Raw genomic sequence first — 72,089 nt, 5'->3', positions numbered from 1 at the left:
CAAGGAGGGCTGGAAACTCAGGCTTGAAAGCTATATAACCTGGAATAGTACCCAAATTATACCACCAAACTGCTCCAGTGGAGACCAGGGGCCACTGCTGCCTATAACATTGATGCGATGCGCAGAATGTTCCCACGCAGTTGTCTCTGAAAAACACCCTGCCTTTCTGCAATGCTCCTTCACCTTCACTAGAAAAAGGATCCTGCCTGGCACCTAATTCCTTACTTTGTTCTGTTCTGAATTTAAGACTTATGTAGGTGTGTCTCATTAGTGGAGTTCAGGTAGCATACATGTAACCCAAACATACCTGCCTACTGGTGAGTTTTGCTTCTATCTTTGGTAGGCAGGACTCTTAATGGGGGAAATTTCTCAAATGCAGGGAGCCATAAATATGACAAATGCCCATAAAACTTTACCCAACTTTGTCTAGGTGGACAAAAAACTTTTTTTAACTAAGCCAGTTGTGGAAATTCCATTCTCCTTGATGCAAAAGAGGCATATGACCCAATTCTGACCAATAAGGCATGGAGAGACATCTGTTGAGGGACTTCTGAAAAAGGTTTCTTAGCTTTTTAAAAGAGACACAAGGACATAATAATCCCCTTGTTCTGCCTCTGGATAGTGGTGTGTGAGGATTTGAAGCCTGGAGCTACTGTAGCCATCTAGTGACTGACATAATTAAAATGGCAGAACCGAAAGATGGAATTAATCTAAATCCTTAATAATGTTACTTAGCTACTGACTCAACCAACCCATCTTATCTCCAGATTACTTGTTATGTGAAATAATACTTTTCCGTATTATGGAATTGAGGCTTTCCTTGAAGCTCCAAGGACCCTGATCTACCCACTCTGTCCAGTGTTGCAAGGATGGCTGAGAGAAACAGGAACATAGTCATGACTATCTTTGGGGGCTGGCGGAGCCTGAGGATGTTACCAGTGAAAATGAAATGATAGGTAACCTGTGGCCATATTAAAAGCGTTCCTTCTAAACAGCTTTCCCTCTCAGAAGTAGACTCAGTATCCACACCCCTTCTGCAACAGCACCGTATTTCCTTTTGTGAAATTTCATTTCCTCCATTATGTTCAGTAACTGGAGACAGCCTATCCTATCACGAAGAAGGCTGAAGGAGTTCCTGGAGGTTCTTTCTGGCAGAAACCTCCTGTTACTCCCCAGAGCAGCCAGGGGCGGACTCAAGACCTAAGTTCAGTCAATTACACTCTTTCCCTCAGGACTTTACATCTCCAGCCAAGTGACTCAAGGACAGAATATAGCAGTAGGTGTTTATTCATTTCAGAAAACTCCCACTCCAGTGCTACTATCCGGCCAGGTCTGCTGAGTTGTTCCTGATCCGTGGTTACCCAAAGCTGCCCTGGAGGAATATCTGTTCTGTTTCTAAAACCACCATGTTCCCAGGAAACAGAGATTTCAAAACCCCCAGCAGCCCAGCCAGAGACATTCCAGTGTGAAAGCTTACACACTTGAAGAAAATCTAAATTAGAGCCTTGTGAAAAGTCAGTTCAACAATTCTACCTCTTTCTCTAAGGATTGCTTCAGTGAATTTATATGGAAATATTCTTTATACATGGAATCCATCCTGTTTCTTCTTCTTGCTCCCACCCCAAAATTGGGACTTGTAAATTATGAAATAAAAAGACTGGTATAAAACAAACTGCTAAACTTAAAATCATCAAGAAGCGTAAACAGACGAATCAACTATTCATGAAACATTTATGTTTATAAATTTCAGGGAATGTTGGTATCCCAGATCTTTGTTGGAAAGTTGACAATTATTTGAAATATTTTTTTAAGTATTTTATTTCCAGGAACTGTGACAGTGAGTCCCGTGTGACATCTAAGGGCAAGAGAAATAAATATTTAGTATATGGGGGAAAAAGGAAAACATTTCATTTCTTCATTTGGAACTTTTACTTGCATAAATATTTTTAAATTGTGGCAAACATAACATAACATAACATAAAATTTAACATCCTAACCACTTTTAAGTGTTGTAGTTCAGTGGAATTTTTTAAAAATCAGAAAATGTAATGTTTTGGGTTTATTAAATACATTCTCATGCAGTTTGCTAACATGAAGACTTGTGAATTTTCTGATAAAATCAGATTCTTGAGTCTGCTCTCTGAGGAAATGTTAGTTATAAAGCTCAATACACTTTCTTGTAGAGTTCCAGCCTTCCTGTGATCCCTTCTATTTCTGAACATGGAAACAAATGAAGATGATCCAAGAAATAAAGAGAAATGCATTCCTGATGCAAGCCACTTAATTTCTTATTTTTAACCTCCAGCTAGTTAAAAATAATAGAGGGGCACCTGGGTGACTCAGTCAGTTAAGCAACTGACTCTTGATCTCAGCTCAGGTCTTGATCTCAGGGGCGTGAGTTCAAGACCCGTGTTGGCCTCCATTCTGGGTGTAAAGCCTATTTAAAAAATAAGATAAAATAAAAAATAAAAATAAAATAAAAATACTAGAGAATGTTCAGTGGGTCTTGCTATAGCCAAAAGGAATTACACATTGACTATTATATTTTTAAAACTTTATTATGGAAAATTTCCAATGTATACAAAGCAAACAGAACAGTATCATGAACCCCCAAGTTCTCAACCCACAGCTTCAACAATTATTAATATTCTGCCAAAATTGCTTCATGTATATCTTTATCCCCCACTCCACCAATTATTATAATTTTTGCTGTTCATTTTTTAAAGTAACTTCAGCACATTAAAATATACAAATGTTAACTGTACAATTTTGACAAATGAATACTCCCACATAACCTGCATCTCTATCACAATGGAGAACATTTCATTTCCCCCGGAGAGCTCCCTCATGTCTCCTCCTTGGAGACAGCCACTGGTTTGACTTTTCCACTTTGGGTTATTTTTGTCTGTTCTAGATCTTCACATAAATGGAACCATACTCTTTTGAATTTTCCTTCTTTCATTTACCATAATGTTTGAGAGATTCATCTATATTTTTTTACTCTTTTTTTAAGTTTATTTTTTACTTATTTTGAGGGAGGGGGAGGGCAGAGAAAGAAGGAAAGAGAGAATCCCAAGTAGGCTTTGTGCTATCAGCTGGACTGGAACTAAGAACAGTGAGAGCATGACCTGAGTTGAAACCAAGAGTTGGACGCTTAACCAACTGAGCCTTCTAGGTGCCCTAGTTCATCCACATTTTTTAGTAAATCCTTCGTTATTATTGCTGAGCAGTATTTCAGGGTGAGAATATTGGTTCTTTTTTTTTTTTTTTAACGTTTATTTATTTTTGAGACAGAGAGAGACAGAGCATGAACAGGGGAGGGGCAGAGAGAGAGGGAGACACAGAATCTGAAACAGGCTCCAGGCTCTGAGCTGTCAGCACAGAGCCCGACGCGGGGCTTGAACTCACAGGCCGTGAGATCATGACCTGAGCCAAAGTCAGACGCTTAACCGACCAAGCCACCCAGGTGCCCCGAGAATATTGGTTCTTACAGTGGAAGAACCATAGTAAGATGGGTCTTACTATCTGATTGAGGGCACGGATTTGCTTCTAGCTTGACTGTTGAGGAAAAGGCTGCTGTGAACATTCTTGTACAAATGGTGTTTGTGTGTGTGTGTGTGTGTGTGTGTGTGTGTGTGTGTGTAAGTTTTCATTTCTCTTGGGTAAATAAATATGTAGGAATGGAATTGCTGAGTAAAAGCATAGCTCACTGTCAAGCCATTTTCCAAGTGATGGTACTATTTTATAGTCCAACATATATATCCAACATTATACATCAACATATGAAGGTTCCAGTTACTCCACATCCTGGCTAACATTTAGCTTTATTGATCCTCTAAATTTTAGCCGTTCTGATGGATATAGTGTGGTATCTCATTGTGGTTTTAGTTTCCATTTCCCTGGTGACGAACGAGGTTAAGTACTTTTTCACATGCTATTTGTTGTGTGTCTTCATTTTTGTGAAATGTCTGTTCAAGTATTTTTCCTTCCCTTTAGTAAATTATGTTGTTCATTTTTTAAATTATGGAGTTGTAAGGATTCTTTTATATATTCTAATGTAAGACCTTTGTCAGAACATATTTTATGAATATTTTCTAGTCTGTGCTTTGTCTATTCACTTTATTAATGATGTCTTTTGACAAGCAGAATATTTTAATTTTGATAAAGACTAATTTGTTAATTATTTTCTCTTATGGTTATTACTTTTAATTCCTATCTGAGCAATTTTTGCCAAATCCAAGGATGTAAAGGTATTACCTTACATTTTCTTATATGTATTTTTTATTTTAGCTTTTATTTTTTACCTATAGTCCATCTCAAAATAATTACTGTGTATTATGTGAAGTGAAGGTTCATTTTTCAAGTGTGCATATCCAGTTGTTCAGCACCATTTTGAAAATACTACTCTTTTCCCATTAAATTACCTTGGCACCTTTCTGAAAAATCAATAGACTGTATATGTGGGGCTCTATTTCTGGATTCCATTTTGTTTCATTAATTGTGATGACTATTTCTATGCTAATATCACACTGTCTTTATTACGTAGCTTTCTAATGTGTATCTTTTAGAGTAGCTGTATTAGTTTCTAATTAGTCTCTTAACGTTGTGGAGGTTAGAAGTCTGAGGTGAGTGCTAAGGGCTAAAATCAAGATGTTGTCCAGGCTGGTTCCTTCTGGAGCCTCCAGGGGAGAATTCATTGCTCGCCTCTTTCAGGTTCCAAAGGTTGCCAGCATTCTTTGGCTCATGACTATGGCATTCCCATCTCTGCTTCTGAAGTGATATCACCTTCTCTGACTCTAATCCTATTGCCCCTCTTACACAAACCTTCAGATTCATCCTGCCAGAACCACCTACAATATTGTCCTATCTCACAATTCATCTGCAATTAATAAACGTTCATCTGCAAAGGCTCTGCAAATTCATCTGCAAAGACTCTGGTCAAATAAGGTAACATATTCACGGGTTCTGGAGATTAGGACATGAACATCTTTAGGGGGCTATTATTTAGCCCACCACAGTAGGTAAGTCCTTTGATCTTATTCAAGAACGTTTTGGTTATTTTAGGTCTTTTCAATTTTTAAAAAAATTTTTTGAATGCTTTTTATTTTTTGAGAGAGAGAGAGAGACAGAGAGCAAGTGGGGGAGGGGCAGAGAGAGAAGCAGACACAGAATCAGAAGCAGGCTCCAGGCTCTGAGCTGTCAGCTCTCTGACTGCAAGATCATGACCTGAGCTGAAGTCAGACACTTAACTGACTGAGCCACCCAGGTGCCCCAGGTCTTTTGCATTTTTATATGCATTTTAGAACCATTTGTCAATTACTATCACAAAAATCATAATCCTGCTGGGATTACAGTTGGGATTCATTGGACCTATTCATTGATTTGGAGGAAATACTCACCTTAAAAACATCAAATCACCCAACATGTGGACATAGTATACCTTTCTATTCATTTAGGTGTCCCTTAATTTCCCTCAGCAGTGTTTCAGAGTTTGCAGTGCAGAGGCTTTGTACCCACATAAAGGGTCTTTTGCTAAATTTAATGTGAAACATTTTATAATTTGTTACCATTATAAATTACATCATTTGAGGTTTTCATTGTCTCTTCCAATTATTTTCCGCTACTATATAGAAATACAAATTATCTTTGTTTATAGATTTTTATGAACATCTGCAAATAGGGACAGTTTTGCTTTTTCTTTTCTAACGTTTATTAATTTGAATTTCACATCTTGCTTTATAACGATGGCTAGCAGCTCCAGTATAATGTCGAATAGAAATGATAAGAGCAGATATTCCCCAATATCCTAAAGAAAAGTATTCATCTTACAACAATAGGTATGGTATTAGTTGTAGGGTTTTCATAGGTGCCCTTCATCAGATTGAGGATGTTCTGTTTCATTTCAAGTTTTCATGAATGAGTGTTGAATTCTGTCAACCGACTTTTCTATTGATCATCTGTTTGTTACTCTGTTATTACAACAGAATATATTTATTGGAATTTTAAATGGTAACCAATCTTGCATTCTTTGGATAAAATTTTCTTTGTGATAATGCATTATTTTATTAGGAATTTTTGTGTCTTGGGGCACCTGGGTGGCTCGGTCAGTTAAGCATCCGACATTCCATCTCAGGTCAGGTCTTGATCTCAGGGTCATGAGTTCGAACCCCACATTGAGCTCCACACTGGGTGTGAAGCCTACTTAAAAGAATTTTTGTGTCTTATATTCGCAAGATATGTTGATCTTTAATTTTCTTTTCTGTTAATGCCTTTGTCGGATTTTGGTACTAGGATTATGGTGGCCTCTAAAGAGTATTTTTCTCCTTGTTTTCTAAAGGATTTTGTATGGAGTTGGTATTATTACTTCACTAAATGTCTGACAGAATTCAATAGTGAATGGGTTTATTTCTTTTTTCAGTTCTTTAAAAATTTTATTCCATTGTCTTCTAGCCTCTATTGTTTCTTAGAACAGGAAAAATGTAATTTGTATTGTTGATCCCCTGTATGAAATGTATTGTTTTACTCTGAAAACTTTCAAAACTTTCTTATATTGCATGAGATTTTGTATACTATGCCTAGATCTGTTTTCTATCCCACTAGATGTATATTTATTTTACTTAAAGTTTGTTCAACTACCTCAACCTGTAAGTTTGTATCTTTAACTACATTGGAAAGTTCTGACTTACTTCTTCAGATACTTTTTCTTATCGATTCTCTCTCCTTTCCTACTTGGACTCCAATGATATGTTAGATGATTTGATATTATCCTACAAGTCTATGACTATTTATTTTTCTTCAATTTTTTTTCTCTCTGTTCTTCAGATTGGATTGCTATTCAATTACCTTCCAGTTATTAACTCGTTTTTCTGCCAACTCCAATATAATGTTAAATCTATTGAGTGAATTTATTGTTTTAATTGTTACACTTTTCTCCTTTAGAATTTCTATGTGTTTTATTTGTATAGCTAATTTCTCTGCTGAGTTTCACCTTCGCCTGTCTGTTTATTATGTATTGTTCTCTTTCACTCCTTGAACATATTTATAATAGCTGCTTTACTTAAAGTCCTTTTCTACTATTGCAACTTCTCGGCATTAGAATTTATTAATTTTATTTTTCTTGAGTATGGGTTACATTTTCCTGTTTCTCTCACTTTTTAAAATGTGACTTTTTAAAAATGCACACTGGACATTATAAATGATTCAAAACAGGGTCTCTGGATTCTGTTGTGTTACTTTAAAGAGTGATTTTTGTTTTAGCAAATAGTTAACATTATTGGATCAAACTTCAAGCTTTGCTTTCCCTGTAATGGGAAGCAGCTGAGATTTAGGCTGTTAATTTTGTTTTATTTCCAGCTGCTGTTTTTCCATCAGGGCCCTAAGATTTCTTCACAAGTACATCATCTAATGGTCAGTCTAAGATTTTCTTTTTTTTTTTTTTACAGATTTGGTATTCATTGCATCTAGGTCTCCTTCCCTTCCTAAATCTTTCCTCTCCCCCAAACCCAGCCATTTGACTCCTCAACTTAGTGAGACTGTGGTTGTCTGCTGCCCCTGGAAGAAAGCTGTGCACATATTGAACAGTTATCAAATGACATGATACTCTGTGTGGAAAACCTGAAAGACCATCAAAAAATTGCTATTCATACATGATTTCAGCAAAGTTTCAGGGTATAAAATTAATGTACAGAAACCAGTTGCATTTCTATACACCAATAATGAAGCAGCAGAAAGAGAAGTCAAGGAATTGATCTCATTTACAACTGCAACAAAAACCATAAGATACCTATGAATAAACCTAACCAAAGAGGTAAAAGATCTGAATGCTGAAAACTATATAACACTTACGAAAGAAATTGAAGAAGACACAAAGAAATGGAAAAAACGTTTCATGCTCATGGATTGGAAAAACAAATATTGTTAAAATGTCCATACTACTCAAAGCAATATACATATTTAATGCAATTCCTATCAAATAACACCAGCATTCTTCAGAGAGCTAGAACAATTTTAAAATTCAACCCTAAAATTGAACAAAAGACCCTGGATAGCCAAAGTAATGTTAAAAAAGAAAACCAAAGCTGGAGGTATCACAATTCCGGACTTCAAGCTGTGTTACAAAGTTGTAATCAAGATAGTATGGTACTAGCACAAATACAGACACATAGATCAAGGGAACAGAATAGAGAACCCAGAAATGGACCCACAAACCCATGGCCCACTAATCTTTGACAAAGCAGGAAAGAATATCCAATGGAATAAAGACAGTCTCTTCAGCAAATGGTGCTGGGAAAACTGGACAGCAACATGCAGATGAATGAACCTGGACCACTTTCTTACACCATACACAAAATAAACTCAAAACGGATGAAAGACCTAAATGTGAGAGAAGAAACCATTAAAATCCTATAGGAGAAAACAGACAGTGACTTCTTTGACCTTAGTAGCAGCAACTTCTTACTAGACATATCTCCAGAGGCAAGGGAAACAAAAGCAAAAATGAACTCTTGGGACCTTATCAAGATAAAAAAGATTCTGCACAGTGAAGCAAACAACAAAACTAAAAGGCAACCGATGGAATGGGAGAAGATATTTGCAAATGACATACCAGATAAAGGATTAGTATCCAAAATCTATAAAGAACTTACCAAACTCAACACCCAAAAGCCAAATAATCCAGTGTAGAAATGGGCAGAAGACATGAATAGATGCTTTCCCAAAGAAGACATCCAGATGGCTAACAGACACATGAAAAGATGCTCTCAACATCACTCATTATCAGGGAAATACAAATCAAAACCATAATGAGATACCACCTCACACCTGTCAGAATGGCTGAACTGAACAAGTCAGGAAATAACAGATGTTGGTGAGGATGTGGAGAAAGGGGAAGACTTTTGCATTGTTGGTGGAAATGCAAACTGGTGCAGTCGCTCTGGAAAACAGTGCGGAGGTTCCTCAAAAAATTAAAAATAGAGCCACCCTACAACCCAGAAAATTGTACTACTAGGAATTTATCCCAAGGATACAAAAAATGTTGATTTGAAGGTATGCATGTACCCCAATGTTTATAGCAGTGCTATCACAATAGTCAAGTTGTGGAAAGAGCCTAGATGTCCATTGACTAATGAATGCTGATGAATGGATAAAGATGTGGTGTGTATCTGTGTGTGTGTGTGTGTGTGTGTGTGTGCGCGCGCGCGCGTGCATGTGTATACATATATACATACAATAGACTACTACTTGGCGATCAAAAAGAATGAAATCTTGCCATTTGCAACAATGTGAATGGAACTAGAGTGTATTGTACTAAGCACAGTAAGTCAGTCAGAGAAAGACAAATACCATATGATTTCACTCATATGTGGAATTTAAGAAACACAACAGATGAACATAGGGGAAGGAAGGAAAAATAAGATAAAAACAGAAAAGGAGGCAAACCATAAGAGACTCTTTTTTTAATATAATTTATTGTCAAACTGGATAATATAACAGTGTGTACAGGGTGCTCTTGGCTTTGGGAGTAGATTCCCATGATTCATTGCTTACATACAACACCCAGTGCTCATCCCCACAAGTGCCCTCCTCAATGCCCATCACCCATTTTCCCCTCTCTCCCAACCCCCCAGCAACCCTCAGTTTGTCCTCTGTATTTGTTCTCTTGTTCTCTGTATTTAAGAGTCTTCTCTCTTAAATACAGAGAACAAACTGAGGGTTGCTGGGGGGGAGGTGGGTGGGGGTTGGGCTAAATGGGCACTTGTGGGGATGAGCACTGGGTGTTATATGTAGGGAATGAATCACTGGGTTCTGCTCCTGAAACCAATACGACACTATATGTTAACTAGCTTTAATTTAAATAAATAATTAAAAAAAAAAAAAAAGAAAAGTTATCGAAAGCAAAAATCTGCTGCAAATAGAGAATCTCACCAGGGTAGATTCTTGTCCAGTTTCTCTCAGCTTTGGTTATTCTTCAGTGCTTTCTAATAGTCATTTTTATAAAAAAATTTTTTCTCCCAGATATCACTAGTATTTGAGAAGGCTTTTTAAACCAATGAACTCTGTCACTACTGGCTATTACTTTTAAATATGTCCAAAATAAAAAGAAGAACAAAACTGGAGTTATCACAATTCCAGATTTTGAGATATAGTACAAACTTGTAGTAATCAAGACAGTATGGTACTGGCACAAAAGTAGACCCATAGTTCAATGAAACAGAATAGAAGGCCCAGAAATAAATCCACATTTATATGGTCAATTAATCATCAACAAAGAAAGCAAGACTATGCACTGAGAAAAAGAGTCTCTTCAACAAATTGCATTGGGAAAATAGACAACTAAGTGCAAAAGAATGAAACCACTTTCTTACACATACATGAAAATAAACTCAAAATGATGAAAGACCTAAATGTGAGACCTGAAACCATAAAAATTCTAGAAGAGAGCACAGGAAGTAATTTCTCTGACATTGGCCCTAGCAACATTTTTCTAGCTATGTCTCCTAAGGCAAGGGAAACGAAAGCAAAAATAAGCTGTTGAGACTACATCAAAATAAAAACCTTCTGCAGAGCAAAGAAATCAACAAAACTAAAAGACAGCCTACTGAATGGGAGAAGATATTTGCAAATGATAAAACCAAAAAGGGGTTAGTATCCAAAATATATAAATAACACATAATTCAATACCAAAAAACCCCAAATAACCCAATTAAAAAATGAACAGAAGACATGAATGGACATTTCTCCAAAGAAGACATCCAGATGGCCAACAGACACATGAAAAGATGCTCCACATCACTAACCACCAGGGAAATGTAAATCAAAACCACAGTGAAATATCACCTCATACCTGTCAGAATGGCTAAAATAAAAAACACAGGAAACAACCAGTATTGGCAAGGATAGGGAGAAAAAGGAAACTTGTGCACTCTTGGTGGGAATGTAAATTGGTACAGCCACTGTATAAGACAATATGGAGGTTCCTCCAAAAATCAAAGATAGGATTAATCATATGATTCAGTAACTCCACCACCGGGTATTTACCCAAAGAATATGAAAATACTAATTTGAAAAGATATATGCACCCATATGTTTATAGCAGCGTTATTTACAATAGCCAAATTATGGAAGGAGCCCACGTTTCCATCGATAGATGAATCTAAAAAGAAGAGGTTATATGTATATATACAATGGAATATTATTCGGCCATAAAAAACAATGAAATCTTGTCATTTGCAACAACATGGGTGGACCTGGAGGGTATAATGCTAAGTGAAATAAGTCAGTCAGAGAAAGACAAATACCATATGATTTCACTTATATGTGGAATTTAAGAAACAAAACAAATGAACAAAGAAAAAGAGACAAAAAAAAAAACAAAAAAAAAAACAAAAAACAACCAAACCAGACTCTAAATACAGACAATAAACTGTTGGTAACTAGAGGGGAGGTAGGTAGAGGGATAGGAGAAATAGGTAAGGAGATTAAGATTATACTTATTGTGATGAGCACTGAGTAATGTATAGAATTGTTGCATCAACTATATTGTATACCTAAAACAAATATAACACTGTACATGAATTATACTGGAATTTAAAAATAATAAATAGAGTGTGTTCAAAATATTGGAAATTGTTTATTGAGAAGTTCAAAATGACCCCAAATGCACATCTCTGGAACCTAGCTATATATAGGACAAACTATAGCAAAATTTGGGCCTCAGTACAAAAAATTGCACAGAATATACGTATCTCCACAAGGTACTGTCCCTTGATAATTGCTGCCGACAATTCCATTGGCAAGTGGTGCAGGACAGAGCAGTCTGGGGCAGGTGGCACGGGCCACCTTGAGTGGTAAGCAGTAGTACCCCACATCTAACCCCTTGACACAAGTACCCTACCATCAGGATTATAGCCTTAATTGCAAGACAACACCAAATTGGAATGATTTGTGTGGAAGTTGGACAGTGGAGTGATACATGAGCAGAAATGGTATACTCTCCAGAAGCAGAGCAACTTTAGGAATGGTATAAAGGAAAGTGCTTTGGGGTGCCTGGGTGGTCCAGTCAGTTAAGCTTTAGACTCTTGATTTTGGCTCAGGTCATGATCTCACCGTCATGAGATCGAGCCTCACAATGGGCTCCTTGCCCAGCTCGAAGCCTTCTTAAGATTCTTTCTCTCTCCCTCTCTCTCTACCCCTGCCCTGCTCTCATGCAAACTCTCTCTCTCTCAAAAAAAAAAATTAGAAAAGAGAAAAGTGCTTTTAAGGCCGTTCATTTCAAGCATGAAACCAGTTATTAATCAGGTTTACATTTAAAAATTTTTAAACGTTTATTCATTTTTGAGAGATGGAGAGAGACAGAACATGAGTGGGGGATGGGCAGAGAGAGAGGGAGACAAAGAATCCGAAGCAGGCTCCAGGCTCTGAGCTGTCAGCACAGAGCCTGATGCAGGGTTGGAAACCACAGACAACGAGATCATGACCTGAGGTGAAGTTAGACCCCCAACCAACTGAGCCACCTAGGCGCCCCAATTAGGTTTACATTTGACAACGGGATGAGGGAGGTAGGGTAAGTGATAGGAAAAGAGGGAAGAGAAAGTATTCCTATTACTCTCATGTCCAAATTTCCTGAGATGATTCTATTGTTACTACCCTTTATAAATAAGATCAAAGCTTAGTGAGGTAACTGGCTTAGGTGACCCCAGTATGTTTCATGTACCACTAGGGCAATAGCTATAAATTTTTAGACATTGGAGTTCAAGTTGCTGAATGCTTTGCCTTTGACGGATGACAAAATGGTCACTAAAATGTGTGAGAGATACAGAGAAGATGCCATTGTTCTACGGTCTCTAACTCTGCTCTATACGCTCACAATCTATTACTCAATCAACCTTCTAGTCTGTCAATTAGAGTTGTAAGTGGGTTAAAAAGCCACTCTTAAAAAATAAAATCTATTCCCGGGAGGCTTATGTATCAGTCATGCACATCATTGTATTAATTGTTTTGCTTACATGGCTTTCCTCCTCCCAGCCATCTGACAGAGAATGTGTCATCTTTCCCCCCTTTGGAAAAGGAAGAGAGGCAGTCGTGGGGCCAGGGGCACCTGGCAGAGGACTCTGAGAGAAGCCCACTGGGACTTTCAGCACCAGAGAATCTCCTAGTTTTTGAAAGGCAGAGAGAGGAAAGATGTCAAGTGCAAAGGATATGTTAAAGACTCTTGCCTCTTTCAACTTTTCTGGGGTCTTTTTGGGAGTAACTCTCATGTCTGTGACCACTGCTGACAACCCTGTATGTGCTACTGTCATGGAGAATGAGTTCTTCTCTCTCCGACCTTTCTCACAAAGCTAACCTCATTGGGGTGACTCATGAAAAGAATGGGCATGGTGCTTATACACAGGACAGCTGCTCCACAGACTGGCCTGAGGGCTCCCCTCCACACTACAGTTTCAAACACTTGTGATCCACCATGGCAGGTATCAGATTAACTAACCCTAAGTGGAGAAAAACGCTGAGAAGTGGTATGCAGTATTTGGCAAGCAAACACAGAAGAAGTAGGTTTGATTTTAAACACACTGTGAAATTCATTACCCACTGTGTTCCCTTCTTTGCTTTGGTCCCCAGGAAACTCAGATCCAAACTGAGAAGTTCAAGAATTTTTAGCATACATGTCTGCATACTAACTTTATCCTTGTCTTTATCTTACAATTCTGTATTCATTTTCCTTTTCCCTATCTCTGTTCATTTTTAGTTCGCTACATTGTATATATTTATAGAAAGTCAACTGAGATCCTTAGGCGAGTGAGATGGCAGAAATAAATAAGTCTTCTTTAGATTGTCTGACAATATCCTTAGTATGCATCATTATTTGGCACAAAAGAACTAGAGCTTTTTGGTATGCTTTTGTCAAATGAGTTATGGAGTAAGCCTTGCTTTTAAGTAGGAAAATAATTTTTTTTTATTATTAAAAATGTTTTTTAACATTTACTTATTTTTTTTTTGAGAGACAGACAGAGAGCGAGTGGGGGAGGGGCAGAGAGAGAGGAGACACAGAATCAGAAGCAGGCTCCAGGCTCTGAGCTGCCAGCACAGAGCCCAATGCGGGGCTCAAACTCACAAACCATGAGATCATGACCTGAGCCAAAGTTGGTTAACCGCTTAACTAACTGAGCCACCCAGGTGCCCCAAAGTAGGAAAATAATTTTTAAATGTGCCCAATGCACCTTTTGGGATGAGCACTGGGTGTTGTATGGAAACCAATTTGACAGTAAATTTCATATATTAAAAAATAAATTAAAAAAATAAAATAAAATAAATGTGCCCAATGGTCTCCTGCCCATCTCAAAGCCCAGTGTCCTTTAGGGTTTTTGATTCCTTCTTATTCAGACTAAATTGCTTTCCTAGCTTCTTAAAATTCTGATTTAATATCTTGCTCCAAGTTTATAAAGGGTCAACTAGCATCTAACTTTATGAAAGTGGAAAGGAGAGAAAATAAGAAAAATTGCAAAAACATCTTACTCCAGTTTGCCAAAACAATAAAAGCCTGTTGTGAAAAGTGGTTAATGTAAAAAGTAGGCTTATCTAGTAGGCTGTGGAATTCTATCCCATGTGCCTTCCACAATTAGCACAGACAATTGCCATCAACAGTCGAGGTGCCACTTTCTTGACAATGTCCTTATAAAAAGTTGGACCCACCATCAATCAACATATATTTATCAAGAGTTAACTACGTTCAAGGTATTATTCTCAGCATCCAAAGGGATTGTGAAGATAAGTAACTTCAGTTCTTGCCCTCTGAGGGCCTACAATGTAGGGTTGGGAGGTGTTATAGGTGGAGAGGTAGACATAAAGAGAAGTAAATACATGTGTTGCAAGACAAAATCAGAAAGATGCTATGAAGAAAGACAAGCCTTTGTGAATGTAGAAGAGGAGAAGGTCTGGTTTGGGAGCTGGGATGCACACTGGCTTCATGGAAGAAGGAGGTTGCTATTTCCAGTTGGGGAACAGGGAGAAAGGATCAATGAGGCTGCTGAGACCTGCCATAGAGATCCTCGAATTTACAATAAAAGCATTTATTCTCAATTTTGCAGTAAGTAGTGGGGAGGAGACACTAAAGACTTTGCAACTGGAGAATTGTGTGTTTGACAGCAAAGAAATTATTTAATTTTATTTAGACACTATATACTTCCAGATTAGGTTTTGTGGTCGCTTATGACAAAACCATAAAACTATTAAAAAAAAAAAAAAAAAAGAAAAAGAAGAAATGGAATGAAAAGCCTAAGTCCCAGCTTACACTTCTGCCAACTGATAATGAACCAGTTTATTCCTGAGCTATCATGGTCTTGTTTTGATTCAACGCAGTATGTAAATAACTTGAATCATGGAGAAAAGTAACCAGAAGTCAAATAGCATGTTTGGGAGGGCAGTTCCCCTTAGCCAAGCAGCGTGACATTTTAACCTGCCTGCCTTCATTTGGATTGCTTCAGTCTACTTCCAAGAAGAGTGCTGACATTTTAATAGTATTGTTACACAACAAGCCTCCTTTGATTTTACCAAATTCTTCCTCTGATTTGCAGCTTTCCTGACACAACTGAATTCCCTGTCAGGAATTGCCCTTAAATTAAATTGCTTCCTTCACTTCTCTGCCCCCTAAAGTTAAGGACACAATATGTTTCTAATTTCTCTTTTGGGTTCTCATTCTCCAGCCAGACTTTCTGCTCTAGTATATATTTTATATTTATATATGTATATACATATATACATATTTTTTTTCATGTTTATTTACTTATTTTTGAGAGGGAGAGAGAGCACAAGTAGGGGAGGGACAGAGAGAGAGGGAGAGAAATTCCCAAGCAGGCTCTGTGCTGTCAGCACAGAACCCCACACAGGGCTCGATCTCACAGACCATAAGGTCATGACCTGACCTGAAGTTGGACGCTTAAGTGATTGAGCCACCCAGACTCCCTGTTCTAGTTATATTATTGATGTGGCATTTTATGTACCCATAATGGTTCCATGATTTTCCTATAAAATAATACCGCTATTAAGAAAAATGATGATTTCAATGACATTCCCATCACAGACATTTTATTAGCAGAAGAAAAATGAACATCGAAGGAGAGGAGAGGTAAGGTACAGGAAAAAAGGCCAGGAAGTTTGGTACAAAGAAGTTATTATATATGATCTAAAAAGCTGTCCCTTGTATGATAATGCATGTATCTAGGAGTCTCAGGGTCAAAGACAGCAAGGCAGGGACTGATGTGAAGAGACAGGAAGGAGGTGGGTCCGCCTTTAGGTCAAGAAGTAAATGTGAGAATTCTCTCATTGGCTCTTTTGGGGCCAGGCCCCATCCTTCCTGGGCCACCTGGTTGGAGGAAGCAGAGGACCCTTAGGCTCTGGCTCCCTATGGTAAGGTTCCCTACAGGCCAACCAATCACCACACAAGCAAGGGAAAATTCCAGGAGCACACGTGGACCCAGGGCCATTGCCCTTAATATGGAACATCTCCCCTGCCTACTGAGACCTAAAACCCCATTAAGGAAAAAAAAGGCTTTCATTTCATTTAATGATAGAAGCCTTAACATGCAAAGCCTGCAGGGACAACACTTCTTATGAATAAGCAGGTTACCGTATCCTTCCCTGTAGCCAAAGGTGGCAGCAGGGAACTGGAGACTCACCGAGGGGTGGACTACCCACAGAGAGGAGGAACATTTGCAAAGTGAAGAATCTGCCTCTGAAGGGGGACCTGGAAGGTATCATGACTCTGGGGAGTCCCCTGTTACCTTCAGTGGACCCAAGACAGAACACGCTGTGCCTGGGATTGGTCCAAAGAAGGCAGTGCTGGGTCACATGACCCCCCTTTCTTTGGTTACATAAATTCACCCATTTATTCTAGCCAGCCATGTTTCAGATGGGCGCGCTTCTACTGGTCTTTCCATTCCTTCAGTCACCTGATGGCAGACTTCACTGGGTTGGCAGAATTGGGAGTGTGGGTCCAGGCCCCACTGGCTGCTGTTTCATGCAGGATTCTCATCTCTTTATTTTGATTTTGTTACAGAAGGAGCAAGTGTCCTTGGGTGTGCAGGTTGATTTCAATATTCTTCACCATTTTCCTGAGAGATATGCCCTAACCAGTCCTGTGTCTGCTGACGATTCAGACCTTGGTGCATTCAGCCATGTCTCTGCAAGCTGTTCTGAGAAGAGTTCTGAGAAGAAATGACCCCTTTATTGTAGCATCGACCAATCACTGTATAAATTGACTTTGTCCCCAGAAGATTTAGTAATTGAGGTAGCATAAAATCTACTCTTTGAAGAAATGGTTTATTGGCCAATCACAGTAGGGTATTTCAGTCATTGAAACATTAACAAACAGATACAGAAAGAGCAGAAAATTAGGCACATGGCCCGTTCAGGGTGCTGCATGGGGATGGGGCAGGCTGGGGTGAGAACTCTTAGCGAGCAATGTGGCCACACCTGCTTCACTAGCAAAGGGTAGTTCTTTCTTCTCCACCCCGGCTTTCCTGCCTCATGAAAGAGAGGAGATGCTTGGTTTAACAAAAGCCTTATGGACCATCACTGCATCCCTGTGAAGCGTGAATTGTTCTGGTTAGTCAGTGGTCAAGGTCCTGGCTTGAAGCCACACCACTGCTAAGTACAAAGATGGGGATGAAGCCAGGCCTGTGAGACTGTGGAACCCATGGTCCTGACCACAGCACACACCCCCCCCACCCCGGGCCAGGACATCCACTGTTCTTCCAGGGCCTGAGGAAGCAGCACGGCCTCTCTGGGAGGACATTTGCGCCCTGTACCCCACCCCCAAGATGTTTAGCTCACAGGCAGAGAAAGAGTCTAGCTTGTATCTTGAACATCTTTTTTCCTCCCCTGAGCCAGGAGTTTTGCCAGGGCCCCAATATGGCTGGAGCAATATTCTGGAGCCAACGCTGTGGTGGGCAGCCTGGCCAGGGCCCAGAGGGAGAGGGTGACAGAGACTCAGAGGTGTTTGTGGTGACAAAAAGAGGCAAGAGGAGCCCAGATCCACGGCAAGGGGCAGCAGGACCTCAAACTGGCTGAGAAAGAATGCACCGGGAGTTCATGCGCAGCTGAGATCAAGAGAACACCAAAGCAGCCCAGCCACACACAGCCTGGGGGTCATGGAGAGTGTTTACACACACCAGGGGACCCTCCCCATCCCCAAGGCCATGACAGCCTATAAAGCCTCTCCTGCCACCCCCTCCACTAGACACCTTCCAGGAGAGGAGAAGAGGGAGAAGAGAAGTCTAGAAGACTGACCAACTGAACCATGGAGGTGAAGTAACCCCAAAGACAGTATTTAAATCATTGCATCTAAGTCTTCAACTGGTCAAACTCAATCAGCTTCTCTTTATCACCATCCAGTGAGTGGAGGCCTCAGGAGGACGAGGATAGACATTTTCTTTGCACATGTGAGTGTAGTAAGTAGATCAGAAGTCACTGCTATTGCTCCCTGGGCACTACCTAGGCTGTACTTGGCAACCTCATCCTGTTTATTTTCCATAAACTGTGTCACACGCCTCTCCTACAGGAAGCCCAGATGCCATCTGGAATTTGGTGTGGGATGTCAGGTCTTCTTTGGTGCCGTCTTCAGGATCAGGGTAGATGCCAGGCTCTCTCAGTGTCCTTATGCTCCCCCCTTACTAAGTTATATCTTCAACACGTGGTCTCAACTTTAAAAAAATTTTTTTTGAATATTTATTTATTTTTGAAAGAGAGACAGAGCATGAGTCGGGGAAGGGCAGAGAGAGAGGGAGACACAGAATCTGAAGCAGGCTCCGGGCTCTGAGCTGCCAGCACAGGGCCCAATGTGGGGCTCGAACTCACAAGCTGCAAGATCGTGACCTGAGCCAAAGTCGGATGCTTAACCGACTGAGCCATCCAGGTGCCCCAACACGTGGTCTCATCTTGAGGCACCAAGGCCTCTGGTTTGCTCAGCACTGGACATTCCAGAGGGCTAGGGTAGAGGGTATAGAGCAATGCCAGATTGCGAGGCAGTTAGTTGTAGGACACAAAAACACTAGAAATCCCTAGAGGTCTGAAGCTCAGAGCTCATCTCCAACCCTCTCACTTGAAAAAAACCAGGAAACTGAGGCTAACCAAATTGTAAAATCAAGACTTGAGCCCATGTTTGGGGGTTCCCAGTCCTTTGCAGCCCTCCCCTAGGATATGGGACACAGCATGAGTGGTGGCCTCCCAGGAGGGTCACATGGAGGAGACCATTCTGCTCACCTTTTACTTCCTTTCAAGCCAGGGACCTGCTTCCAGTTCCAGCTTGTTCTTCTTCTTCTTCTTTTTTTAATGTTTATTTATTTTTTAGAGAGAGAGAGAGAGAGAGAGAGCAAGTGTGGGAGGAGGGGACAGAGAGAGGGAGACACAGAATCTGAAGCAGGCTCCAGGCGCTGAGCTGTCAGCACAGAGCCTGATGCAGGGGTCGAACTCACAAACTGTGAGATCATGACCTGAGCCAAAGTCGGACACTTAACCGACTGAGCCACCCAGGCGCCCCAGCTTTTCTTTTTTTTTTTTTAATCAAAATTTAAAATGATCTTTCCAGGGGCACCTGGGTGGCTCAGCCGGTTAAGTGTCCAACTTCGGCTCAGGTCATGATAGAACCCCATATCGGGCTCTATGCTGAGAGCTCAGAGCCCGGAGCCTGCTTAGGATTCTGTGTCTCCCTCTCTCTCTCTCTGCCTCTTCCCTGCTTGCTCTCTGTCTCTCTTTCAAAAATAAATAAACATTAAAAATTTTTTCAATGAACTTTACAATGTTAATTAACTTTTCCACTGTTTGGCATCCTCCTAGTCCTGTGCTCTCTATTCCCCAACAACAAATCATACTGTTTGCCTATTGATCAGCTGTAAATCAAAACTTTTACAGCCTATTAAATCACACCAGATCGACTAGGTCGTTTTCACAAATCAGCGTTTTGGACAAACATGGCTCCTTTCTGACTACCAGCTCTAAAGAGGGGGAAGAGTTCTCCGTGTTGAGGCTACGGACATTCTAGAGCTGACCATATTTAAGGCTCCAAGCTAAATTTAGCCCTCCCAGCTGGTTGTTATTCCAGCAGCTAAGTGTGGGCTTGCCCAGCTGTATTTTAGGCTGAGCCCCAAATTTCCCTCTGTTTGGCTTTATTGTGTTCTGCAGGATTTGGGTTTAGCTACCAAAAATATGATGGGTTTCCTTGTGGGCTTTTAAGTGAATAAGTTCCATCAGAGAGAGTAAAAGTGGACTGTCTAGTGCTGACATGGGAATTTGTGATTTTAGGGGCCTGTCCAGCCAGTGGAGTACCTTCTCTGACCACCCAAGTTAAGACCGAGGAGGAAGGAAAGCTGTGACTACAAATGTTCACAACCAAAAAACTTACTTTTTGTATGTCAGTCAATTATACCTCAATAAACTGGATTTAAAAAAAAAAAAAAAAAGGCTTACGGTTGGGGCAACCTGGGTGGCTCAGTGTGTTAAGCATCTGACTTCGGCCCAAGTCATGATCCCACAGTTCGTGGGTTCGAGCCCCACATCAGGCTCTGTGCTGACAGCTCAGCGCCTGGTACCTACTTCAGATTCTGTGTTTCCCTCTCTCTGCCCCTCCCCTGCCTTTGCTCTCTCTCCCCAAAATAAATCAAGAAGCTTTAAAAAAAAAAAAGTTCACCATTAAGAAGCCCTTGCCAAAATTTTAAAACCCCTATGCTTATGCACAAAACACTACATAGCACGGTACCAGCTGTGTAGGGAGATAGGAAATATATGTTTGTATCTGCAAATAATATCTCTGGGAACATTCACAAGGGCCTGGCAATGCTGGTTGCCTCTGGAGAGAAAAACTGAAAAGACCAAAGGCCAGAAGGGTCGTGTTAAACTTTTTTCCTGTGTGTATGGATTATTTACAGTTTTCATGCTTTAAAAACGTATCATTTGGATAGTACATTCCTTACATTGACGTGTGAAGTCCTGGCTTCATTACTCCATTGTTGCCACAGCAGTTTGTAACATAGCACATTCCAATTCAGAAACTCTGGGGAATTACAAGCAAAAGCCACAAATGTGTGAGCATGGATTTGTGAGTTCACACTGTGCACACATGTGTGCACACACACTGACATACTTTGTATTTTTCTGGCATCACAGCACTCCTGTAGCTTGTAAAAACAGAGTACTGAACGAAAAGGCAGGAAGCAAATACGTCCAGATGTTAATAGTACTTAATTCTGCATTAAGAATATGGGTCATTATTATTTTCATCTCTATATCTGCGTGCCTTTAAAACATTTCAGGGGTGCCTGGGTGACGCAGTCCAAGAAGTGTCCGACTCTTGATTTCGGCTTAGGTCATGATCTCACAGTTCTTGAGTTTGAGCCCCTCTCCTCAGGCTTTGTGCTGACAGTGCAGAACCTGCTTGAGATTCTCACTCCCTCTCTCTCTGCCCCTCCCTGCTCGCTCTCTCTCTCTCTCTCAAAATAAATAAATAATTAAACTTAAAAAATAACTCAACCCAGGGGCACCTGGGTGGCTCAGTCAGTTGAGCATCCAACTCTTGATTTTGGCTCAGGTCATGATCCCATTGTCCTGGGATTGAGCCCCGCAAAAGGTGCCGCACTGAGTGTGGAACCTGCTCAAGATCCTCTCTCTCTCTTCCTCTGCCCCTCCCCTGCTCATTCATGTGCACGCACCCTGTCTAAAAAAATTTTTTTTCAACCCAAAGTTTTCTCTTAAAAATAAAGCCTAACCCTGCGTCTTTAAAAAGCGGTATCTTTTTAAAGCAGGAAGACAGTAAAGGAATCCACAGAGCAGCAAATCACCACATATTAATATTCAGTATGAGAAGCACCAGGATTTTCACTTATTTGACATCATTCACGGATAACTCATATTTGCCAGTGTCTACCCTTAGATCATCTCATCAGTTCAGCAAATGCTCATTGAAGGAGTAATTAGGGCTTAGGGTGGGCTGGGTGCTAAGGGTACCAAGATGAATGAGACCCAGAGTAGCTCTCTTCCTGTAGGAGATAATTATCCATTCCCTAAGAATTTTCTGAAGAAAACTTCTGCATTGACTCTAAGTTTTAAATGAAACACTTCTCAATCATCAGAATTACATGTAGCCAGGGCTTACGTACTCCTCCTGAGGTCATCCCACACAGGATTATTATCTCTACTACCATCCTTGCTCAAAATTAATCCAGGAAACTGAGAAAATTATTTGCCAGACTAATCACAGTATCTTCTACTTAACTTCCGCATTTTAATGTCCTTGACCAGTTGTGAACTCAAGGTCAGTGAACTGTCAATAACTCACTTTAAACTGTGTCTGGAAATGGGGCCAACCACCCAAAGGAGCTTGACATACTGGCTGAGGTAAAGGCTGAGGAAGAGGTCAAGGTGAGAGAGGTCTTGGTACTTGAGGAAGGGTTGGTGAGAGCCACTGGAAGCACCAGGAGGTTCTTAGAGGTAGGGAGGGGACTTCAGGGCCTCTAAGGGAGATCCTGGCTCTGCTTCTGTGTGGCAGTGTCCCCAGAGAGGCTGCCTGGAAGCCCCACAGCAACCTGATCCTGCATCATGGCGGACTGCTGGCCTTCCCAGAGCCAGGCCATCCCAGGAATGCCCAGACTTACTTTGGAATAGTTGGTGAAGTAGAAATGTCAAAGTAGGAAGCAAAAAAATGACTCTGAGTCACTTGAGTTTCTTTCTTAGCAGCACCATAGAGACTCTTGACTCTGACCTTTTGACACACCCAGCCCTGGGCCAATCCTTCCATCCATTAGTTTTCTGAAAATAGGGCACCATCTATTGCTAAAGCAAATAACCGCCAATTGGCCCCTAAGCAAATCCGCACTTTATTCTTCTTTTTTTAATGTTTATTTTTATATTGAGAGAGAGAGAGAGAGAGAGAGAGAGAGAGAGACAGAGAGAGAAGGGGGAGAGAGAGAATCCCAAGCAGGCTCCATGCTGCCAGCACAGAACTCGAGGTGGGGTTCGATTCCACAAACCCATGATATCATGACCTGAGCTGAAATCAAGAGTCAGATGCTTAACTGACTGAACCACCCAGGTGCTCCAGCAAATCCACACTTCCTCACCTGGCTGGCCCTGTGGTGCCTTTCAGGAGACACCTACTCACCTCGCCCTTTCCTTGTCACATACATTTTCCCCCATTCTTTTCCATTTTGACACTTTCCCTCTCAAGGGGTGACCTCATCTTTCTTCACTGGGAGAGAGGCCCTCTACTTTGTTTCAGCTTCCTCACTTTCCCTTCTTTGTATTCAAAAATACATTTCTTCATTTTTGCTTGTCACAGACAGACCCTATAATGGGTCCCAATAATCCCTTCCTCCTGGTATTCAGACCCTTGTGAAATCGCCTTCCCTTTGGGTGTGGGTGGGACCTCTGACTTGTTTCCATCAGTAGAATATGGCAAAGGTGATGTTACTTCTATGATCACGTTACTTAACACTGTAACTTCCTTCTTGCTTGCTGACTCTATTGACTCTCCTTTACAGGAAATAATCCACTATATGGAGAGACCCACATGGCGAGGAAGTAAGGGAAGTCTCCAGCTGACAGCTAGCAGGGAAGAGAGGCCCTCAGTCTCATAGCCCACAAGGAACCGGATCTTGCCAACAGCCAGGGAGCTGGGAGGTGTACCCTTCCCCATTCAAGCCTCAGTGAGACCCCAGGCCTGCCTGACACCTCACTGCAGTCTTGTGAGAGACCCTGAAATAGAGGACCATGCCCAGATTCCTGACCCAAGGAAACAATGGGATAATAAATGTGCATTGTTTTAAGTTGCTACCTGTGTGGTAATTTGTTACATTGCAGAAAATAACTAATACACCCTTCCTTCCTTTCTCAAAATCATAAATGTCCCCCTCCAATTCCTCCCCAGGTCCCAAACCATCCACATCTGTCCTTGATCCTACTCCCTTCTCTCTCTCTCTCTCAGGTTATTTGTCCAGCTTCTGAGTTCTTTAAATCCACATCCCCACCCAGGCTGTACCTGCACACCCACTGTGGAGACTAATTTACAATCCTGATGATCATTTAAATTCACGGCCACTGGACTCAGGGTACGTGAGGGCTGGCCTGACACTTTGTCTCTTTCCCTAGTCCCCATGTATTCCTCCCCTCTCAAACCCCCAACACCCCTTCCTCCATTCTACCTTTCAGCTGGTGATCTTGCTTCTGACTTCCCAGAGGAAAAAAGAAACAATTGGTAGAGAATGCCACTGCTTCTGCCAACTTACTTGCACCTATGTCCACATGTGCTGCTCCTCATTTTGTTTCTCCCAGCTCTGGATGGGGACCTCATGTAAAAGCAGCCTCGTTCTCTGCAATAGACCCCACTTCTTTCCATCCATCCATGTCCATAACACTAATATCCCCATTAGCTCTCCTGCATCACCACTTTGTCTCTCTTCAGCGGATTCTTTCCATCATATACAAACCACTATGATTTCTCCTGTCTAGAAAGAAAGAAAGAAAGAAAGAAAGAAAGAAAGAAAGAAAGAAAGAAAGAAAAGAAAAGGAAAAGAAAAGAAAAAAGAAAAGAAAAGAAAAGAAAAGAAAAGAAGAGAAAAAAAGAAAAGAAGAGAAAAAAAGAAAAGGAAGGAAATACTTTCTTGGTCTCCTCTCTCTTCTGTGATTCCTCTCCTCCAATTCTCTTTTGAGCCTCCTTCTGAGTCAGGCTTCTCTACCCACCCACCCCATTTCCCTACATTGCTCTTGTCTGGTCATCTGTGACTTCCCTGTGGCTAAGCCAGTGGACAATTCTCTGTCTTCAGCTCACTTGACCCTGTGGTAGCAGGTCCTCCTCTTTGAAACACTTTCTTCACTTATCTGGGGGACACTGCTCACCACTGATTCTCCTCTCACTCTCTGCCTACTCCCTTCCTCTCCCTTGATGATTGATCTTTCTGTCCCCTGCTGTCAGTGTCGGGAGCTCCAGAGCTCAGAGCCCAGACTGCCTTTCTTGATTCACATATTCCCCAGGTGATCTTCTCCATGTTCACAACTTCAATACTACTCACCTGCAGGGAACTCTCAAATGTATGCACGCAGCCTGGATCACTCCCTTGAGCTCTTAGGCTCACATTTCCAACAGCCCACTTCATATCTCTGCTTGGATGTCTCAGGGCATCTCCAAGTCATCCTGCCTAAAACAGAACTCCTAACTTCTGACCCCAAACTAGCTCCTCTTAAAGTTCTGCCATCTCAGCAACTCCATTGTTCCTGCTGCTAAGGCAAAACTCCATAGAGTTATCCCTGATGCCTCGCTTTCTCTCATAGGCCACATGAAGTCCATGAGTATATCATGTTGGCTGCACTTGCAAAATATGTCTAGGATCCAATCTCTTCTCATCGTTTTTGCCACCTGTCAGCTCAAGCCATACCTCACCTAATTCTGCAACAACTTCCTTTATGTTCGCCCAGCTCCTACACTTGCTTTTTATCCATCTGTTTTCAATATGGTAACTACACTGGTCAGTTTCAAACACAAGTCAGATTACATTACCTCTCTAATCAAATTTCAGGAGCTTCCCGTAGCACTTAGAATAAAAGTCAAAATTCCTTCCATGTCTGCCAGTGAGGCCATATGTGATCTGTCCAGCATCCCTCTTCCACCTCTCATTACCTCTCTGAACTTTTCTACCACTGACCTCCTTACTCATTCTGCTCCAGCCACTGGCCTCCTTGCTGTTCCTCTAAATACAAGCATGTTTCCCTCTCAAGGCCTCTGCCTTTTCTGTTCCCTCTATCTGAACTGTTCCCCCAGCAGTCACAGATACCTTGCCCCTCTTTAAGGTCTTATGCTCACATGTCATGTCTTCAACAAGGCCTACTCTGTTGAAACTTGCAGCACCCCCAACCCAGTGATCCCATTCCCTTTTCATGTTTTGTTTTTGTCTTTATCACTATAGGATAGACCCATATTTTACTTATTTATTTTGATATTGGTTAATGTCTGCCTCCTACCATCAAACATAAACTGCTTGAAGGTAGAGATAATTTATGTTCTTATTTACTCCTGTACCATGAGTACCTGGCCCCTAGTAGGTGCTCAATAAATAATTTTGGAATAAATGTTGACAAATGTTTGGACTTGGTCTTTCTAGGACAATTGGGGGCCGGGGGACTAGAGTAAAGCCCAGAGCCCGTGCTATGCTGCTTCTCCTACACCCACATGTTCGACTAGTCACCTCTATTTGAGTGACCCTCACAACTACATCTCTGATCTCCAAACTCGTATCTTCAATGCCCATTCAATGTATCAATGAAAAACTCAGAATGCCCATATTCTGAATTTGTACTCCATGTAGTACTGTCTTCAGACTTCTTATCTCAGAAATAGTGCCTCATTGCTTGCCATTCGCTCTGGTATCCAGATGAGAAACTGATCAGTTACACTTGTGTAAACAGGTGAGTACCTATCCTGTGCCATGCAGTAGGCCAGACCCTAGTACCACAGGCAATGCACATAGCCCCTTCCTTCAAGGAGCCAAGTTTGATGAATAAGCATTGTGATAGAGATGCTACTGTGTACAAGATGCTACTGCTCATTCTTCCAAAGTGGAAATATCTATTTTTATGATTAAGATAGCATATGTCCAAAAAATAGAGTATGTTCATTATAAACAATTTGATTAAAGAAATAAGTGAAATAGAAACTATAAGTCACACATAATCTCACTTTCATGAAAAAACTGTCGTTAAGGAGTTGGAGTGTATTTCTTCAGACAGATTTCTGTGCATACTTAACGATAACTAACACCGAATTCTTCTTATGGACTAGACGCCATACAATGTGCTTTAAAATTAACTCGTTTTAACCTCACCATGATCCTCCAAGGTAGGTACTATTATCATCTCCATTTTATAAGGAAGCTGAGGTTTAAGAAGGTCAAATAAGATCCCATAGGTTGTAAGGTACCTAGCAGTCAATATAGACTGTTATACCATGGTAACAGCGTCTTCAATATCTCAGTGGCTGACATTAACAAAGGTGTGTTTCTTGCTTATGCTCATGAACTGGGTCAATCACGGCTCTGTTCCGTGTTGTCTTCATTCCAGGACACAGGGTGATGCCCAAAAGGCACCTTCTATTGGGAACTCAGCCAATCGCCAGAATACAAAGAAAAGAGAACAGAATTGAAACAAATGATGGCTCTTAAAGTGCCTACTCACAAGGGGCATACGTCACCTCGCTTCTGATTTCATTAGCCAAAGCAGGTCACATGACCAGCCTGTTATCAATGAACAGAACAGAAAGGAATAACCTTCCCCCAGGGAGAGACAGTAAATATTTTCAATAATAACACAATGCATTGAAAGTACAGAGCTTACTTTTTAACACAGTCTGCCTCTGGAGCTTAAAAGCTCCACTATTGTGTGTGTGTGTGTGTGTGTGTGTGTGTGTGTGTGTGTGTGTGTATTTTAACTCTAAAAGTAAGAATTCTACACACATTGCTGAGTAATCTCCTTTGATATGTCGTCTATATCAGAGAGCGTGCTCTACGTGTTGATATAGACTTAGAGTACCCTTTTTTTAAGGCTGCAGATTTTCATATGAGAAATCTTCCTTTCTGCCTGTTAAAACCCTCTTTATCTCTAAGGTCCAACTCAGAGGCCTCAGTCCTGGAATGAATCATTGCCTCTTTAGAACTCTTATTGCATTTAGTTTATGCTTCACTTTTGTCATGTACATGCCTTGTCTTACAGTCATTTGTATATGTGTCTGTTTCCTTCACCAGATTTTGAGTACCTTGAAGCAGGAATTGTGTCGATCTAGAGATAAAGATTTTATCTTCCTGTGCCTGGGCGTGCTTGACAGAGATGAGATACTGTCTGTTGATTTTGCAATATTGTGTACTCCTTGCTATCTCTGTCACTTCAGACAGACTTCTGAGTATCCTAAACTGGTTCTTTTGTATCATTTAAATTTAGTGACCGCTGAAGAATTCATGCAGAATTTGTTGGCTAGAAGGGTCCTTGGATAGTTCTGCCTTCCCACACTTGTTAAAATTACAGAAGCAATAACAACATTAAGGGAAACAAAATGGCAAATAGATATTAATGCCTCCCTTCTTACTCTTAAAGAAAGAATAGTGCTGGAGAAACAAAACATAATAATTGCTCTAAATTCATATCATCATCAAGTTTTCCCATCTCCTCTCTGCAGCAAAAGTTACCAAATGAATAGTAGCTCATGTTTAAGAATAGAGATGTTGGGGGTGAGGGCACACCTGGGTGGCTTAGTTGGTTAAGTGTCCAACTTCGGCTCAGGTCATGATCTCACGGTCTGTGGGTTTGAGCCCCGCGTTGGGCTCTGTGCTGACAGCTCAGAGCCTGGAGCCTGTTTCAGATTCTGTGTCTCCCTCTCTCTGCCCCTCCCCCGCTCTCTTTCTCTCTCTTTCTCAAAAATAAATAAAACACTAAAAATTAAAAAAAAAAAAAGAATAGAGATGTGGGAACAGTGCTGGAGGAGGAAGCATGGAATAATGTGGAGAGCCAGGAGCACTTGCTAATTACCTAAGACGGGGTCTTGTCATATGTACTCAAATACACTCAACCCTCTCAGGGTTGCAAAGCTCCCATTCTTGTACCCAGCATGTTTATGTTTTAAGAGTGGCAAGTAAAACTGGATTCCTAATCTGCATCACAACCTGGAGCACCAGACCTTGAAGGAAAGCCCTTCTCTGACAAAAGACCATGGCCATCTGGAAGAAGAGCTACCCTCCTAAGCAGATGGGTGGCAGATTCCAGCACAGTGGGGCAGGTTTCCCCAGAAACAAACGTCTTGCCGCTATTAACCTACCCGGTGATTAACAGTAACCAGTGTGTCCTCTCCACCTAATTCTGTTTGAGCACCTGTGTAAGTGGCATTGTGCAGCCTCTCCCAGAGGGACCCTGAGGACAACACTGCATTCCCATCTCTTTTTGTTCCCAAGCCAGCTTTGTCTACAGCAGGTGCTTTGGCAAAGTAGGTGTTAGCAGAGCCCCAACCAACCAAACCCGGCATAACTTTTCAAAGTGTGATGTGTGTACAGGTGGAAGATCGAGTCCTTATTGGTAAGAAGGTGCTCTCGGGGGCCTCAGCCTCCTTCCGGGGGCCTCAGCCTCCTTCCTCGTGGCCTGTCCCCTGCCTCAGCACCCCCAGGGGCATGGCCAGATTTCCGTTCTCACCCCGCAGTCCAATGAGGCTCCTGTTGTGGGGACTCGGGCTGGGTGTGAAACCAGCTCCCTGCCTGGCCCCAGGGGACTGTTATCTCCACTCACACGCTGCTTCCCGTCACATATCCTGTGCCAACGCCGTGTCAAGCCCATCTTACATTTTTCAAAATGTCTTTAGCATCATTTCCTGAGCCTGAACATTTGCTCATGCTGCAAAACAACAGCCAAGCGGAGAACCCTTTTTGCAAGTTTCACACAAAGTTATTGGGACCACAGACTTCCAGAAGCAGGAGCAAATGCTTTTCTCTTATCAGAGTGAAAGTCAGCCCTGTTTTCCCGTGAAACCAAAGCAATTTGCAGACCAGAGTGGGTTTGCGTGTTTTTATCTTAGAGACCCGCTCTTCCAGTTGACAAAAAATCATGTAAGAATTAAACACTCCCCACATAATTTAGCATTGGATTATTTTGTACAGCCATCCCTCCTTTCTGGACGCTAGACAGAGGCAGCATGTAGGGCTGGGAGTTTGACTCAGTGCACAGGTGGTGGGGTGCCTTAGTCTCTGCTTAGCCTCAGCACAGCTCTCTGTAAATCATGCAGCCTGATAAAATGTCTCCTTTCCCTTACCCTTTCTCCTAGCCCCTTCAGCTCTGTTTGCTTATATCACCCCATTTGGGGGTAAATAGCTAACTGTGCCATGTTCTCCTGGATACAAGTGGAGGCATTGGCCACCTCCCCAGCTGGCCTCTAGCTACTGAAATGCAGGAGGTAGAGCTTTGGGGCCAATGGCTGTCACGGCTCAGCTGCTGCTAGAGTCCAATGGGTTCTCTGTCACTAAGGGAGGGAAAAACATAAAGGCACAAGAGGTCTGTCTGTTCATGGCGATACTTGCATGCCTGGACAATGAACTGTGTTGTGTTAATCTTACTATATCCTGGGTATAAAAGGAGAGGATCATGCACATCCTTTGTTCCCTCCTGTTGAACTGCAAGCAGATAATACAGTCAAACCTGGTAATGAATGGATAGAATAATTTTAGCTCAAAAAAAAGAAAAAAAAAGGAAAAGAAATAAAAGATGGATAGGAAATCTCTGGAAACTACAGCCTTTCTCTTTTCATTTTAAGGATAAGTTAGCTACCTCCTTGGAGCAGTAAGACACTGCATAAATATCAAGCTGAGTTTAACTTCACTGTACTCAACAACGAACACTTTTAATTATTTTAGTGGTTTTTTTTAAAGTAATGAATTATGAGTTAAGCAGTCTGCTAGGCTATCATCATCTTCAATAAGAATACTTGCACAGAAAAAGGCTGTAAGAGAAAACTGATTGAAGAAGGTAAGAGAGAGACTAATGTAACCCACTGGAATCATATCATTCTAGAATTTTAATTAAGTAAATTTAAAAGCGCTGGAGTGCCATCTACACAAATAATAGGCTGAAAGTTAGCAGGCTGTGTTTAATACAGCAATCATCATTCAAAAGGAAACTGGAAAACCTTAACCCTATCCATTCAACCTGCCAGTAAAGTGAACATAGTAGAAGGAGAAATGGGGACAGACAGAACCCCTAGTTTCCTATTTTCCTATTCAGAAAAGTACTATCAAAATCTTTGTAGAAGAAATGAGTTCTGCCATCAAGTATAATGGAAATTACACACACACACACACACACACACACACACACCCCTTCACAAAGAGATTCAACCACAATCAATTTAAAAGATAAGAATAAAATTGAAAACTCATTCATTTTATAAGGAATAAAACTAATTCCCATAAAGTCACTTACTGATACGGCTGGATTCTGGGGGTGGACTCTATGTGGCCCAAGTCACTTTTTAGCTAATTCAGATCTCTTTGCAGCCTTACACATCGTCAGGCCAGGCCTAGATACTCCCACTGAGTAGGGCCAAGCACACCAAAGAATTATATTGAGGAAAACACAGGTGATGATTTAGAAAAAAATAATCTACTTTGGACATCACTGAGGCCACATTTTCCTTGTTGAGATGAAATAATGCTGGGTAGATTAATCACATTAATCTTTACATCTTCTTGTATATTTCAACTATTTTGCAGCTCTTGAAGTATACATACCATGGATCCAATAATGCTACTTAAAGTAATGTAGTCTATAGATATGCTTATATATATGGGCATTGTTTGAAATAAGGAAAGATTGCAAACAACCTAAAAGTTCTTTAAAACAAACTGGTATGGGGGGTGCCTGGGTGGCTCAGTCGGTTAAGTGTCTGACTCTTGATCTCAGCTCAGGTCTTGATCTCAGGGTCATGTGTTCAAGCCTCTCATTGGGCTCTGTGCTAGGCTTGTATTCTTACTTAAAAAAAATAATAATGGGTATGGATGCTGTGTTATATCTATACAGGGGAAAACAATGTCTTTGTCAAAAGAACGAGGCAGTACTGACTGTATGACAGGGAATCATATCAACAATTCATTATTAAAAAGACAAAAGCGAGGAGAAGAGCATACAAAATACTGTCATGTATATTTTGTTGTTGTTACAAAAGATTCTAAATGTGTGCAGGGAATATCTCTGAAAGGCTATTCCCCAGTTCCTACCCACCCTTCACCCCCCACCCCCAAATATGTAGCTGTGGCCTCCAGGGAGGCAATAGGGTGTCTGGGTGACAGGAATGTGAGAGGAACTTGCTTTAATATCATAACCAGGCTTTTTTTCCAGTTTAAGTCACCTTCATTAAGATACATTGGATGAGGTTTTACAAATGAATGTTATGCTCTTTTGTACTCTTTGACTTTGTGCATGTATTACAAAAAATAATTTTGAGGAAAAATATCTGAGTTAGGTTCTTCGGAAGTTCTATGGAATAAAATATTTACATAAGATACCTTCTTTGCTCTGTGAACTAGTAGCAGACGGGGGCCAATTTGGGAAGATAGTTATTCTGATCTTCTAGGTAAGTGTCCCACGTGGCAGTAAACCACGTGAGAAAGCATGGAGGCCCTGACAGTGGGGAAGTGGTTGGCAGGTTTGGGGAGGTGACGAGGAGAAGCCAGAAGCCTGCTCTCACTTCTAAGAGTGAAAAGTACCTCCTCCTATGTTATGGTCTGGATGGTTGTGTCTCTCAAACACGTATGTTGAAGCCCTAACCCCTGATATGATGGTATTGGGAGGTGGGGCTTTGGGGAGGTGTTAAGTTTTAGATGAAGTCACGAGAGTGGAGCCCCATGATGTCATTACTGCCCTTACGTAAAGAAGGAAAGACACCAGAGCTTTCTCTCTATGCTCTGTGAGGACACAGCAGGAAGGTGGCTGTCTACAAACCAGGAGAGGGCTCTCACCAGAACCATGCTGGCGTCTCGATCTCAGACTTCCAGCCTCTAGAACTGTGAGAAACAAATTTCTTTTAATATAATATACTGTCAAGTTAGCTAACATACAGTGTAAACAGTGTGCTCTTGGCTTTGGGGGTAGATTTCCATAATTCACTGCTTACATACAACACCCAGCGCTCATCCCAACAAGTGCCCTCCTCAATGCCCATCACCCATCTTCCTCCTTCTCCCCCATCAACACTCAGTTTGTTCTCTGTATTTAAGAGGCTCTTACGGTTCGCTTCCCTCTCTGAAACAAAAAAGTAAATTTCTGTTAAGACACACAGTCTATGGAATTTTGTTATGGCGGCCCCAGCTGACGAAATACAAACTAGAACAGAGGATGAGACCAGAAATCTCCTTATTTTATAATCAGCGTATCAAAATTTAAAGAGGTATTTTTGAGGGCGCCTGGGTGGGGCAGTCGGTTAAGCATCTGACTTCAGCTCAGGTCATGATCTTGCGGTTCACAAGTTTGAGCCCCGCATTGGGCTCTGTGCTTACAGCTCAGAGCCTGAAGCCTGCTTCAGATTCTGTGTCTCCCTCTCTCACTGCCCCTCCCCCACTGTGCTGTGTGTGTGTGTGTGTGTCTCAAAAATAAATATTTAAACATTTTTTTTTAAAAAATAAAGAGGTCTTTTTGAAATGCTGCCTTATGGCCCAATGTTTCCAGATCCTTCTAAAGATATAAGCAAATTAGTCTGTGTACTAAAACCAATTTATTTTGTTTTATTTTATTTTATTTTTTTTAACGTTTTTATTTATTTTTAAGACAAAGAGAGACAGAGCATGAACAGGGGAGGGGCAGAGAGAGAGGGAGACACAGAACATGAAATGGGCTCCAGGCTCTGAGCTGTCAGCACAGAGCCCAACGCGGGGCTCGAACTCACGGACTGAGATCATGACCTGAGCCGAAGTCAGATGCTTAACCGACTGAGCCACCCAGGTGCCCCGGCTAAAACCAATTTAATGTTCTTTATTTTTTAAAATCTTTTTTCAGTTTATTTATTTATTTATTTATTTATTTATTTATTTATTTAGAGAAAGAGCACAAGAGGGGCAGGAGCAGAGAGAGAGAGAGAATCCCAACCAGGCTCTGCACTCTGCACTGAACCCAACATGGGGCTCAATCTCATGGCCATAAGATCATGATCTTGAGCCAAAATCAAGTCATATGCTTAACTGACTGAGCCATCCAGGTGCCCCCCAGTTTCATGTTCTTATTGTATCTCCTGTCAGCTTAGGAGGTAGAATTCCATTTCACCTCAAGTGGTTTGAAATTTATGATACCAGCTTGGTCAGGATACTTTGGCCTCTGCTCTATCAAGAAGACCCTATGAGGTCCAAGAAAAGGAAGGAGGATTCTGGCGAGTCAAGGCAATGGGGCTGGGAAGGTTACAGAGCGTGGACATGGTGCATTAACACCACCAGAGAGGGGTGAGGCTAGAGGCCAAATTTGCATGAAGAAGAGGCTGGTGACGTTGAAATGGCCCTGCCCGAGCTACCTGACTCATGATCAGCTTGTGACCAAACACTGACATGTCATTCCCTAGTTGTTTCACATTCATGCAGCCTGTCTCCTAACCTACAATGCAAGCTTCCCAAATGAAAAGTTTTTTCCTCCTCCTCCTCCTCCTTCTTCTCTTTTTATCCATAAGCACTCAGCAAACATGAAGAAAGGAAAAGGAAGGAAGGAGGGAGAGAGGAAGGGAAGGGAAGGGAAGGGCAAGAAGGTAGGAAGGAAGGATGGAGGGAGAAGAACTATTGCCTAAGTGCCAGTGGAGTTAAGTATAAGGTAAGGTAAGTACAAAATTGAAATTCAGCAGAGCTAAAATGTCTGAATTTCAGCTTTTGGAACAATATATCTAGAGGTATTACACACTAGACTAATAGGTAGAAGCATGGAGGTGGCTGCAGGAATCACTGAACATGGAGAGGCCAGCCCTCTGCACTGTTGAGTCTCCCCACATCCACATGGAAAAGGTAAGGCAAATTTCCTGGTGGATCCAGCTTCACCACGGCTCAGTTGTGCAACCTTGAGCACTTAATTAAAGCACTTGACTTGAGTGCTTCGTTTTCCTCGTCTGTAAAATGGGGCTAATAATAGTACCTCCCTCACAGAGTGACTATGAAGACTAAATTTAATATATATTATATACATATAAATACATATTAATATGCTTAGCATAATATGTGCCTAGCATAATATCAGATACATAGAGACCATACGATAAGTATTAACTCTTATGATTACTAATATCACTAAATTATTTAAAGTTTCCCCACTTTAAATAGCTTAGTAATATGAACAATGGGATCACCCTTTTGCCAATGGCAAAAGGTCAAGCATTCTCTGGGTTCCAGGTAGCAATGACATGTGCAATAGTGGGTTGCAGATAATAGGCTAATTGATCTTGTTTAATAAAAATGGGATTTATTCTATGTTCTGGTGGCTGTACAATCCAGAATCCCATCCATAAAAAGTCCTGAATACACTACACATATAGGGATGTTAGTCACTAAAATGTGCTAACAGGAAAAATCCCATTTCCTGTCATAATTATCACTAGAGAAAGAATTCATGAGAGCAGCCTAGTAAAGGCAATATCTGCCGTCACACCCTGAGCAGAAAGCAGCCTCAGCTTTTGGAGATACTGAGGGCCCCCGCCAAAGGCAGAGTGATTCCTGCATCAATACATTATATTCTTCCAATGGATTCATCTATCTAATGTGAATTCAATTTAGAGGACGCTGCCAGACAGAATTAAATACATTAGTTTGAAAAATTACAAAGAAAGCGTGTTTATAGCAGTTCCATTTTGATGGAATCAATTTTCTAAGCGTTTATCTTTTAGGAGTCCTAGAGGTCTTGCTTATAGGGTGTGCCTCCCAGATAGGCTTTGCATGACACCATCTGCTGCAAGAAAGGACCCACAATGTTTTATCCTGGGCCTTCAATAGCTATCCAAGGGGGCTTCTCCAGGAGAAAAGTGCGTGAGATATCACTTAACCACAGACATTCCCACAAGCAATTATTCTACCCCTCACCTAGATTAATTATTAATCTGTGTATTTTAGGGAGATCAGAGTTATAGCAAAGGAGTTATGATGGGACATGACTAATGAGATGATCTCAAATACTAAATGGGGATAACCCATATAATGGCACCAGTTCTGATTAAGATTCTCATGCAAGAAATAATAATAACCCTTTATGAAGAACTCGCCATTAGCTGGACTTTGCACAAGGCATTTTGTACATACCTTATCATTGGCTTCTCGTGTTGATGCTGATGGTTTTATTTTACAGATAATGAAATTAAGATTCAGAGAGACTCAGTGAGGTTAAAATGAATTGTCCAACTCCCATACCTGGTTAATGGCAAAATAATGAAACCCAAGTCCAGCTGACCCCAAAGTGTATGTATGCTTTTTAGCATTCTACCGATCTCTCAGGTTCAACAGCTAAAAGTATAAAACATGTGGTCTTTTCTCCCAACCATTTTCAGAGATATTCTCCTAGCATAGATCTAATAATTAACAAATATTTATGTTAAAAAAATTATAGCCACTGTAGGACCACTCTATTTTTAAAAGGTATAACTGGAGAAGGTATAATGTCATTAATGGCTTTCCCCCCCTGGATTTTAGTTCTCCTTTTCAGATTTAATATTCTTTTTTAGGAGAGTGAGTTCCCCTACTTTGTATTAAGTCAAAAATCACAAGAAATAACTAGAATATTCAAAGTACAATTCAGAATGAGATTTTTTAATGACAAAAATAAAGGCAATGAGAGAATAAAATGGAGAAGTATAATATTTACAGGAGTTTTAGAAGGAGACTAGAGAGAATGGCAATATTCAAATGCTAGTAGCTGAGAATAAGAAATAATAAGAAAAAACCCTCAGATTGAAAAAGCATAACAAATATTGACTAGAATAAATAAAATAAAACTTCCTGGGGCGTCGGGGTGGCTCAGTTGGTGTCCAGCTCTTGATTTCGGCTCAGTTCATGATCTCAGTTTGTGATTTCGAGCCCTGTATTGGGCTCTGTGCTGTCAGTATGGAGCCTGCTTGAGATTCTCTCTCTCTCTCTGTCTCTCTCTCTCTCTCTCTCTCTCTGTCCCTCACCCCACTTGTTCTCTCTCTCTGTATCAAAATAAGTAAACTATAAAGGAAATTAAAAAAAATAAACCTTGGGGCGCCTGGGTGGCTCAGTCAGTTAAGCGTCCGACTTCGGCTCAGGTCACGATCTCGCGGTATGTGAGTTCAAGCCCCGCGTCCGGCTCTGTGCTGACTGCTCAGAGCCCGGAGCCTGTTTCATATTCTGTGTCTCCCTCTCTCTCTGACCCTCCCCCATTCATGCTCTGTCTCTCTCTGTCTCAAAAATAAATAAACGTTAAAAAATAAATAAATAAATAAAAATAAACCTTACTTAGGTATATCTGGTGAAACTATGGAATATCAAAAATAAACCTTAGAGGGGCGCCTGGGTGGCGCAGTCGGTTAAGCGTCCGACTTCAGCCAGGTCACGATCTCATGGTCTGTGAGTTCGAGCCCCGCGTCAGGCTCTGGGCTGATGGCTCGGAGCCTGGAGCCTGTTTCCGATTCTGTGTCTCCCTCTTTCTCTGCCCCTCCCCCGTTCATGCTCTGTCTCTCTCTGTCCCAAAAATAAATAAAAAACGTTGAAAACAAAAATTAAAAATAAAAAATAAAAAATAAAAAAACCTTAGAGATCTGTGCTGACAGCACAAGAGCATGCTTAGGATTCTTTCTCTCCCTCTCTCTCTACCCCTCCCCTGGTCACTCGCTTACTCTCTCCCTCTCAAATAAATAAATAAACTTTAAAAAATTAAAAAAATAAACCTTAGGAAAATGTAAAAACAGCTGGTAAAAAAGACACAATGTCTACAAAGGAACAACAATTAAACAGAGAGTTGACATTTCAGCAGCAAAAACTGAGGTCAAAATAAAATAGGAAAACATTTTAAGAACTGCTGACCTAGAATTCTATGCCCACTTTAATTATCATTTAAGAATGAGGATGAAATAAACACATTTTCTATTTATTTATTTATTTATTTATTTATTATTTAAAAAAATTTTTTAATGTCTATTCATTTTTGAGACAAGAGAGACAGAACATGAGCCAGGGAGGGGCACGGAGAGAGGGAGACACAAAATCCAAAGTAGGCTCCAGGCTCTGAGCTATCAGCACAGAGCCTGATGCAGGACTTGAACCCACGAACCGTGAGACCATGACGTGAACTGAAGTTAGACACTTAACTGATTGAGCCACCTCAATATATTTTCAAACAAGGACTAAGAGAATTTTCCACTCACAGAATCTATATGAAAGAACGACATAAAGTTATACTTCAGGGAATAGGAAAAATCAACCCATAAAAAAGGGATTTAATAAGCAATAAATTAGCAGTGAACAATCCAAAAATAAAATTAAGAAAACAATTCTATTTATACTAGTATCAAAAAGAATAAAATACTTAGGAATATATTTAATAAAAGTATTAAAAAGTATAAAAGTACAAAACCTGTACTCTGAAAACTAAAGACATTTTGAAAGGAAATTAAAGAATTCCTAAATAAACAGAAGGACATCCCATGTTCATGGATTCAAAGAGTTATATTGTCAAGATGGCAATACTCCTGCATTCATCTACAGATTCAATACAATGCTATCAAAATCCCACTTGAATTTTTGTGCAGAAATTAAGATGATATTAAAATTCATATTTAAGTACAAGAGACTCAGAATAGCACTCTGAACAAGAAGAACGAAGTTGGAAAACTGGATTTCAAAACTTATTACAAACTTAAAGTAATGAATATAATGTGATACTGGATTAAGAATAGACATATAGATCAATGAAATAGTCCAAAAATGAACCCTATAGTTATGGTCAATTGATTTTCAACAAGGGTCCAAAATACTCAATGAAGAAAGAATAATCTTTTCCAACAAATGGCACTGGATAACCATATGCAAAAGAATGAAGTTATACTTCTTCCTCACTCTATACACAAAAATTAACTCAAAATTAATCATAGATGCAAGTGTAAGAGCTAAAACTATAAAATCCCTAGAAGAAACATAGGGATATATTTTCATGACATTGGATTAGGCAAAACATTCTTAGATATGATACCAAAAGCACAAGCAAAAAAGAAAAAATATGTAAATTGGGTTTCATCAAAATTAAAAACTACTGTTCTTCAAAGAACACTATTAAGGCAATGAAAAAACCCCACAGAATGGGAAAAAATATTTGTAAATCATATATCAGATAAGTGGTTTGTATCTAGAGCATACAAAAACTCTTACAACTCAACAATAGAAAGACAAATAACCTAATTTAAAAATGGGCAATGGGTATGAATTCCAAAGAAAAATATACAAACAGCCAATAAATCCATGAAAAGATGCTTACCATCTTTAGTCATTAGGGAAATACAAGTCAAAACAACAAGGAGATACTATTTTATACAAACTAAGAAAGGTTATAATAAAAAGACTGATAGTAACAAGTGTTGGTAAAGATATGGAGAAATTAGAACTCTCATACATTGTTGGTGAGAATGTAAAATAATACAGCCTCTTTAGAGAACAGCCTGGCAGTTTGTCAAGAGACTAAACTGAAGGTTACCATTTGGCCCAGTAATTCCACTTTTAGATATACATCCAAGGGAAATTAAAGTATGTGTCCACACAAAAACTTGTCCACATATTCATAGCTGCATTATTTATAGTAGCTAAAAAGTGGAAACAACCCAAATGTCCATCAATTGATGAATGGATACATAAAAGGTCATATATCCAAACAATATTATTCAGCCATAAAAAGGAATGAAGCACTAATGCATTGTATAACATGGATAAACCTTAAAGACATTATGGTAAACAAAAGAAGCCAGACACAAAGACCATGTATTTAATAATGTCACTTCTATGAATGTTTAGAATAGACAAATCTGTGGATATAGAAAGCAGATTAGTGGGTGCCTAGGACTGGGAGGAAAATGGGGAGTGACTCCTGATGGATATGAGGTCTCTTTTTGGAGTCATGAAAATATTCTCAAGTTGATTCTGCTGGTAGGTGCACAACTCTGTGAATACACTAAAAACCATTGGGTTGTAAACTTTAAATGGGTGAATTGTATAGAAGGTTGACCTTTGAACAACTTGGATTTGAATTATGTGGGTCCACTTCTACACAGATTTTTTTTTCATATAAATAAAGGACAGTACTGTAAGTGTATTTTCTCTCCTTAGGATTTTCTTAACATTTTCTTTTCTCTAGCTTACTTTAAGAATACAGTAAATAAAATAACATACACAACATGTGTTAATTGACTATTTATATTACTGACTAGTCTTCTAGTCAACAGTAGGCTGTTCGTAGTGAAGTTTTGGACAGTCAAAAATTATATGTGAATTTTTGAGTGTGTGGGGGGTTGGTGTCCCTAACCCCTATGTTGTTCAAGAGTCAACTTATATATTTCAGTAAAGATGATTTTTAAAAAGCAATAGAGAGTAAAGAAATTCGTAAGTATGTAGTCAAATCTAAATTAGCATTGAATGTATGAAATAGTAATAAAAGCACTAACAGAAGTTGTTAAAAAAGATGGAACTAAAATACTGAAACAATAATATGTGAGAACAGATGAAGGATTAGAGATAAAGCATTCCAACGTCCTTATTTTGCTTACAAGGAAAGCAAGGGCAACTGATCCACCTACAACATTGTAGAATAGTGCACTTGCTAAATTTAAAAGTAAACAGGAAAAAATAGCAATAGAATCACGTGAAAAAAAAATAAGATCAGTTCTACAGCAGAAAAGGAGAAAAAAAAAACCAACATGGTGAACAGAAAGCACACAAAAAAGAATAAATCCATCACAGTATGTAATCACAATAAATAAATGGACTAAATATGCCAGTAAAGAGACTGAGACTCCAATTTAATTTAAATAAGTCCAGCTGTATGTAGTGGGTTTTTAAAGGAAATGCCAATTTATTTATTTTGAGGGGAGTGGGGAGAAAATGAGCAGGGGAGGGGCAGAGAGAGAGGGAGAGAGAGAGAATCCTAAGCAGGCTCTGTGCTGTAGCTTGATCTCAGGAACCATGAAATCATGATGACCTGAGCCAAAACCAAGAGTCGCACACTTAGCCAACTGAGCCACCCAGGTGCCCCTGTAGCAGGTTTTTAAAAATTACATTTTCTAACCATCTGTTTCAGGTAATTAGGATGAAATTGCATTTGAATATTTTTCCTTGTCTTGTTCCTGACTTTAAATGGGATGCTCTTAGCATTTCACCATTAAGAATAATATTTGTTTATGGTTTTGGTAGATGCTCTTTTTTCAGGTTAAGGAGTTTTCCTTCAATTCTTAGTTCACTAAGAGAAATTATATTCAGAATGTGGAGACAAAATAACTGTCAACTTAGAATTCTATACACAGTTAAACTGTCACTCGAGAATGAGGCTGAAGTCAAAAGAATGCAACACTATAAAAGAACTAGATGTTACCTAGATGTAAATATAACAAAAGATGTGAAAGCTTTTGTGAAGAAAACTCTAAAAGCTTATTGAGAGACATAAAGGATAACCTGAATAAATGGAGATAGGACATGTTCATGTACGGGAAGACAAGAGCTTAACAGCAAGCGTTCTTCTAGGTTTACACTATAAATTTAATAAATTCTATTAAAAATCCTTGGGGAGGTTTTTTTTCACTGACCTGGATAAGCAGATCATAAAGTTCATGCAGAAAAATAGCCAAAACAATTTTGAAACAGAGAAAGGATTCACCCTAACAAGTATCAAGCCTCATCATAAATTAATAGTAATTAAAATACTCTAGTATCAGTATCTGAATAAACAGATCAATGGGACAGATTTTCTGGAAAACCCAGAAACATTACCATATAAATAGAACTTGGAATATGACAGAGGTGACATTACAATCAGTAGGGAAGGCTGACTAATAAATGGCATGGAGACTATTTGCTAACAATATTCTTAAGGGGAAAAATTATATTCACACCTCATATCATGCACAAAAGTCAATTTCAGATATGTCAAGGGAAAGTTGTAAACATTTAGACCAAATGTAGGAAAATACATGTGATATCCTAGAAGGGCAAAAAGCAAAAAATCATGGAAAAGGGATAAACTGAACTGCATAATCTTTAAAAACCTCTCAGTGACAGTTGACAACAATCACAAGGTAAAAAGGCAAGCACTGAGAGAAGCTATCTGCAACCTCCATTTCCAACCAAAGATAGGTACCCAAAATCTATATTAAGTTCCTAAAAATAAGCAAGAAAAAGAGAAATAATGAAACACCAAAAAGGCAAAGACATGAAGAAGCAATTAGCAGAGGAGGACATTTAATGGTCAAGAGACACACAAAAATGTGCTCGACTTCACTAGCAGTCGAGGAGACAGATCGACGTTATTTCACAACCATTAGAGTGGGGGGAAATGTTTAACACTGATATGACCAACAATACAGGTTGGTGAGAACAGAGAAATAAAAACTTTCATCTGCTGCTAGTGGGAGTATAAAATTATATAACCGCTGCAGAGAGCAATCTGGCAATGCCTGGTAAAGTTAATGTATAACCTATGAACAATGGCTCCACTTTTATGTATCTAGAAGTTCCTGAGAGATACATGGGCCCAAGGAGATACAAACAAAAAAACATTCTTTCCAGCACTCCAGGCAATAGCTTAAAAAGTGGAAACAAGTACCTGACCTTCCCAGGTAAGATAGGGGAATAAAATGTGCATTATTTACAATGGCATTATATTAATGCCATACTGAACGGGGCAGCTAAGATGAGTGAACTAGTTCTATGTCATATGCATGGATAAACCCAAAATGTGTAACGATAAGCTAAAAAGATGCAAGATAAGTATTTATATGTGATGTCATTTACATAAAATGGAAAATAAGTTAAAATAATAGTACCTATTATTTACAAATACATTGAAGATACCCAACTCTTGCTGGTCCTGCTACTACAACACCTAGAGAGGTCCTTGAATTTACACATAAAAGATAAGAGGAATTTTTTTTTTAGAACTGAGCCACTAATGAGCACTATTTATGTGCTCATGTACAAAGAACCCTAAAGGCATTTGGTGGTTCTAGTATCAATGGCTAGTTCCTCTTCACTAAGGAATCAAGAATAATAACCCTCCATGAGCAGGGCTAAGAGAATGGCTCTAGCCTAGCTCCTGTCTACTCCTGCAGACTCCAGGTTGTTCTCTGGCACCCAGCCTGGTTTGCCCTGGGAACTCTCCTTCTTGTGTTTCCTTAGACATCCACCAGAAGTACAGCCTGACACTCCAAGTTTTACCAGCTGGCTTTTACAGAAGATTCCATAGCTTAGCTCTACCTCTGACCCATGCCCAGGGCCTGTGCTTGAGCTTTTCAGAGGAGGTGTTGCTTCCCTGGGTTGGCCAACCTTTCCTGAGCTACAACGATCAGCAGAGGGCCTTTAAACTCCCTTTGGCTTGGAGTTGCAGAGCCGTGATCCTTCCTGAGTTCCTCCATTAAACATGTGCACACACATACTTTCATATTCACACACATTTCTATACATATACACACCCATACACAAACTTGCATGTACAAAGAAACACACACATACATACCTACACCACTCCTTTCTCTGCAACAGGAGTTGGGCTTGCTTAATCACTCAAATTCAATCTTGTGTAGACATTGTGTGGCAGATCTGATTTTATAATGGAACACAACGGGAATAATAGAATTTACTATTCGCGAACGCATAGATCTCAAATATCAATGATACCATTGAAACCATTATGACACAATAGACCCTTCCTCTTACACAAGCTCAAATCCTGTGAATTTTCTTTTCTTTTTCACTTTGGGAGCAGACTCGATTCAATTATATTCTTCAATTCTTACCCCATTACCATGACCGTTATGTGAGGCCCCTCTCTAGTTCTCTTTTACTTTATTTTTCCCCTTTGTGCCTGATTCCATTTTTCGGTCCCTCCCGTCCCTCACACGCATCCTCTGTAATGTGTTTGATGTCTGCTCGATCGTTATTTATCCTATTGCTTGTCTACTAGGATGGCACAGCAAGATGATGTTTATCTCTGACTCATTCCTGATTCATTTTTATTAAGCAGCCATAAAATTTTAGGTGTTGTGCTGGAGTGGCATCTGCTGGGGCATCTAGAAGCCAAATGATGTGAACATCTGCTCAATTTGACAGCGGGTCCAGAGGTATCTGTTATCTTCTTTTCTTTATACACAGAACTCAACTCACCAGATCATACCCTTGCAGGAAAAGAATTTTCCTTAACTCGGGAAAACGCTCATTTGTCACAAGTGAGTGTTTTTTGTCTGCAGAGAGGGTGCGGTGACTGTTCCACGAAGAAGACCCACTTCTATGGGGAGATCGCGCCTGGCCGAGCCCCATGTGCGGGCTGCTCCAGAACTTGGCCCATAGGTGGCAGTCTCCCTTCATCGTTCCTGGACCACAAACCTCAGAAGGGCGGACTGCAATCTAGGTTTCCTTTGCTCTTTTCTTCCGTTTTCCTAATATTTAATGTTCCCCCCGCCCCCACCAACCCCCCCCCCCTCCTCCCCACAGCGGGTAGAGCCCACAGCTGGGGAGTGCAGCAGTGACAAAAGAAACTTCATCTGGATCCCGCCAAAGACAGAAGGACCCGGTTGTGCCCTCCTCTTTGGGATTGGTTTAGAACTCCAGAGAAGCCCTCTCGCAGAATTGCTCTGTAAATGGCAAGGAGTGTCTTTCACTCCAAACAGAAAATAAAGCCTTCTCAAAAGGTCATAATTTTTAAAAAGCAATCATGCCAATACAAGTCTTTATCCTCCCTGTTTTGTCTTGTCCCTCACCTCTCTGCCAACACACACCCACAGATTTGGGATTAATCTTTGTGAATGGGTTGTGACCAGACAGTCTTCCCCAAATATGCCCGAGCCCTCACCTAGCCTATCTGACAAAATAGAGAAGAGTCAGAAGCAGAGATGAAGGGAGTGTGTGTGTGTGTGTGTGTGTGTGTGTGTGTGTGTGTGTTAAGAATCCTCCTACCCGTCTTGGCAGAGAATTCTAGCAGATAGGGAGTCTAAGGGAAACTGAGAGATCAAGAGAGGGCACCACCTTTTCACCTTCATTCTACCCCACTCACTCCACACCCAAGAAGAGAAGACAGCTGGGATACTAAACCAGCCCTAGGCCTTTCTAGGAGAGCCTGCCCAGTGGGCTTCTAATCAGCCAGCACCAATTGTCTGCCCCCCACCCCCACTGTTTATGGAGCCAAAGGGAGTTTCAATCATTAGCAAGCAGTCAAATTGCCTGAGGATTGTGCTTGTCTAAGATGCCAAATGGAGTGGTTCATTAGCATTTATAAAACTCGCCTCAACAAAAATCAGAACCTAGTGCTGGGATGGGTTTTGTGTATTCCACTTGAATTAACAAACAGAATATCTTTTTAATCTTATTAACACCTGGGTTCTGAAAAAGACACTGCTAACGAAAGGACTTCCTTGTCTATGCTGGAAGGAGGATTTCTCTCCTTCTAGGTGCTTCTTCTCCCCAGACTAGAAACCTAATTAGATACCCTGTCTCCTCCTACTTCTCCAGGGGTGGGTAGGCTCAGAGATTGTTGGTTAGGTTTGGAGGAAGGAGGTTACACTTGAAAGTCCTGAGTGTTAGAGAAAGCATCCCTGAATCGGATGTAGCTGGTGGTCAGCCTCTTCTAAAGGGGAGCAAATTCATATTTCTCCAGAGGACTAGAGCCTGGGTTGGTGGGGTGTCAATGGTGGTGGAGGTGGAGGAGCTGGTGGAGAAGTGAAGGTAGAAGGGATAGACATGGAGGGGTAGTGGCGGTGGAAATGGTTGAGGTGGAGGGGTCAAGATAGGAAGGGGCAGGGGGTAAAAGAGAGAGTGGAAGAGGCCTGGCAGAAACCTGGTTCAAGATGGAACGTGACAGAGCAGTGGCCATGACGGGGAAGCCTCTGCCACCACCAGGAGTCTTCTTTTAGGATACTGTCTGAGATACTTGGCCAGTCTATGGCATGACTTGGACTCAATGGGTGTGGTTCTGAGGAACCAAAGCCAATCTCTTCTTGCTAGGCTGACTTCAAGGGAGAAGGTCCCCATAGTCCAGCTGGTGGTGTTGGCTGGAAGCCTGTGAGAGGGGCAGCCAGTCAGGAGTGCTGCCCTCTAGACACAAGATCCACAGGGCTGTGGTGACTTCATTTTCAACCATAGTTGAGAATTTCTGAGATGGAAAGATCTGGTTATTTACAAGAGAGATTCTGTCAGGGAGGTCCATTGTCTCAGTGGCTATATTCGTTTAGGATGTAGGAAATCATTGGATGAAACCAATATTGCACAGATGCTGTAGATGAAAATGTTGTCAAAACAAAACGAAACAAAACAGGATTTCAGATTAATTTCTTCTCTCTGAAATCAGACCCTGGTTGATTATACCTCCATGATGATTTACCATTCTGCATTTTCCATTGACCTTGGGGGTGCGTGTCAACATGCGGAACGAATGCGGGAGATCTAAGAGCATACAATCTTCCCTCTCTTTAGACCCGTTCCTTTGAAAAGCTCTGTGAATTCAGATTTTCTTTCTCATGTGCGAAAAGAAGTGCTTAAAAGCACCTCCAATCCTCAAAGTCTATAAAATAAAGCCTTAGCTGGGTATTCAAATTCTGCTGGAACACGAGCCCAGCAGCATTCCCACTTCATCTCCTACTACTGACCTTTTGTCAGAGTCTTCCCAGTTCTTGAAATACCAGGAGCATTTCCACACCTATACGTATCTGCTGGGCCCTCTCACCCTACTTCACTTGCCAAGATCCTACTTCTTCCTCAAGGCCTGTCTCAAATTTCACTTCCTTCCTGAAGCCCGATCCCTCTGGAGTAAGTTACCCAGCCCTATTCTGTGCTCTCCAGGGCCCTTGGAATCTTTTGTGCACACAGCCTGGCGGGTGAGCAGGCTGTGCACGTGGCATTTCTCCTTCACAATCTTAAGCTCTTGGAGAGCGTCGTCCATGTCTCAGTGTATCTCCTCTAATACCCAGTCCAATGTTGTCCAGTTAGAAAAGCTCAACAATTGTTGGTGGAATTTGCAGTCAAACCACGTTAGCTTATAAAAATAAACACAAATGTCAGGCCTAATCCTTCCTTATTCAATGTAAGAGGCACCACTAATTCACTTTTAATGGAAGAAAATCAGTAATTTAAAGCTAAAAATGAATTAGCTAATGAAGAGAAAGACAAAAATGTTCAGTCCCCCTGAAATTCAAAGACTTGTCCGTGAAAATAAGGAAATACCAAATTTGGCAAATCAAATTAACAAATTTACAAGAAATTACAGTGGTCATTGTTGCCAGAGTCACAGTGAGACCCACACTGTCAGGGCTGCTGGCGGTGCAGCGAGGGCAGCCTTTCTCAAAGTAATTTTATGAAACGTCACAAGAGCCTTAAAAATCTCCATTCACTTTGATCCAGTAACTCCAAGGAGAATGTTTTGTACGGTAGCAAGCTGGGATGCAAATGAAGATTTGTGTTTATTATTATGTTCATTGCAACCAGCATGATTTATAGTACTGAAAAGTTGAAAATAACCAAAATCCCCAACACTATGGAAAAGGTTCAATAAATGATGGTGAATCTGTACCATAGAATGCTGCTGTACATTATGACGCTTTTTAAAAACACTTATTATCATGGGAAAATGCATGTGATGTAGTGTTAACTGAAAAAATAAGACAGAAAACTGAATATACTTAAGATCTCAGATATGATGTTACATATTTATGCAGACGCATATTTATGTATCTATATATGTGTATATAATCTGTATTATCTAATATGATCGCCACTAGCCACATGTCGCTATTGAGTGCTTTAACTTTGGCTAGTACAAAGTAAGAGATGCTGTAAGTGTAAAATACATATCGGATTTCAAAGATTTCGTATGAACAAATAATATACAGTACCTTATTAATAATCTTTATACTGATTATGTAATGAATGATAGTATTTTAGGCACATTGGGTTAAATAAACTGTATTGTTAATCTCACCTGTTTCTTTTTACTTTTTCTAAAATGTAGCTACTAGAAAAATTTTAAATTACACATACAGTTCAGATTCTATTTCTTTTGGACAGCGCTGTATTAGACAATTGCATTTTTTATTTTTTATTTTTTATTTTTATTTATTTATTTTTTTAACGTTTATTTATTTTTGAGACAGAGAGAGACAGAGCATGAACGGGGGAGGGTCACAGAGAGAAGGAGACACAGAATCTGAAACAGGCTCCAGGCTCTGAGCTGTCAGCACAGAGCCTGACACGGGGCTCGAACCCACGGACCGTGAGATCATGACCTGAGCCGAAGTCAGACGCTTAACCGACTGAGCCACCCAGGCGCCCCGACAATTGCATTTTTTTTTTCAACGTTTTATTTTTTAATTTATTTTTGGGACAGAGAGAGACAGAGCATGAACAGGGGAGGGTCAGAGAGAGGGAGACACAGAATCGGAAACAGGCTCCAGGCTCTGAGCCATCAGCCCAGAGCCTGACGCGGGACTCGAACTCACGGACCGCGAGATCGTGACCTGGCTGAAGTCGGACGCTTAACCGACTGCGCCACCCAGGCGCCCCCAATTGCATTTTTTAAAATGAACAAAGTTACTGGTTGAGGCTACCTCTGGGTTTTAGAATTACAGGTGATTTTACTTGGGTTTTTTAGACTCTTGTCCTTCGTTTTCTGAATAAGCCTATATTTCTAGTGTTTCGCTTCTTTTGGGGAGCTTTCTCCAACCTCCCAAATTGGTGTTAGATGCATGCACGACTTACTCCACTTCTTCCGTACGGCACTGACTAGAGTTTGAAATTACATGCTGTCTGATCATCTGATTCACGTCAGCCTGCTCAGACCATAAGGTCCAGGCGTCTGGACCCATGTCTGTTTTGCTCACCTTTGTGTCCCCAGCATTTAGCAAAATGCATAATATATAGTAAGTACTTAATAACTACTGGTTGGGGTTGCCTGGATGGCTCAGTCGGTTAAGCCTCCAACTTCAGCTTAGGTCATGGTCTTACGGTTTATGAATTCTAGCCCCACATCAGGCTGTCAGTGCAGAGCCTGCTTTGGATCCTCTGTCCCCTTCTCTCTCTGCCCCTCCCCCACTCATTCTCTCTCTCTCTCTCTCTCTCTCTCTCTCTCTCTCTGTCTCTTTCTCAAAAATAAACATTGAAAAAAATTTAAATAAATACTATTGAATGGATGGATTAATGAATTAATGAACACATGAACGAGTGAATGATTAAAGAAAAAAGCACTCAACGCCAGAAAAGCCCAAGTCACACAACTATAAAATCAAAGTAACTCATCATATAAGAGAAGTATTTGCAAACATGGGCAGGAATGGTTAGAACGGAGTTTGGAGCCGCTGTGGCCACCGGATCTGCTGCAAGGAGTGCAGTGATCAAGAACTCCAGTTGCTGTCTCTGAATCCACCGCAAGTTCTGAGGCTGCTTTTCCAGGGGCTTCTGGCCAATGACCAAGTGCAGTGGGTAGACTAAGGCACACCCATTCCTGCACGAGGTGGGACTCTTCTGACTGGGGTTTTAGCTCAAGGACTCCCATTGGCCTTGCCAGAAATTAACTAACTTCCTTCCTTCTTCCCTCCCTCCCTTCTTCCCTTCCCTCCCTCTCTTTTTCTCAGGGGTCAGACCTTCATCAGCATCTGAGGGCTCTCCTTGATGCCTCTGGCTCCCTCCCCATTTTTCCCAGTACATCACCTGAGCATCTTAACTCATTTGGAGTTTGCTTCTCAGAGGACCCAAATAACGCATTTGCTTCCAAATTTTAAAAACATATATTATTTACTTATTTGAATGGGCAACCCATACCCACTTTACAAAATTCAAACAGCACAAAATTTACGAGGGTGTATTAGAAAAGGAAAGTTGTGAGGCACCTTGGTGGCTCAGCAGGTTGAGCATCTGACTTCCACTCAGGTCATGACCTCACAGTGAGTTTGAGCCCCGCATCGGGCTCTCTGCTGTTAGCACAGAGCCTGCTTCAGATCCTGTCTCCTTCTCTCTCTGCCCCTACCCTTTTCTTGCTGTCTCTTTCAAAAATAAAAAGAAGGAGAAGGAGAAGAAGGAAGGAAGGAAGGAAAGAAGGAAGAAAAGGAAAGTTGCTCTCACATCCCTTTCCTTCAGCCACCTAATTACCTTCTAGCTTCCCATTCCTCTCCCAGAAGTCAGTCTCTGTTCTACTTTTCCACACTATATATACACTATTCTTACATTGTCTCAGTCACTTGAGAGTGTATATTAACTAATGCTCTATAACTAAATATTTTACACCTCATTCTTGTTATCGTTTTACCTGATTCCATTGTATTTACCTGTTACCACATTGATGAACATTTAAATATTTCCAATCTTTCACCATGATTATTGTACTGTTGTAGTTTGTCTTTTCATTTATGTACAAGTTTATCTGTATGTAAATTCCTATAGAAAATGTCTAGAAATGGACTTACTGGATCAAATGTAAGGATATGTTAATTTTTACTGCTGAATTGCTCTCTGCAGAGCTTAGACCAATTTATACCTTCACCAGCATGACCTCACACTCTTGCCAACACGTTATCAAATTTTTCCTCTTTGCCAGTATGACAGGTTAAAAATGTAGTTTTACATTTCTCTTATCATAAGTGAAGTCAAGAATCTCTTCCTACCTTTAAGAACCATTGCATTCCTTTTCTGTGAACTATAGGTTTCTATCCTTTGCTCAGTACTCTACTGAGTGTTTTGCCTTTTCTAAAATTGATCTGTAAGCATTCTTTATACTTTAGGAAATTTACACTTTGGTTGTGTACATGATTTCAACATGCTAGATTTTTCCTAGTTGGAATTTTACTTGTCTTTACTTTGTTTATGGTGTTGTGTTTTGTTTGGTCAGGAAGAATATTTTAAAATTAGTTACATTTATCATTCTTTGGGGTGCCTGCGTGGCTCAGTCAGTTAAGGTCCAACTCTTGATTTCAGCTCAGGTCATGATCTCATGGTTCTTGAGTTCGAGCCCCGGCATGGGAGTCTGTGCTGACAGTGCAGAGCCTGCTTGGGATTCTGTCTCCCTCTCTCAAAATAAACATGTAAACTTAAAAAAATGTCACTCTTTTTAAGACTTCTACATTTGGAGGCATACTTAGAAAGGCTGTCTTCATTCTCAGATTTTTAAAATAATTCCAAAAAATATTTCTGAAGCTTATTTTTAAATTTTTTTAATTAGAAAAATTCTTCCATGTTTTCTTCTTCTTCCCTTCCTTCCTCCCTCCTTCTCTCTCCTTTCCTTTTAAATATTGTACCCTTTCATCATAATTAATGTTGGTATAAGGTATGAGGTAGGGATTTGTGCAAGGAACTGACTCGTTATTAACCAAATCCATCTTCCCTTCTTGGCTACAAGGCTAGACTACATTTCCCCTCTTGTCTTGAAGTTAGGTGTGGACATGTGACTGAGTCCTGGCTAACGGAATGTGAAGGGAGTCATGCGACCCCCTCATCCTCTCTCTTTCTCTATCTGCCATGTCCACTCACCATGGTGAAGACTGGGGATCCAGAACAGTGCTGTCCAATAGAAATAAATGTGAGCCATAAGAGCAAAACATATTTATCATTGTACATTTTCTTAGTACCATATTAAGTAAACAGAAACAGGCAAAGTTAATTATAATAATCTATTTTGTTTAACCGGATATGTATCTAAAATACACTCATTTGAACAAGTGATCATTATAAAATGTATTAATGAGAAGTTTTTCCTTTTTTTCATACTATGTCTTTGAAATATGATGTGTATTTTATACTTACTTCACATCTCACTTTACAATGGTCACATTCCAGGTGCTCAACAGTCTTATGAGCTTAAGCGTCAATATATTGGGCAGCTCAGCTCTAGAGAATATCCACATGAATAGAACGTGGGTCCCTGAATGACCACGTGGAAAACTGTAGAACAGTAACAGCCAATTTTATTTTATATACACAAGAACAAACCTTAATCGTGTTAAGTCACTGATAATTTGGGGTTTGTTAGGATGACTTTATGTAACTACTATAGGATCCTAATCTACTTTTTCCGGTTGGCTTCCAATTTGTTCCAATACGACTTATAGAATAATCTATTATTCTCAGCAGTTATTTGAAAATCACCTTTCTCATGTTCTATGTATTCATATTTTAGGGTTTATTCCTGGACTTTCAACTCAGATTTATTCATCAATCAATCAATATTGACCTATATTTCCACTAGTATCACACTGTTTTAACTATTACTGATTTCTTACTCCCTGTGGTAGGCAGAATTCTAAATTGACTCCTAAGATTCCTGCTCCCTATATATATCCTTTATAACCCCTAGGATTTGTGAATGATGGGCTAGTCACCCCCATAATTAAGTTACAATGTCTGGTATAAATTTAGTTTAAGCAAGGGGGATTATCCTGGGTGGGCCTGACCTAATCAGATGAAACCTTAAGTGGGACTTGGCTGTTCCTGTAAACAGAGTCAGAACATGAAAGGAAATCACTATCAGGGAGATTCCCCACTGCTTGCTTTGAAGATGGAGGGAGCTCTTTGGCCAGTAAATGGGAGGTCTGTAGGAGCTAAGAGCTCTTGGCTAATAGCCAGTGAGGAAATGGGGTCTTCAATCTTACAACCACAAGGAACTAAAATCTCACAACAATCTGAAGGAAACTGGAAACAGATTCTTCCCCAGTCCATACTCCAGAAGGAAATGCAGCCTGGTGGACATCTGAATTTTAGTCTCACTAGATCCTGATCTGAGAACCCTGTTACGCCATGCCTGGACTTCTGACCTACAGAACTGTGAGCTAATAAGTAGGTGTTGTTTTAAGCTACTAAATTTGTAGTAATTTGTTATGCAGCAATAGAAAACTAATACACCTATTACATCTGTTCTTTAGAAATTTTTTCTGGTTACTAATTTTTTCAGATAAACTATATAATCAGCTAATCTAATTGTAAAAGATTATTCTGATAGTATTTTTATTGTCATTGTTTGACATTTAGAGATTAACTCAGGGAGACTTGTCATCTCTATGATGTCAAATATTCCTATCCATGAACATAATACATTTTTCCATTTTTTCAAGGTCTTCATTTGCATTGAAAGTTTTCTCTACATGTCCTTGCACAATTTCCTTTAAAATGTATTCAATTTATGCTTTTGTTTCTATTGCACTTGAGGTCTTTTTTTCCATCACATATTTAACTGGTTATTGCTCCTACGTAATCAGATTACTAATATCCTAATGTTAACCCTGTATCAAGCTTCCTAAATAAAATTTCTTATTACTTATAATAGATTTTTAAATGGATCTCTTGGATTCTTTAGGTAAACAACATTATCTTCAAAGTGATAATGTTACTTCCTACTTTCAAGTTTTTATACCTCTAATTTTTTTCATCTTGTTCAATTATGTTGGCTAATGCTTCCAATCAATTGTGAAATAATAACGATAACAATACACATTTTTAGCTATCTCCTGGCTTTAATAGAATTGTTTCTTTTATTCTGAATTTTTACATCAATATTCATAGGTAAGATTGGGCTATAATTTTATTTATTTGGGGCCATCATTGTTGTTGAGTTTTAATACCAATGTTACATGGGTCTCGTAAGAAGAATATACACCTTTGGCTCTTTTCCTTTTTTTTGAAACAGTTTAGCTTGCATTGAAGCTACCAGTTCCTTAAACATTTCATAGAACTTGCCTAAGAAAGTACATGGGCCTGTTGCTGTTTGTGGGCTAGTTCATTAACAATTTTGTAATTCCTTCGTGTTAATTGCTTTGTTTAGATTTTCTTTCTGCCCTGACCAATTTTGACAATTTATATTTCCTAGGAAAACATCCACATATCCATTTTATTTGCATAGAGTTCAGCAAACTTATCACTTATGATTCCATTTCATCTAAAACTGTTGTATGTTTGTGTTTTCTTGATTAGATTACCTGACATCTATATATATTTTATTTTTTTCCACTGAAGAAACAGTTCTAGATTTCATTTATTCATTGGTATTACAATGTTTCTGTTTTTTAATGTAAAACATTAGGCTTTGATCTTTAGTGTTTTTCCATCTGCTTGCCTTGGTTTTACTGCTCTTTTATTAACATCTAGTACTGGATCTTTCATTTATTTTTATTCTTTCTTGTTTACTGATATGAATATTTAGGACTTTTAATTTCTTTCTGAAATTCACTGATTTAGCTATACTCCATACTTCTGACATGTAATATACAGCATTATCATTACTTTGTAGATTTCCTATGCTTCAATTTCCTCCTAGATCAAAGGGTTGATGGAGAGTTTAAAATCTCCAAATGGTAAGGTTTTTAGATTTGTAATTACTTAAAAATGGATTTAATTGAAATGCTGTTAGAGAATATATGTTTTTCAAGTAAATGAAATATTCTTTCAGTTTAATATTGAGTCACATTTTTGTGACTATTGCATGGGTTCTTTAAAGAATATGTATTCTCTAATACATGAATATATATTCATGAGCTCTATCTTATTAATTATGTTATATAGGACTTTACTATTTTTATTTTTATTTATTTTAAAAATTTTTTTAAATGTTTATTTGGGGCGCCTGGGTGGCTCAGTCAGTTAAGTGTCCAACTTCAGCTCAGGTCACGATCTTGTGGCCTATGAGTTCGAGCCCCGCGTCGGGCTCTGGGCTGATGGCTTAGAGCCTGGAGCCTGCTTCTGATTCTGTGTCTCCCTCTCTCTCTGCCCCTCCCCCGTTCAAGCTCTGTCTCTCTCTGTCTCAAAAATAATTAAACGTTATAAAAAAATGTTTATTTATTTTGAAGGAGAGAGAGACAGAGCACAAGTGGGGGAGGGGCAGAGAGAGAGAGAGAGAGAGAGAGAATCCAAAGCAGGCTCCAGGCTCTGAGCTGTCAACACAGAGCCCAACATGGGGCTTGAACTCAAGGAGCCTTGAGATCATGACCTGAGCCAAAGTCAGACGCTTAACCGACTGAGCTACTCAGGGACCCCTACTATTTTATTTTTATGTATTTGTCTGGGCTCAGATAAAAAAAATTGAAATCTCTTACCATTAATATTTTTCTTTCTCTTCTCTTTATGTTCTGTAGCCTTTGCTTCATGAATTTGTTGCTATATTATTAACTACATATTTATAATTGTTAGATCTCTATTGTGATTTACACCTTTATCATTCTAAAACAGCATGCTCTGCTTTAATGCTTACTTTAATGCTGAACTTAATGCTTCTTGCCTTTAATTCAACCTTGTTTGATTTGGGGTATATTAAGCCTATTTTCCTGTTATTTGTCTTTGTCTGATTTTACCTGTCTTTCTGCTTTCAAGTTTTCAAAGACACACTTTAAGTTTCAAAGACATGTGTGTTTCATATATATACATATATACATATCCCTTAGGGGCATTTGACTTTAATATTTAGTTCAGCCTGGCCATTTCTAGCCACTGGGATGTTCTCCTCCCAGCTTTCTGCCCCTTGCCTCCAACACCAGTTCCCCTATATTCCTTTCTTAATGTATTTCTATCCTGCTTCCTTGTGAAATAGCATGTCAGCCCCCCTGGCTATGGGTATCATACTAGACCACCATAAACACCCTCTGAGCCTAAGTCAAAATGCAGAACACTTACTTGAAAATTGAGAATGAATATGTTATGTGTATGCTCCTATTTCAGTCTCATGAGTAATGTTTACATAAACAATACAATACAAATGTACACATATTTGGCTATTTGGGGTAGAAACCCTGGAAGGAATGTTGTATTTAGGAGATTTCCATTTGAGAAGCCACTGAAATTGACATCATTTTACCTAGGGTAAATAAAACTATTAGATACTAAATAGACACATATATGAAGCATAAAAGCAAATGTTTGTTCATGGTGAGAGTAATTGCTGAAAAGTATGCTCTGATAAAAGTTCTAGGGCTGTTTTCAAGTATCTACTTTTGTGTAACAAACTATCCCAAAACTCAGCAGTAAAAGATAGCCATTGTAGTATGTTCAAAGATTCTGTGGATCAGGAATTTGGAAAAGGCCGGGGAAGAACAGCTTGTTTCCACTTCAAAATGTCTGTGGTCTCAGCTAGAAAGACTGGGAAGTGGAGCGACTCAGCAACTAGAGATAGAAATCATCTGCAGGCATCGTCACTTGTTTGTCTGGTGGGCCTTCAATTGGGTCTCTTAGCCAGAACACCTACGCTTGGGCTCTCAGTGTGGCTGGGACTGCCTCACAGCTTGATGACCTTGGACTTCCTCATGGCAGCTCAGGGCTCCAAAAGCAAGAATCCCAAGGGAACTAGGCAGGCGCTTCCTTGATTTTTATGACCCAGCACCAGAAGACACAGAGTATAATTCTACCCTTATCCTATTAGCCAACCAGCCACGAAAGTTGATCAACAAGTCACAAAGGCCCAGATTCAAGGGGAGGGGATACTCACCCTACCTCTCAATGGAATAAGCATCAAAAAATTTTCAGACATGTTTTTTGTTGTTGTTGTTTAATGTTTATTCTTTTTTTTTTTTTTTTTTTTTTTAGAGACAGAGAGAGACAGAGCGTGAGTGGGGGAGGGACAGAGAGAGGGAGGGAGACACAGCATCTGAAGCGGCCTCCAGGCTCTGAGCTGTCAGCACAGAGTCTGATGCAGGGCTTGAGCTCACGAACTGCGAGATCATGACCTGAGCCGAAGTTGGCCACTTAACAGACTCAGCCACCCAGGCGCCCCTTCAGACATGTTTTAACGTTTTTTTTTTTTTTTTTTTTTTTTTTATTTTTTTTTTTTGGGGGGAGAGAGAGACAGAGCATGAACGGGGGAGGGGCAGAGAGAGAGGGAGACACAGAATCGGAAACAGGCTCCAGGCTCCGAGCCATCAGCCCAGAGCCTGACGCGGGGCTCGAACTCTCGGACCGCGAGATCGTGACCTGGCTGAAGTCGGACGCTTAACCGACTGCGCCATCCAGGCGCCCCCAGACATGTTTTAAATCCACTACACTCACACTGCTCATCGCTGGGCTCTGTCCCTCTGTCTGTCTCTCTCTCATTCTCTCTCTCAGTCACACACAATCACACCCATACGCACAAACTTACACAGTTGCTTATTAGCACTAGCTATCAGTATACGTAACTAAACAGTAGTGGTTGTTGTGGTACTTTGTAAGCAAAAACACCAAAAAATGGAATATATTGGTTATTCACTAATAACAAATATAATATTATTCCCAAAATACCTACAAAATACAAGGACAGAAATTTTAAATGAAGTTACACAAGATAAAAGGCCAGAGTCATCACAAGAGTTTTATAATAAGCCTCCTTTTTAATCTTCCATGTGCTGGGCTGGCTTCGGAGCCTCCTTGGCTTCACCCCCATTAACTTTTTCCTCAAACGTACCAGGACTTTTTCTTCCTTGAGGAAATTGTGTATCTTTTGCTAAAATGTACTCTAGACGGACGCGGTGTTTTCTCTCTGTTATTCCATGATTGCTACCCTTGCTGTACCCACACCAACTTACCATCCATTATTATTACTTTGCTTCTCCCACTCGATGCTTCACTCAATGGACATTTATCAAGCACTGACCATGTGCCAATCTCCGCAATAGATACCGAATGACAGGTAGACAGAGCCTGGCTATACTAGAGTACTGGATATCTGTAGGCAGCTGGTGTTGGGGTTCTGCTAGTGGAAGACCCCCCCAAATGGTAGATAATGAAGAGTTAGCAAGGCATGGAGGTCGATGGGGCAGGTGGCATCAATAGACCAACCAAAAGGATGGAAACAATGGCTATGAAGGAAAGGGAAGGCTTCAGCTAGAGGAGAGGAATGGTTGGGACCCTACAAGTGGCAGAAGTTTAATGTGATCCACTCCTCTTCTTGCTTGCGGGTTCTTGGAGCCATACAAGGGAAGGAGGGACTTTGCCATTTGGTTGATGGAGGCTGTTGGTCCCAGAGACATCAAAACACACTATTAATATGATCCACTTTAATAAGGATGCTCGAGCTTATGGGGTCTTATAGTTATACCTATTTGAGACAAATGTAGCTTTCTGTCTCAAAAAGAATTAAGTTAAACAACCAAAAAATAGATATATGACAATGAAAAAAAATACAGAAGATAAGCATGGAGCAGTCTGAGCAGTTTGTCCTTAACTTCCCTATTACCATTTACAGTGTCTAGGACCCATGTCCTTAAATTTTGAATTGCATCCAGTGAGAAAGAGCCTATCATCCCTGAATATGGGATCCTCATGTGTGTTTGACTTTTATGTGTTTGTCTTTCTTTCTGTTTCCTCCTTTTCCATCATCCCTTCCCTAGTGGTATTTTTTATGGTTCTTGTGAGGCTCACCTCTCTTCATATTCTGCTCATTCATCAATAGCCTTAGCCTCAACTACTACCTATCATCTGCTGTCTTTGATCAGGTTTCTTCAAAACCAGAGCCTGAGGCAAGGATTAAGTACTAATACTTTATTTGGGAAGTGAGACAGGGAAGGATGTGAAGCAAATGCAAGATGATGCATCACCACACCAGTCATTGCTTCACAATGAACTGTAAAGAGACACACAGGTTATTAGCAAGTATGTCTGCTTGACCACGTGGATATTTCCAAACAGGCTATCTAGACACACTATGCCTTGTATTAGTTCATAGGACAAAAGAATTTCCTTTGCTCTCCTATTACCCCTTGGTCATCATTTACTCCATGGGGAGTTAGCTCCCCCATATTTTCAGATTATATCATTGACCTCTTTGGTGGCCATTTGGAATGCCAGGACCCATGAGCTATGATGAGCCATTTCATCCAAGTCTGGAAGTGTTGGGGGGAAGCCATAAGCTACAGTATAAGTATGTTGTTGTTTAGCATTACTGTACAACGGCAGCCAAGGAGAAGGGCCTGGCATAATTGCGTAAGTGCGAGCAGATTCAGTCAACTGGTGATGGCCCCATCTGGAACAGAACAAGTGGTTGAGGGTCCTAAATAGGCAGTGGTACCAAGAGAATCTGAGGAGGTACATAATATGCATGTCCCATACACATGGTAACTCCCAAATCTACATCTCTGCTTTGATTTCTCTCCCTATCCCTAGACCTACATTTCCAATAAGAGGTCCCAATAGCAGTTCAAAACTGATGTGCCCCAAAATAAAATTTATTATTTTACCCTTCCACCAAAACATGCTTCCTACCATGTTCCTTAACTCAATGAAGAATTTCACTATCCACTCATAATTCTTAGAATTGTATCTAGAATTGTACTTTATTCTCTCGGAGATCCAATCCCCTCCAGTCCTGGTTGCCTTGACATTTCTCTTTGCTGACAGACAGCTGTATTTTCAAGGACAGCTTTTATGGTTGTTCTTGACAGGAAGGTAATCTGTTAGGAGCCACTCCCTTATAGCCAGAAGCAGAAGCCCTTTGCAAATCTTCCTAACACAATTCCATTTAAAACAGAAGTTTATTATAAGAAATCTATATGACAAACATTTACTGTGCAGAGTTTATGTAAAGTGAAAATCTTACTTCATGAAGCAGAATCCATTTGACTGTAGTTGAGAGAAGACATGACCCAAATTGGGTCAAACAAGCAAACAAATAATTTTTTGCTCATATAACTGAAAATTTCAGGAGGAAGATAATTGTATACAAGATTTCAAATGAAGTTTATCAGGATTCACTTTTATCTTCATCTCTGCTCTGCTTCATGTAGAATAATGATAAAGCCATTTTTAAACAAATTTATGACCATAAGATGGCTGGAGCTATGACCATAAGAGTCAGCAACTCCCTGAACTCCCTGAACTACACGATTCCAGGTCCACACTCAGCAGAAAAAGGAATGTCTTTGTCTTGGCATACCTAGGAAAATCTCTTTGGCTCTAGTTGGGTCACTGCCCATTTCTAAACCAATCACTTTGCCCAGGGAAATTTGATAGTGATTAATCTAGGCCCAGGTCACTTCCTCGATTCCCAGGCCAGGGCTAAATTCAGTTCCTCCAGAAATCCATAGACTGAGGATGGAGTTAGTGGTAGTTCCCAAGCAGGAAGTTAGAATGTGGTTCCCAGGAGAAAACTGAACTGATATTGGACAACTGAAATAACAATTGTCCACTTTCCTGGCCAGATCCAGTCTCTAAGTCCACATTGCCTAAAGCTACTTGGAAGAACATAGTCTTCCTGCTTTGGTCCTCTAACGCCATTTCCATGATCCTGGCTCTGGATCTGTGACCCCACTCCCTTTACACTGCCGCGTTCTTTACACCCATCCTCTCCAGGACACACACACAGCTCTTCCAATGGTAGCATGTCCCTAACCTGTGTGATCCCTTCTTCCTGGTTACTCTGAAGTCTTAGCAAGAATTGAGATGGGGTATTAGGATGATGACATGGTTTTATTACCTCATTGTCACCATTTTCCTTTTCTCTCACTATCTTCTCAACAGAACAAGAGTCAGATGACCAGATTTAGCTCCACAATTCTGCCATTTACTGCTGTAATTCCAAAAACCTCACTTTGCCACTCTGAATCTCAATGTCCACAACTGCAAATGGGGTTGGTGATGTTTGCTTTACCTCTTTTGAGGCAGTTTCTCTAAAAAAAAAGTTGCCTAAAAGAGGAAGAGGAAGAGAGTGACAGGTCTGGAGACTTCATCCTTTTGAATGGCTGTTGAGCTTCCTGGTGATAGTTCTGATAGAAACATCTTAAAATGTGGGATTTTTCAAGCATGTCAATGACTGTGAAATGAAATATTTTGAAAATGTTTATAGACTCTAAAGCTCTTAAGGGATGCTCAATTGTATGATGGGCCCCACATAGGTCATTGAAAAGCTCTTGTTCCACCTTAAGTGTTGTTTGTATATAACACTTGTCAAGGGTTTCCATCCTATGAAACAAAAGCACAAAAGTTTCACTGAAGTCCTCTGGCCTAATCCTCTTAAGAGTCATTGAAGCCTCTCTGAATTGATCCAAAGGTAGTCAAGTGCCTTCTGAAAACAGGAGGCCCTTTCAAATTTTCTTGCTGTTCCTATTTCTGACAAATTCACTCAAGTGTTCCTTGCTACCCATCACCGTTGTTCACACACAACACTTGGAGCCAGAGATTTTGATGAAGGTGACGGTGACATGAAATGGCTGGACAGGGATCTTTCCAGTATCTGCCCTAACTCCACATGGCCACGGGAAGCTAAGACTGCATAACCACAATGGATGCAGGCTGTGCAGCAACTGAAAAACACAGATTTTGACCCACATCTTGTGGGAAGATGGGGAAGAAATGTCTGAGTAAGGGTTGCATGCACAAGGAGTGGCAGGTCTGAAGGTAGAAACAGGAAGATTAGCTCTTCAGCTGTGTGAGTGCATAACCCAGAACTGAAGTCCTGCAACTAAGTGCCTTAATGATCTTTGCATACATAGAGCCTAGCACAGTGCCTTACTTAGTGGATGTCAAATTGGACTGATGGCTGGGGTGGAAGGAAACAGATAGATTTAAGAGATACTCTGGATAGTAGGCAGATAACATTAAGGAGTGGTTTAACATGAAAAATAAAAGGTAAGAAAGAGAAAACTATGGCTTTTGGTCTGGAGAACTGGCAGACACAGGGATGTCTGGATGGGACGATTAAGAATCTAATGCATGGTTTTAATTTGAAATGATGGTAAGTCAGCTGTGGAAACCCTATCAGAGATTTTACAATATTATGTGAAAATTTTATATGAAATTCTCATAGGTTTTAACTATAAAATGTTAAGCCAATAGAATGCTTCCTACAGAAATATTTCTTTAGACACAGAGCACAGACTGCTGGATAACCCCTCCCCGCTTCTTTTTTGCTAATAGAATTCTAATTTTGTCTGAGGCAGCAATGAGCCAGGCTGAGTATTTCTATATTCTTGCCTCTCTTGCCAGATGACCTTGGAACTAAACCTAGCCAATGAGATATAAGTAGAAGCTACTGGGTGGGACCCAACTAACTGGCATGCATAGTTTGCTCTTGGCCCTTCCCCTTTTTCCATTTGCAATGTGGCCCTGATGGCTAGAGTTCCAGTAGCCATCTGATGTCCACGAGGATGGAAACCACATGCTAAGGATAGCAGATGGAAGGAAACTGGGCCGTGAAGCTACCATACCAAGCCCTGGATGCCACCCTAAGGTTTCTGTTTAATGTGAGAAATAAAGCCTCTGATTTTGTAGGTCTGTTTTTCATGTCGTTGTTTCTCACAGCCAAGTACAATTTCTTGTTGATATACCATTATCTTAAAAATGATGAAAACCCTTTAATCTCAGAATGAGTTTTCATGTTTTGTGAAAGTAATAACAAGAATAAGGCATTAGTACCTGATTCAAAGTAATAAGCATCAGCCCTATTAGCATGCCTATCACTTAAAAAACCTGAATAGAAGCCTTTGGGGAGCCCTGTGAGATTAGTCACTAACACAGCCCCTGGCCTACTTGTACCTCTCTTCTAAAAGGCTGAGGAAGCAGCCTGTCTCAAACAAAATTCGAGGTTATAACACCTGTTCGTGACTATCAGCTTGAACTCAAAACCACCTACGTGTACTTCTAGTGACAGGGAGTCTAATAAATTCCAATAGCATCCAGGTTCTTATTGTGGTAGAATTCAGTCGTTAGCAGTCACACCCTAGGGAAATCACAATTACTGAGTGGAAGAAGGAAGGCATCCTTGTCCATATCAGGTTCTCTCTTAGCTCTTATAACTGAGAGGGAGATTTTTGTTTGATTAAAGGCACAGGTAGAAATGTCTGGTTCAACCCTGGCTCCATTTCATGCCCGGCTCCAGCCAGCCACTGACCACCTGACTGGCCAGGCCCAACACCATTCTCCAGGAGACATTCTCTGCTTGGTCCAGCCCAATTTGAAGATGGCTTCCCCCAGTCAAGAGTGGGGCAGGCCCTTTTGATGTAAGCCTGCCTCAGAAGCACACCCCTATGGGTTTGGGCAGGGGCAGTAGCAATTCTTAGAGCAAGAGATGATGGGCTAGAGGTGGGGGGGGGGAATCCAGATGAAACCCAACTGTGGGTTATGAGGAACAAACAGCATGGGTGTGCATACCACAGATATTTTCCTGCCAAAATGCAAATACATGCTCCGGAAGGTCCCACAGTCAGAAGCCTATCTGGTTTCATCCCTGAAGCTTCAGGCATGATTTCCACACTGTTCTCAGCCTAAGAGGTAAGCTTCATTGTGCCAATAGCATTTAGTTCATTACTCATGCACCTAAATACTTCTGTTTGAAAGATAAATTTCTTTTCTCTAGATTCATTAGGCTGATCTATTAGGTAACCAAAAAACCTCTAAAAAGAAAAATAGAAAAATCTCAACCCTTAATTATATCACTCCCTTAAAAAAAGATACCCCAATAAATTCATGTTCACAAAGCTTCCAACCCACCTGACTTACTTAGAACGGACTCACACTCAAGGGTGAGCTCTTTTAGGAGCTGCCTCTGAACTCTTCCCCATCATGAAGGTTTTAGAACTTCAGTATCCTCAGTTGTTAAATGGAAATAAAACACGATCAAAAGTCTGGTCTGGACGACATTATTGTCTCCAGGCACGTTCAGAGGGATGGGCAGAGCATAGAGACTGACTCTAAGACTAGTGATGAGTGAGTGTAGACAGATACTTCTCTCTTGCCTTGAGAATAATGTGTGTTGATGAAGGCAGGCATGGGCAGCCTCCACGGCTCCTCTCTCAGACAGTACAACCTGGGCAGAGCGTTTATATGTCGTGTCACACACATTCTCTCATTTCCTAGATTGCTAGTGCCAGTCAAGTGACCTCCCTTAGCTCCAACCCCACACAGGGTGGTCCTTGCCGGGAAGGCTGCACATGTGCTGGGAAGGAGCTCACTGCTTCCTCCCAGGGCCTCCTGCCCCCAGTTTTACTGTTAAACTCTGAAACCTTCTAGTTTCCATTCACTTGCCTAGCTCTGATCCTGCAGCTTTCTGCATAGACTCTGTTTTTTTTCATTTTCGTGATCATTTAATTATATAAAGACCACCATCAATTCACCCCATTGAGTATTCCCCTTTACAGGCCATATAACCCCTGACATAGACTTTGATTACCCCACCATTTGCCCCATCTCCAATCTGTCAAAGACTCTCTCAAAGGGCATTCTTTTGGAGCCCAATGCCCACATGGCTGTGCATGCAAGCTCAAGGTGAGTCCTCCTAGGCTCTGCACCTCTGTCATAGAGTCTATGGTTGCACTAACTTTGTCAACCCCAGTCATATTGAGCTTCCAGTCATCAACCGAAACTCATCAATATTCTCCAGCCCAAGCATGTGACTTTTGCTTTCCCAAATCTTTTTTGTTTTGTTTTGCTTTACTTTAAGTGGGCTCCTTCCCAATACAGGGCTTGAACACACAGCCCTGAGATCAAGAGTTGCATGTTCTATTGACTAAGCCAGCCAGGTGCCTCTCCCAAATCCTTTCTAAGAGTAAGAAAGGTGTGGATCAATAACAAATGCTCCCTCTGGTGCAGTTATTTTTAAACTTGAGTGTGGTTCTGCCCATTTACCTTAGGGTTTCATCCTAATGTTCCAACCAGTCTCAAGATCATCTAGAAACCTGATCTTTCATGTGTCATTATAAGCTACACTCTCCAGCTGTGTGGCATTCACAAACTTGATGGGTCGGTTTTTATTTCTTTATTCCAGCCACGGATACATTGCAATAAAAGTTGGCTGAATAAACCGGGGGAATGAGCAGATGTGATCAAATTTCTCTCATGCGGGGTCTGCTCAAGGTCACACAACTGACCTACACATTGTGGAGCTGGCACTGGAATTCCAGTCTCCTGAAGCCCAGGGTGGAAATTTTCCCACAGTGCCATGGGGCTACCATGGGGATGCTTACTTCCCACAGGCCCTGCTATACCTGAGTGGGTGCCCATTATCCATTCAGCAGGTGGGGTCTCCACATAGATTTCAGGACAAGAATCTATATCTATTACCTCGTGTTGGCTGACACAGAGCTCTATGGTCAATAACAAAGTTTCTTTCCACTCACTTTTGCTTCTAGACTTCAAGAGTTTCTGACCAAACCCAGCCAGATCCTTCCCCTCCATGGACCCCCCTATACCTGCCCAGGTCGCCACATGGAATAGACATGATTTGACCTAGGTATTAAGAGACTCAGGCCCTAATGCTCATTGCACCATATCCAATTCCTTGACCTTGTTCAATATAAGCCATTTAATTTCTAATCATCTCAGTTTTCTCACCTAAAATAGGGGGCCACTCCTCCCTACCTTACAGGGTTGATTTGAACATGAGAGGAAGAGAACGAATATAATTTTTTTTTGAAAGCTATCCAATGCTTTGCAAAGTTTATTATTATCAAATGAGCACAGAGAACTCCAAAATGACTCAGTACCTCTTAAAGTTCCTTTTTAAAGCAGCTCATTGTATCCTAACCTATTTATTCATTTCTTTCTCCTTTTTCTCTTAAAGTCCCAACAAAAACTGAATATTAAGAATGCATGCAGGGAGAGCACCGAATACAAATTAGCTATGCAATGTTCTGTAGTCACTTTGGCAGGGAAATGATACACCTATTAAAATACCCCAGTCAGAGCTGGCACGTACTCTGCTGATAACCCCAGCAGGCAACGACCTTGGCACCATTACAAGGGCAATATTTTCAAATGGATGAACTATTCCTGAACAAAGTGTCCAGTGTACTAGGAATAAACAGGCTTTTCATCAACCAAGCCTGTGTGTTTTCTGGTTCCAACAACCTTTCCCAGAGACAGAGTGGGGAGGACCAGGAAGCAGCACCTAGAAACCTGCCCAGTCTTGCTCAGCTGTGACTGAATTGGCCTCCAAACCTCCATCCTCTCTTCTGAAAGTTTCATGATTTCTTGTCCGCACTTTTTCAAAAGTTAGAACCCAATGCCACGCATTGGTCTTCTGGTCAGATCTTAAGGTACTCCTGGTAGGAGAACAGCTTGGGGAATCAGCATCTCCCCCACCCCCCACCCCACCCGGTGTAAAATGGAGCCCTGGAGCCTCGTGAGCAAGAATCTGTGCTGGAGGCTCACACAGGACGTCACAAGTGTCTGTGAGTCCTACTCTGGGAGAAGGTGGACACGTCTCCCAGGACAACTCAAAGTAGAATACCCAAGAGGCTGTGAAGACAAGATTCTTAAGATGAAAATTTTGGGGAGAGCAAGAAAGGGTTCCAGATTCTCCAGGGATAAAGCACACATGCAAAACTCAATTAGTGAAGCTTGTTTCCTCACCTGTGCCAATGAGGCTATAGCTGGCCATTTAGCTATTCGTCCTTTCCTTTATTCTACAATTGTTTACTAAGCATCTACTATATGTCTAACATTGTTCTATGTCCTGGGACACAGAATAAACAAAGTTCCTGCTCTCCTTAGATTCTGGTGGGAGCAGGCAAACAATAAACAGATAAATAAGTGAATATAGAGTGTGCCAGCTGGTGGTAAGTGCTAAGAGGTACAAGGAGAGTAGGTGTGGGTGACCTTGAGTTTGTATCAGGGAAGGTGACACCATTAAGGTAGGTCTGAAGAAGTGAGACAGTGAACCATGACTATCTGGAGGAGTGTGTTCCTGGCAAGAGCATGCCTGAAACAGCAGAGAAGATGGTGTTACGGGAATGGAGCGAGCCAAGGAGAGAGTCAGAGGAGATGAAGTCAGAGAGGTAATCGGGAACCAGTTCATATAGGGCCTGAGAGCCATTTTAAGAACTTTGGTTTTAATACTGAGTGATCTGGGAAAACACTGAGTAGGAAGGGGAGAGGTTGGAACAGAAGAGTGAAATAATTCATATGTATAAAGCTCTTCCTGGCTGTTCTGCTGAGAACAGAATGTAGGCAGGAAAGAATGTGAACAGGGAGAACATTAGGAAGATAACGCAAAATGTAAGCAAGAGAAGATAGCGGTGGCTTGGACTATGACAGAGCATAGGGAGATGGAGGGGAGGATCTGGATTTTTTAGGTAGGCTCCATATCCAGCCTGGAGCCCAACACAGGGCTTGAACTCATGATCCTGAGATCAAGACCTGAGCTGAGATCAATGGTCAGACGCTAAACCAACTAAGCCACCCAGATGCTCCCGATCTGGATATTTTTAAAGCAAGACCTATAGGAATTGATAGTAATAGGATGTGGGAAATGACAGAATCAAGGATTTGCCCATGGCTTTGGCTCAAGCAGTTGGAAGAATGGCATTAACATTTTTCTGAGAAGAGGAAGATTGTGGGTGAAGCAGGATGAAAGGCATCAGGAGTATGGTCTCAGATACGCTAAGTCTCAAGTGTCTGTTAGATGCCAAGTGGACATGTCTGGCAGGCAGTTGGACAAGCAAGTCTTGGGTCCTAACAAGAGATGTGAACTTGGGAGTATCTTTGTAGAGATGGTATTTAGAGCCAAGAGCAAGGATATTACCAGAAAATTGAGTACTAATAAAGAAGAGGTACAAGGGCTGAGCTCTGGGGTAAGCTAACACAAAGGAAGATTAGCAAAGGAAATTAAATGGAGTTAAGAATTAGAAAAAAAAAAAAGGCCTAAAGTATGTGAAGAAAATTTCTCAAAAAGAAACCACTGATTAACTTTGCTGATCACTGCTATTTGGTCACATGTGAAAAAAACTGAGAATTCACTATTAGATTTAGAAATTTCAAGGTCACTGGTAATTTTATTAGGATAGGCTTACTTCTTTAACAACCCCCAAATCACTGACTTCACACAATAAAAACTTATTTCTTGCTCATGTTGTAGTCCAACCAAGTGTTCGGTGGATGGCTTTCTGTGTGGTAACTTGGGTACTCAACCTCTTTCCATCTTCAGCGTGTGGCTCCTAGATCACCTTGGAAAGGGAAGAGGCGGTCCATACTGGAGCACTCCCATACTCAAATGTCTCAGCCTGAAGGTGGCACATTACCCCTACTCATGTTCCTATGGCAAGAACTTGTCACATGGCCTCATTGAGATGCAAAGAAATTAGGAAACATCATTTATTTGTGTGCCCAGGGAGAGGATACAGTTTTGTGACTATCTGGCCAATTTCTATCATAATGTCCTTAGCAAGATCGGTTTTGGGGTCTGGTGGGAGCAAAAGACTGATTGAGGGGAGTTCAAGGAAAACAGAAACGTCGAGAAATGGGGTGGTGGCTAAACTGGGATTTAGGGTCAAGAGAGGTTTTTGTTTTTGTTTTTTTAATTTCTGGGATGTTTATATGATAATAGAAAATGATCCAGAAAAGAGGGACAAAGTGTTATGATGTTGCAGAGAGGTGGCAACCTCTGGAGGGATATCCTTGAGCAGGTGTGAGAGAAAGGGATCTAGCTCAGTGCTTCTTAAACCTCATCATGCACAAGAATCACCTGGAGAAACAGTTGAAACACAGATTCCCAGACTCCACCCCAGAGAGGCTGATCCAGCAGGTCTAGAGTGGGGTTGATAAATCTACATTTCAGACAATCTCCCAGGTGATGCTGATGTTTCCAGTCAGGACTGTGGACCACATTGTACCACTGAAAGAAGCTTGGGAAATTCATCCTATCCTAGGAGGGAAGGCAGAATGGGCAGGCAGAGATGAAGGTGAGAAGGTGGGTATGTTGGTGGAAACATGGAATTTCTCAGTTCATTGTTCTATTATCTCAGTGGATCAGAAAACAAGGCCATTCTTTCTGGATGAAGAAACAAGGCTGAAAATGAAGATGGGGAGGAAGACTGAGGGCTTAAAGAGGGAGGAGAAAATATGAAATCATCGTCTTGAAGAATGGGGGAATAGCGGTGTAGGGAAGTGAATAGAAGTGCAGTTGAGCACCAAGGACCCACCTGCCGCTGTGATACTGACTTTAAAGTAAGAACAGGGGGGCACCTGGGTGTCTCAGTCAGTTAAGCATCTGACTCCTAATTTCAGCTCAGGTCATGATCTCACTGTTTGTGAGTTTGAGCCCTGCATCAGGCTCTGCACTGGTGGCATGGAGTCTGCTTGGGATTCTCTCTCTCTTTCTGCTCCTCTCCTGCTTGTGTGCTCTCTTTCTCTCTCAAAATAAGTAAATAAACTTTAAAATTTTTTTAAAAAAATAAAGTAAGACCAAGCAGCCATACCCAGTTGTGCAGGTACACTCATATTGGGCAGAGTGTAGATTCAACCAAGACCATGGTTTTGCCAGGAAGGTACAATGAAGGGTCAAAGGATATTGACTATATATTAATGGGTGTGGGGGTAATGAGGGACCACAGAATCCAAGTGGTAAGGAAGACAGGGAGGACTTGAGGCCAGTGGCGGGAAAGTAAGGAACAGTGAAAATGTGGGAAATCAATCAATTGTGGATCTCAGTGAGGTTGAAGAATGATCAGAGAGAGCAGAGGATTGAGGGATTGTGACAAGAGAGCAGGATACTTGAAATTGAGATGATGAAGGGAGCACAACTGTTGGCAATGATAAGGTCAAGGGCATGGCCATGGGTGTGAGTGGCCACAATGCCATAAAGGGCAAGATTGCTGGAGAGGAAGTCAAAGAACAGGGAGGCCTGAGAAGGACTGTGCTTGTGGATACTGAAACCACTAAAGATTGGTACCAACTCTTGTTGGAAAGAGTACTGAGAGCTATTGTTTTCAAACCCTCCTACAGAATCTGGTGATCTAAGGAGGGGGAAGAGTTCTAAAATATAAATTCTGGGCCCCCAAGCAAAAATTTCCCCATGAGTCTCCTTCTAGCACTAATTGCAAAATAAACACATAAACCAGCAGGGGCTGCCTGGAGAGAGACGGTGAGCCAGCAGAGGAGCCTCACTCTAGCTGACTGGTCTTGGCCTTAAAAGAGCCCAGCTTTCCTCAGCTCTTTCTCTGCTTCATTTGAAGAATGAAGAGTGATGGTGGCATTCTGAGAACCTGCAGTGACTCATCACTCCCCGGGAACGCTCATGTCCTCCACACGTTTTCTATGGAGTAGTAGGCTGCTAGTTTGTGACGTCTTAGATTTCATATTTAACTACTATGTGTGTTCTAGTGCAGAAAATACTAAATATAGACGCTGAATTAAGAAATCTAAAAGCAATACCAAAGTAGCGTCTGTGGTGAGCACTGGAGGAACCATGAGTTGCCGTGGCAGGCACGTGGCCAAGAGGGTGGTGTCCCCACCTGAGGACCTGCTCCATGACCCTGCTGTGCCACGGCAGAAAAGAGCAGCTTCAATAATTACGGAGAATGAACATCCTCCCTCCCTTCACTTGTCTGAGAGGAGCTGTAGTTTGGGTCCTCACTGGAAGGGAGCCACAGTGAATTCCACCCAGAACTGAGGAGCGCATTCCCCTCTCCTCCAGGGTCAGACACACCCCTCAGGCAGAAAGGGGGCCAGACTCCACGCTGTCCACTCCATTTACCCTCCAGGCCTGAGAATCCAAACACAAAACCTGGCCTCTTCCCTATGTAGACCACTGCTGCAAATCAGTGCAGGGCGTGGGGGTGGGGGTAGTGGCCAATTATACTCTGGACACATATGGATCCCATCTGGGACCTTCACGCGGGTATGCAGCTGGGTATGAAGTCAGAGCTAGAAACAGAAAGGACAGGCAGGGAGGATTTAGAGCTAAAATCAGCTATGGCTATCTGGGTAATAAGGTTATGGAAGACTTTTCCATTTTCTTACCTGTAATTTCTAAATTTTCTAAAAGGAATGTATGTTATTTACATGTGTATTAATGTACGTGGAAAAACTAATAAACTTGTTTCGTTGTTTATAAAGCATTTAGTTGGATGAGTTTACCTTGATAAGGACCACACCAACTGTACAACACCAGACAAACGGCAAAGGGCTCACCTCACACACAGCCTGAGCTTAAAGCCAGCAAATGGTGCACAACAATGGCAAGTGTAAAAGAGTTTGGTGACTCAGAATTAGCATTGCCTTACAGGCACGCCCTTTCACGCACCAGTTACAGACAGAGCCCCAAAACCTAAGAGGATGGGAAAGGCAAAGAAGCGTGGAAGGCAGCGGTGGTGTTCCCAGGTGGGAGAGGACACTTAGTGTCCCCTCTAGTCTGTGATTCTCCGTCTGGCCCAGATTGTGTGGACCAGAACATCCTCCTGTGATTTACCTGCCTTGTGAGCATAGGGCAAAGTTACATTGCTGCAGGCCAGTATAACAAAGGGAGATCCTGGCACACCCAGCCTAAGCAGATTTCATTTTTCCCACCTGGAAAAATGGGTTGTCAAATTTGACTGCAGTACCCAAAATGCCATATTAGCTTTGACCTGAGCTTTGAGATCAGGTTCAAAGACCTCTGGTCTTAGATAAACACACAGTGACCTCCGATCAAGGACAGGCCCTAGATAAAATTGTTAAATGAACAAAATGTATCTTTGGACATCTTCCTAAAAAGGAAAGAGAAGTTACTTCTTACCAGGGAACCTCATTTTCCAGGGTTCCATGCAGCTACTCACTGCAGTGCTTCCCCAACCAGACTCCCTGTCCCTGAGAATTCTCTCCCTGGATGGGCTCCTTAATCTGAGGGACTTATGCACATGCTGAGCAGGTAGCAGCCCAATACGTTCACACCTCTCACCATATTGAAATTGTATCTGAGCTCAGGCCTCTTTCTAGAAAGATGTGACTTACCCCAATAAACAAAATGCTAATGATAGAATTTTAGGTTGACCAATAGGGAGCTAGTTAAGAAGAATTTAGGGGGTAGAGTGGAAGGTCAGGAGTCTCCCTAAAACAATAACACTTTACTTAAATATGTCAACAAGAATATTGACTTACTGGAAGAGTCAGTTACCTTAAATCCTATGAGACAGCAAGGAATTTTTATATGACAAGAAGAAACAAGGGAAGAGAAGTAAGAAAAAAAGGACAATAAGGAATGAGTAGAATGAGTAACTGATTCTTAAACACACATCTATATTCTTTTGTTTGCTTTTCTCTTTTATCCCTTGCAAGGGGCAAGATGATATTTAGCTCCATGATAATGTGCTTCAGGTCTTATTTTTTAAGTCTTATTTTTCTAGGAGAGCAGTTCTCAAAGTGTGTTCCAGGGAACTCTGAGTGGGAGAGGTCTTAGTCCATTTTAGGACATCTTTGAGGTCAAAGCTATCTTCATAATAATAAGACACAATTTGTGTGTTTCACTCAGTTGAGGTTTCCAGAGGCCACGTGATGTGTGATGAACATCATCTCATCAGAAGGGATTCTGTGGTCCCAAAAGTTTAGCAAGTGCCTTTAGATACTCTTGGAGAATTCACAATGTCCACTAGCATATTAAAGGCTCTCAGAAGTTCGGTAGTAAGACAAACAAAAACAAAAACAAAACCCTGTTTGACATGGTTTAATACAGCATTGCAAATGTATTCCACCATGGAATTTATTCCTGTTTTTGTT

The sequence above is a fragment of the Panthera uncia genome, assembly GCF_023721935.1.
Source record: "Panthera uncia isolate 11264 chromosome B2 unlocalized genomic scaffold, Puncia_PCG_1.0 HiC_scaffold_24, whole genome shotgun sequence".
NCBI classification, from domain to species: Eukaryota; Metazoa; Chordata; class Mammalia; order Carnivora; family Felidae; genus Panthera; species Panthera uncia.
The sequence above is the reverse complement of the archived record's forward strand: the minus strand, read 5'-3'. Positions refer to the sequence as shown.